This window comes from Lepidochelys kempii, chromosome 11 (genome assembly GCF_965140265.1).
Source record: "Lepidochelys kempii isolate rLepKem1 chromosome 11, rLepKem1.hap2, whole genome shotgun sequence".
Classification (NCBI taxonomy): Eukaryota; Metazoa; Chordata; order Testudines; family Cheloniidae; genus Lepidochelys; species Lepidochelys kempii.
Genome location: NC_133266.1, coordinates 811,610 through 864,365, shown reverse-complemented (window position 1 = coordinate 864,365; position 52,756 = coordinate 811,610). Strand labels below are relative to the sequence as shown.

General features: G+C 63.8%; 1 protein-coding gene across 1 annotated transcript; it reads left to right on the top strand.

Moving 5' to 3' along the window:
• The first annotated feature begins 18,898 nt into the window (after positions 1-18,898).
• On the top strand, positions 18,899-32,281 carry DES (desmin). Its single transcript, XM_073304826.1, is given in 10 exon segments — positions 18,899-19,527; positions 23,819-23,879; positions 24,402-24,497; positions 26,325-26,420; positions 26,422-26,487; positions 27,577-27,702; positions 29,006-29,226; positions 30,174-30,217; positions 30,955-31,037; positions 31,426-32,281. Coding segments are annotated over 10 exon segments (1,377 nt in total). The 5' UTR covers positions 18,899-18,985; the 3' UTR covers positions 31,468-32,281.
• Positions 32,282-52,756: the final 20,475 nt, after the last annotated feature.

The following is a 52,756-nucleotide window of genomic DNA, read 5'->3' as shown; positions in this document are numbered from 1 at the left end:
CCCCTCTAGCCCAGCGCCCCTAGCTCTATGGGGCATTGGGGTCAGCGCTGACGGCGAGAGAACAGCCCCCCACAGAGCCCCCCTGTAGCCCAGCGCCCCTAGCCCTATGGGGCATTGGGGTCAGCGCTGACTGCGAGAGAACAGCCTCCCACCGAACCCCCCTGCAGCCCAGCGCCCCTAACCCTATGGGGCATTGGGGTCAGCGCTGACTGCGAGAGAACAGCCCCACACCGAACCCCCCTGCAGCCCAGCGCCCCTAGCGCTATGGGGCATTGGGGTCAGCGCTGACGGCGAGAGAACAGCCCCCCACCGAGCCCCCCTGCAGCCCAGCACCCCTAGCGCTATGGGGCATTGGGGTCAGCGCTGACTGCGAGAGAACAGCCCCCCACCGAACCCCCCTGCAGCCCAGCGCCCCTAGCCCTATGGGGCATTGGGGTCAGCGCTGATGGCGAGAGAACAGCCCCCACCGAACCCCCCTGCAGCCCAGCGCCCCTAACCCTATGGGGCATTGGGGTCAGTGCTGACTGCGAGAGAACAGCCTCCCACCGAACCCCCCTGCAGCCCAGCGCCCCTAACCCTATGGGGCATTGGGGTCAGCGCTGACTGCGAGAGAACAGCCTCCCACCGAACCCCCCTGCAGCCCAGCGCCCATAACCCTATGGGGCATTGGGGTCAGCGCTGACTGCGAGAGAACAGCCCCCCACCGAACCCCCCTGCAGCCCAGCGCCCCTAGCGCTATGGGGCATTGGGGTCAGCGCTGACGGCGAGAGAACAGCCCCCCACAGAGCCCCCCTGTAGCCCAGCGCCCCTAGCTCTATGGGGCATTGGGGTCAGCGCTGACGGCGAGGGGAGAGCCCCCCACCGAACCCCCCTGCAGCCCAGCGCCCCTAACCCTATGGGGCATTGGGGTCAGCGCTGACGGCGAGAGAACAGCCCCCCACCGAGCCCCCCCTGTAGCCCAGCGCCCCTAGCGCTATGGGGCATTGGGGTCAGCGCTGACGGCGAGAAAACAGCCCCCCACAGAGCCCCCCTGCAGCCCAGCGCCCCTAGCGCTATGGGGCATTGGGGTCAGCGCTGACGGCGAGAGAACAGCCCCCCACCGAGCCCCCCTGCAGCCCAGCGCCCCTAGCCCTATGGGGCATTGGGGTCAGCGCTGACGGCGAGAGAACAGCCCCCACCGAACCCCCCTGCAGCCCAGCGCCCCTAACCCTATGGGGCATTGGGGTCAGCGCTGACTGCGAGAGAACAGCCTCCCACCGAGCCCCCCTGCAGCCCAGCGCCCCCTCGTGCCACAAGGACAAGAGCCACCAACGCAGGTTTCCCGCAGCACGGTGGGATCCCTGGACATCTCCCAGCCCTGCACTCACCCCGCGCAGCCCCGCTTAATGGCCAGGGTGTGATGGGAGCAGCCCCCCTCCCCCGTGCCCCCCACATGTAACCTGCAATGCCTGTCCGTCCCCCAGCTCAGGCAGCACGTCCCCTTCCACTGCTGTCATGGGGACCCTGCCGAGACTCTGGGTGCCCCGTGGGGCCCTGGGAAGGGGCTGGAAGGGGGGTTGGGGGTTCCCAGGAGGGGGCTGGTGGGGGTTGGGCCTCGTGGGTCCCTGGGAAGGGGCTGGAAGGGGGCTTGGTCCCCCTGGGTCCCTGGGAGGGGGCTGGAAGGGGGCTTGGTCCCCCTGGGTCCCTGGGAAGGGGCTGGAAGGGGGCTTGGTCCCCCTGGGTCCCTGGGAGGGGGCTGGAAGGGGGCTGGGGGGGTCCCCGGGGGGGGCTGGGGAGGTTTAGCCCCATGGGACCCTGGGAAAGGGTGTGGCGGCCCCAGGGCCGGACACAATCAGCTCAGCTGTTTTCCAGCACCCCCGGGACAGTCTATTTCCAGCTGCCCCGGCTGAGTGGCAGCAGCGGGTGCACCCCCGCCCCCCCTTCGCCCCACGCCCCAGGCCGGGCATGGGCCGGCCCCACGCCAGGGGCTATTCTGAGATGGGGGGCAGGGCAGGAGCTTCCAGAACAAGCTCCCGTGGCTGTTCCCCTCTCTGCGCCCCACAGGTTGCTCCCTGCCCGCCCCCCTCTCTGTGCCCCATGGGCTGCTCCCCACCCACCCGCCAGCCTCTGCCTCTCTCTGTGCCCCACAGGCTGCTCCCCCCATCAGGCACCCCCCCCTTGTCGAACCCCCCAGGGCTGGGGGACGCCCCATGGAAAACCTCTGCTGAGCTGGGGGCCCGGTTGGAGGCAGGGGCCCTTGCAGCTGGCAGGGCTAATGGCAGCAGAGGGTCACTGTCGGGGCCAGGGGGTTCCCGGGGGGCTGGAGAGTCAGGCACCAGCGGGGGCTGCCAGCCCGGGACAGGACAGAGGCTCTGGGGCAGGCCTGATAGTGCCAGCCAGCGGGGCTACCGGCCCCAGGGGGGTAACAACCCCAGAGGGGTTTCAGAGTAACAGCCGTGTTAGTCTGTATCCGCAAACAGAAAAGGAGGAGTTGTGGCACCTTAGAGACGAACCAATTTATTTGAGCATGAGCTTTCGTGAGCTACGGCTCACTTCATCGGATGCATACCGTGGAAACTGCAGCAGACATTATATACACACAGAGACCATGAAACAATACCTCCTGGGGTTATGGGCTCTGGGCTGGGGGGAGTAACAGGCCCCAGGACGGGTAACAGGAAGGGCGACCGGCCCCGCAGGGGTTATGGGCCCCGGGCTAGGGGAAGGGAACCGGCCCTGCGAGGATTACGGGCTCGGGGCTAGGGGAAGGGAACCGGCCCCGCAGGGGTTATGGGCTCGGGGCTAGGGGAAGGGGACCGGCCCCGCAGGGGTTATGGGCTCGGGGCTAGGGGAAGGGGACCAGCCCCGCAGGGGTTACGGGCCCCGGGCTATGGGAAGAGAACCGGCCCCGCAGGGGTTATGGGCCCCGGGCTAGGGGAAGGGAACCGGCCTTGCGAGGATTACGGGCTTGGGGCTAGGGGAAGAGAACCGGCCCCGCAGGGGTTATGGGCCCCGGGCTAGGGGAAGGGGACCGGCCCTGCAGGGGTTATGGGCTCGGGGCTAGGGGAAGGGAACCGGCCCCGCAGGGGTTATGGGCCCCGGGCTAGGGGAAGGGAACCGGCCCTGCGAGGATTACGGGCTCGGGGCTAGGGGAAGGGAACCGGCCCCGCAGGGGTTACGGGCTCGGGGCTAGGGGAAGGGAACCGGCCCCGCGGGGGTTATGGGCTCGGGGCTAGGGGAAGGGAACCGGCCCCGCAGGGGTTATGGGCCCCGGGCTAGGGGAAGGGAACCGGCCTTGCGAGGATTACGGGCTTGGGGCTAGGGGAAGGGAACCGGCCCCGCAGGGGTTATGGGCTCGGGGCTAGGGGAAGGGGACCGGCCCCGCAGGGGTTACGGGCCCCGGGCTATGGGAAGAGAACCGGCCCCGCAGGGGTTATGGGCCCCGGGCTAGGGGAAGGGAACCGGCCTTGCGAGGATTACGGGCTTGGGGCTAGGGGAAGAGAACCGGCCCCGCAGGGGTTACGGGCTCGGGGCTAGGGGAAGGGGACCGGCCCCGCAGGGGTTATGGGCCCCGGGCTAGGGGAAGGGGACCAGCCCTGCAGGGGTTACGGGCTCGGGGCTAGGGGAAGGGAACCGGCCCCGCAGGGGTTACGGGCTCGGGGCTAGGGGAAGGGGACCGGCCGTGCAGGGGTTACGGGCTCGGGGCTAGGGGAAGGGGACCGGCCCTGCAGGGGTTCCAGGTCCCAGGCTAGGGGAAGGGGACCGGCCCCGCAGGGGTTACGGGCTCGGGGCTAGGGGAAGGGAACCGGCCCCGCAGGGGTTACGGGCTCGGGGCTAGGGGAAGGGAACCGGCCCCGCAGGGGTTACGGGCTCGGGGCTAGGGGAAAGGAACCGGCCCCGCAGGGGTTACGGGCTCGGGGCTAGGGGAAGGGGACCGGCCTTGCGGGGGTTACGGGCTCGGGGCTAGGGGAAGGGAACCGGCCCTGCGGGGGTTACGGGCTCGGGGCTAGGGGAAGGGAACCGGCCCCGCAGGGGTTATGGGCTCGGGGCTAGGGGAAGGGAACCGGCCCCGCAGGGGTTATGGGCTCGGGGCTAGGGGAAGGGAACCGGCCCCGCAGGGGTTACGGGCTCGGGGCTAGGGGAAGGGGACCGGCCCCGCAGGGGTTATGGGCCCTGGGCTAGGGGAAGGGAACCGGCCCTGCGAGGATTACGGGCTCGGGGCTAGGGGAAGGGAACTGGCCCCGCAGGGTTTACGGGCTCGGGGCTAGGGGAAGGGAACCGGCCCCGCAGGGGTTACAGGCTCGGGGCTAGTGGAAGGGGACCGGCCGTGCAGGGGTTACGGGCTCGGGGCTAGGGGAAGGGGACCAGCCCTGCGGGGGTTACGGGCTCGGGGCTAGGGGAAGGGGACCGGACCCGCAGGGGTTACGGGCTCGGGGCTAGGGGAAAGGAACCGGCCCCGCAGGGGTTACGGGCTCGGGGCTAGGGGAAGGGGACCGGCCTTGCGGGGGTTACGGGCTCGGGGCTAGGGGAAGGGAACCGGCCCTGCGGGGGTTACGGGCTCGGGGCTAGGGGAAGGGAACCGGCCCCGCAGGGGTTATGGGCTCGGGGCTAGGGGAAGGGAACCGGCCCCGCAGGGGTTACGGGCTCGGGGCTAGGGGAAGGGGACCGGCCCCGCAGTGTTTACGGGCTCGGGGCTAGGGGAAGGGAACCGGCCCCGCAGGGGTTACAGGCTCGGGGCTAGGGGAAGGGGACCGGCCGTGCAGGGGTTACGGGCTCGGGGCTAGGGGAAGGGGACCAGCCCTGCGGGGGTTACGGGCTCGGGGCTAGGGGAAGGGGACCGGCCTTGCGGGGGTTACGGGCTCGGGGCTAGGGGAAGGGGACCAGCCCTGCGGGGGTTACGGGCTCGGGGCTAGGGGAAGGGAACCGGCCCTGCGGGGTTTACGGGCTCGGGGCTAGGGGAAGGGGACCGGCCCCGCAGGGGTTATGGGCCCCGGGCTAGGGGAAGGGAACCGGCCCTGCGAGGATTACGGGCTCGGGGCTAGGGGAAGGGAACTGGCCCCGCAGGGGTTACGGGCTCGGGGCTAGGGGAAGGGAACCGGCCCCGCAGGGGTTATGGGCCCCGGGCTAGGGGAAGGGAACCGGCCTTGCGAGGATTACGGGCTTGGGGCTAGGGGAAGGGAACCGGCCCTGCGAGGATTACGGGCTCGGGGCTAGGGGAAGGGAACTGGCCCCGCAGGGGTTATGGGCTCGGGGCTAGGGGAAGGGAACTGGCCCCGCAGGGGTTACGGGCTCGGGGCTAGGGGAAGGGGACCGGCCCCGCAGGGGTTACGGGCTCGGGGCTAGGGGAAGGGGACCGGCCCCGCAGGGGTTACGGGCTCGGGGCTAGGGGAAGGGAACCGGCCCCGCAGGGGTTACGGGCTCGGGGCTAGGGGAAGGGGACCGGCCCCGCAGGGGTTATGTGCCCTGGGCTAGGGGAAGGGAACCGGCCCTGCGAGGATTACGGGCTCGGGGCTAGGGGAAGGGAACCGGCCCCGCAGGGGTTACGGGCCCCGGGCTAGGGGAAGGGAACCGGCCCTGCGAGGATTACGGGCTCGGGGCTAGGGGAAGGGAACCGGCCCCGCAGGGGTTACGGGCTCGGGGCTAGGGGAAGGGGACCGGCCCTGCAGGGGTTACGGGCTCGGGGCTAGGGGAAGGGAACCGGCCCTGCGAGGATTACGGGCTCGGGGCTAGGGGAAGGGAACCGGCCCCGCAGGGGTTACGGGCTCGGGGCTAGGGGAAGGGGACCGGCCCCGCAGGGGTTACGGGCTCGGGGCTAGGGGAAGGGGACCGGCCCCGCAGGGGTTACGGGCTCGGGGCTAGGGGAAGGGGACCGGCCCCGCAGGGGTTATGGGCCCTGGGCTAGGGGAAGGGAACCGGCCCTGCGAGGATTACGGGCTCGGGGCTAGGGGAAGGGAACTGGCCCCGCAGGGGTTACGGGCTCGGGGCTAGGGGAAGGGGACCGGCCCCGCAGGGTTTACGGGCTCGGGGCTAGGGGAAGGGGACCGGCCCCGCAGGGGTTAAGGGCTCGGGGCTAGGGGAAGGGGACCGGCCCCGCAGGGGTTATGGGCCCTGGGCTAGGGGAAGGGAACTGGCCCCGCAGGGGTTACGGGCCCCGGGCTAGGGGAAGGGAACCGGCCCTGCGAGGATTACGGGCTCGGGGCTAGGGGAAGGGAACCGGCCCCGCAGGGGTTACGGGCTCGGGGCTAGGGGAAGGGGACCGGCCCTGCAGGGGTTACGGGCTCGGGGCTAGGGGAAGGGAACCGGCCCTGCGAGGATTACGGGCTCGGGGCTAGGGGAAGGGGACCGGCCCCGCAGGGGTTACGGGCTCGGGGCTAGGGGAAGGGAACCGGCCCCGCAGGGGTTACGGGCTCGGGGCTAGGGGAAGGGGACCGGCCCCGCAGGGGTTACGGGCTCGGGGCTAGGGGAAGGGGACCGGCCCCGCAGGGGTTACGGGCTCGGGGCTAGGGGAAGGGGACCGGCCCCGCAGGGGTTATGGGCTCGGGGCTAGGGGAAGGGAACTGGCCCCGCAGGGGTTACGGGCTCGGGGCTAGGGGAAGGGGACCGGCCCCGCAGGGTTTACGGGCTCGGGGCTAGGGGAAGGGAACTGGCCCCGCAGGGGTTACGGGCTCGGGGCTAGGGGAAGGGGACCGGCCCCGCAGGGGTTATGGGCCCTGGGCTAGGGGAAGGGAACTGGCCCCGCAGGGGTTACGGGCTCGGGGCTAGGGGAAGGGGACCGGCCCCGCAGGGGTTATGGGCCCTGGGCTAGGGGAAGGGAACTGGCCCCGCAGGGGTTACGGGCTCGGGGCTAGGGGAAGGGAACTGGCCCCGCAGGGGTTACGGGCTCGGGGCTAGGGGAAGGGGACCGGCCCCGCAGGGGTTATGGGCCCTGGGCTAGGGGAAGGGAACTGGCCCCGCAGGGGTTACGGGCTCGGGGCTAGGGGAAGGGGACCGGCCCCGCAGGGGTTATGGGCCCTGGGCTAGGGGAAGGGAACTGGCCCCGCAGGGGTTACGGGCTCGGGGCTAGGGGAAGGGGACCGGCCCCGCAGGGGTTACGGGCTCGGGGCTAGGGGAAGGGGACCGGCCCCGCAGGGGTTACGGGCTCGGGGCTAGGGGAAGGGGACCGGCCCCGCAGGGGTTATGGGCCCTGGGCTAGGGGAAGGGAACTGGCCCCGCAGGGGTTACGGGCTCGGGGCTAGGGGAAGGGAACTGGCCCCGCAGGGGTTACGGACTCGGGGCTAGGGGAAGGGAACCGGCCTTGTGGGGGTTACGGGCTCGGGGCTAGGGGAAGGGGACCGGCCCCGCAGGGGTTAACTGCACAAGCCGTCCAAGGAGAGATTCCACAAACTAGCCCGTGGTGGAGCCGGGCCAGGGGAGCGGGGCCAAGATTGGAGCACATCCGGCTGGGCGCCCCGAGGCTGCAGAGCTGGAGCTGGGAGGAAGAGGGTGTCCGGGGGGATGGGGACGGGGAGGGGACGGACCAGCTCTCCCAGCCAAGCGCTGCAGCAGGGCAAAGCGGATTCCCATGCGCTGACGCTGGGCTGGGCCAGCTGCCAGGATGCCTGAAATGTCCCGTCCTGCTGGGGCGTGGCCAGTGGTTAGACTGGAGCCGGCCAGTGGGCCGGCACCTGGCCTCTCCCATGGGTCCCCAGCAGTGCCCCCAGCCACACCCAGGGGGGCCATGGGTCACAGCAGGCCGGGCCCTTCTCAGCCCACACGGCCGGGCTCTCGGCCCAGCTCGCTAGCCAGGGCCAGCAGAAAGCCCTGTGGGATGGGATGGGGGCACCAGGCCCCTGTCGGAGGTGGTGGATCAAGAAGCCATGAGCCCCTTTTCCCCTGGGGCCCCCTGGACCCACGTGGGTCCAGCCGATTCAGGTGCCCAGCCTGGGCCTAGAGGCGCTCTCTGGGTGCCCCTGGCCAGGGCCCAGAGGCCGGCGGGCCGGGCGCCAGCTAAGACAGAACAATCTCCTATTTAGACAATAAGACGCACGGAGCCGAGGCAACGGGCCGGCGGGTTCTTCCTACTTAGGAGAAAGGCTCCTTGGTGCTGCATGGCTGTAAAAGGAGCGGGGAGCCGGGCGCTCTGGAGCAGACGGGCCGGGGGGGCAGTGGGGTGCCACGTTCCCAGCCTCTGTGTTCATAACACAATGATGGATCCTTGGGCCGGAGCAAGAATGCGGGAGGGACGGAATGGGGGCAGGGCTGCCTCGCGAGAGGCCAGTCTCTGCCCCCCAAGCGGGGGGTGCTGCAGGGAATGGGGTAGGGGGCACCGGGAATAGCTCTGCTGCCTGCACCCCACATACGCGGCCTCTCGAGCAGCGACGGGATTTGGCAGTTGAACCTTTGTGAGCTGAGCAGCCCTGTCTCTGACTCCCCAGCCATGGGGGGCTCTGTGCAGGGGCGGGGGGGGGGGTGCTGGTGGCCAGAGGGATGTGGGGAGGGGAGGGGATGGTGGTCAGGCGGGCTGGGGGAGGGAAGGGGAGAGGGGAGGGGAGGTTGCCTGCCTGCAGCTGGTTTCACTCATGTCTAAGTCGTGGCCTGACCCCTCGGAAATCCAGCCTCTGGCGCCACATCCCAGGCCTCCAGCCCCCTCCCAGCTGTGCCCCAGGCATGTACAGCTCCGCAGTGGGTCAGAGGGGGAGTGGGAGAGGGCCAGGGAGAGGGAGCCTTGCTGGGGCATCAGCCATGTGTGTCCTCCCCCCGACTCCCTAAGGAGATGGCCCCCCTCCCTGCCAGGCCCTGCCCCATCATGCCCAGCGATGCCACCCCTTGGGGCTCCCCCCACATGGCTGTGCCTGCTACCCCCCCATTCCCTGTCCCTGTGAGCTGAGTCGGACTCAGGCAGCTCCCCGGCGCCCCGGCCTGTCTCAGCGTGGCCTGTGCATGCCAAATCACTGGGGCAGGATTCCCGGGTACAGTGACGTGGGCCGCCTTGGGTTGCCCCGGCTGTCACCTCTCATCGTTCGCGGAAGATCCCAATTTTGCCCAGGTCCTGGCTCCCCGGGGCCATTAGGACCAGTGCTCCACGCTCGCAGGGACCCCGGCTCCCCGCATTCCCCTCTGGAAACCTCACTCCCAGGCTGGGGGCTGCCTCTGGCAGAGCGGGGCCAGTGAGATGGGCCTTACGGGCTAGTCCCAACCAGACCCTGCCCTCTGGCCCTGTCGTTCTTCGGGGCAGAGCCCCCTCTCCCTCTGTCTGTGCACAACAGGGCCCAGTCCCCTGGCAGGACGGCAGGAACTCAGTGCATGCCCCACGGCCGTGCTCCAGCCTTCCTGGCCCCGGACTGAGATCCACAACTGCTGCTTGAGCAGCTGTCAGAGAGGCTGAGCCTGCCCTGGCTACAGGGGTCTCTCTCCCCGCTCGGCTCAGCCACCCTCCAATGGGCTGGCGGTGGGTGTCACGGCATCCCCGGGCGATGCTCTGGACCTGCTCCCCATGAAGCCAGTCAGGGCTCTGGGGAAATCTCCTCTCGGGGAGCAGCCTCTCTGCAGGACACACAGCTCCCCCGGCTCCACCTTCCTGGGTCCGACCTCGGAGCCTTCAGCCTCCTCTGCCCCTCTGTGCGCTTTCCCCAGCAAGTCTGCCCAGGTGGGGTCCTGGGGAAGCCAGAGGGTCCTGCCCCCCAACTCCGCAGTCAGACGTGACTCTCAGCCAACCAGTAAAACAGAAGGTTTATTAGACGACAGGAACATGGTCTAACACAGAGCTTGCAGGTGCAGAGAACCGGACCTCTCAGCTGGGTCCATTTTGGGGGCCAGGGAGCCCAGACCCCGGTCTGGGCTTCCCTCCTTATCATAGAATCATATAATATCAGAGTTGGAAGGGACCTCAGGAGGTATCTAGTCCAACCCCCTGCCCAGAGCAGGACCAATCCCCAACTAAATCATCCCCGCCAGGGATTTGTCAAGCTTGACCTTAAAAACTTCTAAGGAAGGAGATTCCACCACCTCCCTAGGTAACGCATTCCAGTGCTTCACCACCCTCCTAGTGAAAAAGTTTCTCCTAATATCCAACCTAAACCTCCCCCACTGCAACTTGAGACCATTACTCCTCGTTCTGTCATCTGCTATCTTTGAGAATAGTCTAGATCCATCATCTTTGGATCCACCTTTCAGGTAGTTAAAAGCAGCTATCAAATCCCCCCTCATTCTTCTCTTCCGCAGACTAAACAATCCCAGTTCCCTCAGCCTCTCCTCGTAAGTCATGTGTTCCAGACCCCTAATCATTTTTGTTGCCCTTCGCTGGACTCTCTCTAGTTTATCCACATCCTTCTTGTAGTGGGGGGCCCAAAACTGGACACAGTACTCCAGATGAGGCCTCACCAATGTCGAATAGAGGGGAACGATCACATCCCTCGATCTGCTGGCAATGCCCCTACTATACGAAAGAATAGTAAATATGGCAGGCGACCAGCTTGGCTTAATGGTGAAATCCTAGCGGATCTTAAACATAAAAAAGAAGCTTACAAGAAGTAGAAGGTTGGACATATGACCAGGGAAGAGTATAAAAATATTGCTCGGGCATGTAGGAATGTTATCAGGAGGGCCAAATCGCACCTGGAGCTGCAGCTAGCAAGAGATGTCAAGAGTAACAAGAAGGGTTTCTTCAGGTATGTTGGCAACAAGAAGAAAGCCAAGGAATGTGTGGGCCCCTTACTGAATGAGGGAGGCAACCTAGTGACAGAGGATGTGGAAAAAGCCAATGTACTCAATGCTTTTTTTGCCTCTGTTTTCACTAACAAGGTCAGCTCCCAGACTGCTGCGCTGGGCATCACAACATGGGGAAGAGATGGCCAGCCCTCTGTGGAGATAGAGGTGGTTAGGGACTATTTAGAAAAGCTGGACGTGCACAAGTCCATGGGGCCGGACGAGTTGCATCCGAGAGTGCTGAAGGAATTGGCGGCTGTGATTGCAGAGCCATTGGCCATTATCTTTGAAAACTCGTGGCGAACCGGGGAAGTCCCGGATGACTGGAAAAAGGCTAATGTAGTGCCAATCTTTAAAAAAGGGAAGAAGGAGGATCCTGGGAACTACAGGCCAGTCAGCCTCACCTCAGTCCCCGGAAAAATCATGGAGCAAGTCCTCAAAGAATCAATCCTGAAGCACTTACATGAGAGGAAAGTGATCAGGAACAGCCAGCATGGATTCACCAAGGGAAGGTCATGCCTGACTAATCTAATCGCCTTTTATGATGAGATTACTGGTTCTGTAGATGAAGGGAAAGCAGTGGACGTGTTGTTTCTTGACTTTAGCAAAGCTTTTGACATGGTCTCCCACAGTATTCTTGTCAGCAAGTTAAGGAAGTATGGGCTGGATGAATGGACTATAAGGTGGGTAGAAAGTTGGCTAGATTGTCGGGCTCAACGGGTAGTGATCAATGGCTCCATGTCTAGTTGGCAGCCGGTATCAAGTGGAGTACCCCAAGGGTCGGTCCTGGGGCCGGTTTTGTTCAATATCTTCATAAATGATCTGGAGGATGGTGTGGATTGCACTCTCAGCAAATTTGTGGATGATACTAAACTGGGAGGAGTGGTAGATACGCTGGAGGGGAGGGATAGGATACAGAAAGACCTAGACAAATTGGAGGATTGGGCCAAAAGAAATCTGATGAGGTTCAATAAGGATAAGTGCAGGGTCCTGCACTTAGGACGGAAGAACCCAATGCACAGCTACAGACTAGGGACCGAATGGCTAGGCAGCAGTTCTGCGGAAAAGGACCTAGTGGTGACAGTGGACGAGAAGCTGGATATGAGTCAGCAGTGTGCCCTTGTTGCCAAGAAGGCCAATGGCATTTTGGGATGTATAAGTAGGGGCATAGCGAGCAGATCAAGGGACATGATCGTCCCCCTCTATTCGACATTGGTGAGGCCTCATCTGGAGTACTGTGTCCAGTTTTGGGCCCCACACTTCAAGAAGGATGTGGATAAATTGGAGAGAGTCCAGCGAAGGGCAACAAAAATGATTAGGGGTCTGGAACACATGACTTATGAGGAGAGGCTGAAGAAACTGGGGTTGTTTAGTCTGCAGAAGAGAAGAATGAGGGGGGATTTGATAGCTGCTTTCAACTACCTGAAAGGGGGTTCCAAAGAGGATGGCTCTAGACTGTTCTCAATGGTAGCAGATGACAGAACGAGGAGTAATGGTCTCAAGTTGCAGTGGGGAAGGTTTAGATTGGATATTAGGAAAAACTTTTTCACTAAGAGGGTGGTGAAAAACTGGAATGCGTTACCTAGGGAGGTGGTAGAATCTCCTTCCTTAGAGGTTTTTAAGGTCAGGCTTGACAAAGCCCTGGCTGGGATGATTTAACTGGGAATTGGTCCTGCTTTGAGCAGGGGGTTGGACTAGATGACCTTCTGGGGTCCCTTCCAACCCTGATATTCTATGATTCTATACATCCCAAAATGCCATTGGCCTTCTTGGCAACAAGGGCACACTGTTGACTCATATCCAGCTTCTCATCCACTGTAACCCCTAGGTCCTTTTCTGCAGAACTGCTGCCGAGCCATTCGGTCCCTAGTCTGTAGCGGTGCATTGGATTCTTCCGTCCTAAGTGCAGGACCCTGCACTTAGAATCATAGAATCATAGAATATCAGGGTTGGAAGGGACCCCAGAAGGTCATCTAGTCCAACCCCCTGCTCAAAGCAGGACCAATTCCCAGTTAAATCATCCCAGCCAGGGCTTTGTCAAGCCTGACCTTAAAAACCTCTAAGGTGCTTGCCGTCAGGTATCATCCCTCAGCGAGGTATCAGTGCAGACAGTAAGAACATAAGAGTGGCCAGACTGGGTCAGACCAAAGGTCCATCCAGCCCCGTGTCCTGTCTGCCGGCAGTGGCCAGGGCCAGGTGCCCCAGAGGGAGCGAACCCAACAGGTAATGATCTAGTGATCTCTCTCCTGCCATCCATCTCCACCCTCTGACAAACAGAGGCTCGGGACACCATTCCTTACCCGTCCTGGCTAATAGCCATGAATGGACTTAACCTCCACGAATTTATCCAGTTCTCTTTTAAACCCTGTTATAGTCCTAGCCTTCACAACCTCCTGAGGCAAGGAGTTCCACAGGTTAACTGTGCACCGAGTGAAGAACTTCCTTGTTTTAAACCTGCTGCCCATTAATTTCATTTGGTGGCCCCTAGTTCTTATATTATGGGAACAAGTAAATAACTTTTCCTTATTCACTTTCTCCACACCACTCATGAGTTTATAGACTCTGTCACATCCCCCTTAGTCTCCTCTTTTCCAAGCTGAAAAGTCCTAGGCTCTTTAATCTCTCCTCCTATGGGACCCGTTCCAAACCTTTCATCATTTTAGTTGCCCTTCTCTGAACCTTTTCTAATGCCAGCATAGCTTTTCTGAGATGAGGGGACCACATCTGTATGCAGTATTCATGGATTTATATAAGGGCAAGAAGATATTCTCCGTCTTATTCTGTGTCCCTTTTTTAATGATTCCTAACATCCCGTTTCCTTTTTTGACTGCCGCTGCACACTGCATGGACGTCTTCAGAGAACTATCCACGATGACGCCAAGATCTTTCTCCTGATTAGTTGTAGCTAAATTAGCCCCCATCATGTTGTATGTATCGTTGGAGTTATTTTTTCCAATGTTACTTGACATTTCTCCACATTACATTTCATTTGCCATTTTGTTGCCCAATCACTTAGTTTGGTGAGATCTTTTTGAAGTTCTTCACAGTCTGCTTTGGTCTGAACTGTCTTGAGTAAACTAGTAAAACTCCCATGCCACATTACCAGGTTAATACTCCCTACTTCCTACTCTGTCACAGTCTCCATCGGGGTCTGTCTCTGTGGGACTCGCTGCCCTGAGCTCACGGGGGGGAACAGGGGGGCTGCAGGCCCAGAGGTCCAGCCCCAGGAGGCGGTGAAGCCACTTGGCTTCCCCTGGAGGGAGAGCGAGACCCCTCGGGGGCCTGGCCCACTGACAGGGCCTCCCAGAGCCTATCCCACGCTGGGGCCGTGGCCCCAATCCTGGGTGTCTGAGACACCGGGATCCCTCCTCCCTTCTGTGATTTCACTGACCCCTGGTGCCTTCCACGCAATCCCTGTGGGACATGGGGGGCATGTTGGCTGATCCCCAGGCTGTGCTGGGCCAGGGCTGGCCAGCCCCACTGATGGGGTCAGGCTGGCTGCTCCATTGAATGCTGTTCTCACAAGGTTCCCTTCTCGCTGCAGGTGGACCCCGGAGCGCCGATCAGTATCTGCAGCCCCTGCCTGCCGCGACTGGGGCTCCCTCCGCCCTGCCAGCTGCCTCCCCGCTTCTCCGATTCCTTTCCAGGCTGCCCTCGCCCTTGGACCAGTGACCAGACCCCGGCAGAGCCCTCCAGCGAGCTACGCTGCGAGGGCCGGACCTGGTGCCTCAGCTCTCCCTGGGTCCAATCCGCCTCTGGGTGGCTCCAGCCTAACCAAAGGGGTGAGCCTGGGACTCAGCTCGAGGAAGCTTGGGGCAGGTATGGACGGGACGCTGCCCATCGCTGCGGGGTTTGCCCACCCCAGTTGACGAGGTCTGCAGCCTGCCGGCTCCCTGCTCCTGCCAGGCCACCCCAGGGCCCAGCCCCTGGCACCCACCGCTGCCAGCCATGCCTGCCCAGCAGTGTCCCCGCCCCCGTGACACAGGGCTGCGATGGTCCTTTGCGCTTTGGGGCCTGCTTCCTGGCAGCTGCTTCTTCGCGGGCGCGGAGATGCCAGCCTGCCGGGGTGGGAATTGGCTCCCCTGGCCCGTGGCTGGCAGAGCAGAGGGCTTGGGGTGATGCTGACACCCCACCCTCGCCTCCCAGAGATTACAGTGACCCCCGCAGGGCAAGGCCCTTGTGCAGGGCCCTGCTTCCCCCATGGGGGTGACCCTGCTTGCCCCCCAATGCCCTGTGGGGAGAAGGAGCTAGGCCAGGTGGGGAGGCAGGGGGTTGGATCATGGGGCAGAAGTGGGGAGCAGGGGGGTTGGATGGTGGGGCAGGAGTGGGGGAAAGGGGGATTGGATTGGGGGCAGGCAGGGGGGTTGGATGGTGGGGCAGGAGTGGGGGAAAGAGGGATTGGATTGGGGGCAGGCAGGGGGGTTGGATGGTGGGGCAAGCGTGGAGGTAGGGGGTTAGATTGGGGAGAAGGCATGGGGGCAGGGGGGTTGGATTGGGGCAGGCAGGCAGGAGGCAGGCATGGGGGTGGGGGTTGGATTGGGGGCAGGCAGGCAGGGGCAGGCGGTTGGATCATGGGGCAGGGGGCAGGCAGGCTGGGCGTGGGGCGGGCAGGACGGATTCTCTCCCTCAGACCGTCAGACAGTTCGCTGTTTTTCCTCCCCCCCGCCCCCCATCTGGACATACCTTCCCTTTAAAGGCCGGCTCCATCCCTCGGGCAGGGCCAGGCCGTGCTGGGAGCTGCAGCATTACACCATCTGCTCCCCGCCTGGAGGGGCGTCAGCTCGGGAGGGCCTGGCTGCCCAGGGGGCTCCAACTGGCCCCTTGGGCTGCCCCTGCAGGGAGGGTCCGGGGGGAAGGATCCCCGGGGTGGGGGTGGGTGAGATCAGGCTGTTTAGAAGCAGTCACCCCTCCCCCACGGGGAGGCACAATTGAGGCACAGACTCTGCGCCCGAACTCCTGGGTCCTCTTCCTGGGGCTGCCGCTGACTCAGCGTGTGACCTGAAGTTAGTCCCGTGACCGCTCTGTGCCTCAGTGTCCCCTGTAGCTGGCTGGCAGGTTCCCGGATCCTGGCTAGGGCTGAGTCGCCCTGTGCCCACAATGATGCCAAGTGGTCAGGGCCTCTTGTCTCCAGCCGGGGGGGGGGGGTTGCGGAGCATCGCCCTGGGGCAGGGCTTTGCTGTCTGAGCTCCCCTGGAAAGGGGGAATCTGGGCTGGGTGTGGGGTGGGCTCCAGACGCTCCCCGGGGGCAGGATTGGGCCCCCTGCCTCCTTGTCTGTGGAAGCCACCATAGAGCTGCTCGCTCCCCCCTCGAAAGCTGCTGCTCCTCGCTCCCCTCGGGGGCTGGGGGGGAGAGTGAGGGGGCTGGGGAGGGGGAGCGAGGAGCAACATCAGGGCTCCCTGCAGCCAGATCACTTTTCCTCTGCGTAAGGGGGGGCAGAGAGCAGCAGCTCCGGACGTCTCGCCGCTCAGCCCAGGTGGGGATAGTGACCTGGATGCACGAAGCCCTTGGTTGCTCCTCGCTCCCCCCTCACAGCCCCTAGGGGGGCACAGAGGAAGGTTGGGGGCAGCAGTATCTGTGTGTCCCCGCTCGCCCCCCATGTTCTGCCGCCAGGAGGAAGCCGGAAGAAATCTGCTCCCCCGATGGGGCGCTCCCAGGGGGCGGTTGCTGACCCTACGCCGGGCGGAGACCCCTGCACTGCTGCATGGCACCCCCTTGACCCCTGGGCGGCCCCTAAGGCCGGGCCGGGCGGGACCCCTCGGGGGACGGCCGGGATGTGGCCGAAGTGGGGGACGGCCAATGTGCCCGTGGCCCGGGAGCCCTGCTCCAGATGGGGGGGGGCGTGTCTGGCACCGAGCCAGGGGCCGTGGGCAGAGCTCCCGCAGCCGGGCACCGAGCCCTGGTATGCTGCCACCCGGGCCGGCCTGAGCCGTTTCCGAGGGCGCCTGGCCTGCCCCAGCCGCGGCATCGTCCGGCCGCAAAGCTCCTGGCTTCAGCCCCCTGTGAGAGCGAACTCTGAGGGTCCGGGTGTGTGTGCGCTGGGGGTTCACCCCGCACCCAGCAAGTCGTGGCAGCGTCCCTGGGGGCCGCAGAACAAGCCCCAGCACTTGGCCCCCGGCGCTCAGGCCCGGGGAGCAGGAGGGGTTAACTGGCCCCCTGCCCATCAGTTTCCTGGGCTATAAATACCGAGCGTGGGGCTGGTCTGAGCCACTCGGCTATTTCGGTCCCGAGCCGTCTGCCCTGGGAATGTGCTGGCTGGGGAGCGGCCCCTGATGTCACCGGCCCCCTCCGGCCCCGGCCCACCCGCACAGGGGCTGCAGGGGGAGGGGGCAGCCCTGGGGACGGCATCAGGGCTCCTGTCACCCCTCCCAGAGTGACTCAGCCCGGTGCGGGGGAGCAGGTGGGTCTCCGCCCCCCCGGTGTGGGGCTGGCCCAGGCCCCTGCCCCAGCTGGGCAGATGGCTGTGTATGGAGAGCCCCACGCGCCCGGGGGCCTCCCGGGGGCCTCCGGGCCTGGGACGGGGAGCCAGGGTCATGGGGCGGGGCGGGGAATGGCTGGGCCACAACGGGCAGAAGAGCCCCGGGCTGGGGCAGCAGGGCCCCTCAGGGGGCAGGGAGACCCAGGCCTCTCGGCCGGGGCTGCAGTTGGTGCCCGTGGGACTGAGCTGCCCTGCCCGTGTCCCAAGGGGCCACCCAGTGAGGGGCGTGATGGAAGCTGAGAGCGAGGCCCCCCATCACACCTCCCCGGCCTGGTCCGGGGGGTCCTGTCCAGCGACTCTCCCCCGTGGGGCTGCATTACCCCCAGCGCCTGCCCAAGGCCCAGGCAACCTGCGGTGCTGGGAGTGTCCCACTCCCCTGGCCCGGCTGGGGCAGGCGATCACCCCGGGGAGCCCCTCGCTCGGTGTACGCAGCACTTTGGGGGCCCTGGCAGCAACCCCCTCCCCCAGCAGCACCGTCCAGTCGCCAGACCCTTGCCTCCTGCAGGTGCCTTGTCCCGGCTCCCCCCGGCAGGGCGGCTGGGGCAGAGGATGAGCCCTGCCGAGGCGGGGCAGTTGGCACCCAGCACGTGCCACATGTTCCAGACAAGAGCACCCATGGGTGGGGAGACCCAGGCAGCCCCCTGGACATGCTGGGCTGCGGGGGGCCGGGGACACTGGGCTTGCCGGGGGCTCTGGGCTGCGGGGGGCCAGAGGACACTGGGCTGCGGGGGGCCAGAGGACACTGGGCTGCGGGGGGCCGGGGACACTGGGCTGCGGGGGGCCGGGGACACTGGGCTGCTGGGGACTCTGGGCTGTGGGGGGCCAGAGGACACTGGGCTGCGGGGGGCCAGGGGACACTGGGCTGCGGGGGGCCGGGGACACTGGGCTGCGGGGGGCCAGGGGACACTGGGCTGCGGGGGGCCGGGGACACTGGGCTGCTGGGGGCTGGGGACACTGGGCTGTGGGGGGCCAGAGGACACTGGGCTGCGGGGGGCCGGGGACACTGGGCTGCTGGGGGCTCTGGGCTGTGGGGAGCCAGGGACAGTGGGCTGCCGGGGGCTCTGGGCTGTCAGGGGCCAGAGGACACTGGGCTGCGGGGGGCCGGGGACACTGGGCTGCTGGGGGCTGGGGACACTGGGCTGTGGGGGGCCAGAGGACACTGGGCTGCGGGGGGCCGGGGACACTGGGCTGCTGGGGGCTCTGGGCTGTGGGGAGCCAGGGACAGTGGGCTGCTGGGGGCTCTGGGCTGTCAGAGGCCAGAGGACACTGGACTGCGGGGGGCTGGGGGCTCTGGGCTGCGGGGGACCGGGGACACTGGGCTGCCGGGGGCTCTGCGCTACGGGGTGCTGCGGACTCTGGTCTACGGGGGGCCAGAGGACACTGGGCTGCCGGGGGCTGGGGGCTCTGGGTTGCAGGGGGCTGGGGCTCTGGGCTGCGGGGGGCCGGGGACACTGGGCTGCTGGGGGCTCTGGGCTGCGGGGGGCCGGGGACACTGGGCTGCTGGGGGCTCTGGGTTGCGGGGGGCTGGGGGCTCTGGGCTGCAGGGGGCCAGAGGACACTGGGCTGCGGGGGGCCGGGGACCCCAAGCCGTGAGGGGCCAGTGGGGCCCAGCCGTAGTCCCAGTGCTGTCCGGCCAGTCCTTGCCCCTGCCCGCTGGCCCGCCCTGCCCCCCGGAAGCCCCAGCTGTCTGCGCTGTCACTCTGGCCCGGCGGGGCTGGGCCGGCTGATGTCAGAGGGATACAAATAGCCGGAGCCTGGGTCCCTCCCCGACTCCTCTCGCTCGGCTCCCGCTCGCTCTGCAGCCACCCCAGCCTCAGCCTGCGCCCGGGCTCCGTCCAGCTGCCAGCATGAGCCAGTCGTACTCCTCCAGCCAGCAGCGGGTCTCCTCCTACCGCCGCACCTTCGGCGGGGGCTCCCCGGCCTTCTCCCGCGCCTCCCTGGGCAGCAAGGGCCTGGCCAGCTCCGTCTCCTCCCGGGTCTACCAGGTGTCGCGCGGCGCGGCCGTGCCCAGCCTGTCCAGCCTGCGGGTCACCCGCGTGGCCCCTCTGCGCGCCTACCAGGGCGGCGGGGAGCTGCTGGACTTCAGCCTGGCCGACGCCCTGAACCAGGAGTTCCTGCAGACCCGCACCAACGAGAAGGTGGAGCTGCAGGAGCTGAACGACCGCTTCGCCAGCTACATCGAGAAGGTGCGCTACCTGGAGCAGCAGAACGCCCTGCTGGTGGCCGAGCTCAACCGGCTCAAGGGCAAGGAGCCCACGCACGTGGCCCACCTCTTCGAGGAGGAGCTGCGGGCCCTGCGGCTGCAGGTCGACACGCTCACCAGCCAGCGGGCCCGCGCCGACGTGGAGCGCGACAACCTGCTCGACGACCTGCAGAAGCTGAAGCAGAGGTGAGGGCGGGGCGCCGGGCGGGGGGGCGTTCCTGAGCCCTGCGCCCCACGCCCCCGTCCCTGCGCCCCACACACCCCGTCCCTAGGCTCCATCCCTGCGCCCCACACAGCTTATCCCTGCGCCCCGTATCCCCATCCCTGCGCCCCACACACGCCCCGTCCCTAGGCTCCATCCCTGCGCCCCACACACACCCCAGCCCTGCATCCCCCACACCCTGTCACCATGCCCCGTCACTGTGCCCCCCCCACACCCCATCCCTGCGCCCCCTCCCTGCACCTCACACCCCGTCCCTGAGCCCCACACCCCGATCACCACCCCTCACATGGCCCAACTTCAGTGGTCCTGCCCCAGCCCCAGCCCCCTCCTCTTTCCGGCTCCGTTCCCAGCCGTTCTGTCCCCTCCACCCAGCGACGGGGCAGGTCTCTCCCTGGGAGTCCCAGGCCCCAGGCACCCCTGGGGGTCGGTGCAGCCGCTGTGGGGAGCCGGGAACACCCCACCAGTAGCGACGCTGGGGCTGGCTGCAGTAGGGCAGCTCCTGCCTCGGCGGTCTCGGTCGCCCCACCCAGCCAGGGGGCAGGTACCCGGGGGTCAGGCCCTGCAGCAGCCGCGCTGCAGACCTGGCCCCACGGCGCGGGCGGCTCGGCCCAGCCCCACAGTCTGGGCCAGCTCGGCTGGCTCTGGGCAGTGCAGACAGATGGGGCCAGAGCCCCCAGCCCCGTTCGCCAGCCCCCCTTCCCGCAGCCATTGTAACCCACTGCCATAAGCTCTCGGGCTAACCAGGCCAGAGGTCGATGTGCGCCCAGCGCTCAGCACCCGTCCCCAGCACCCAGCACCCGCCCCCAGCGCTCAGCACCCAGCCCCCTCCCCAGCACCCAGCCCCCGCCCCCAGCGCTCAGCCCCCGCCCCAGCGCTCAGCACCCGTCCCCAGCACCCAGCACCCGCCCCCAGCGCTCAGCACCCAGCCCCCTCCCCAGCACCCAGCCCCCGCCCCCAGCGCTCAGCCCCCGCCCCCAGCGCTCAGCACCATCCTGTCTCTAATGCCCAGGGCCCTTCCTAGCAGCCTCCCCTCCCACCTGCCTCTGTCTGTCTCCGCCGTCCGACCCACCCCTCCCGCTCCCTAGCGGGGGACGCAGGGGACAAGGGGGCACATCCTGTTGTGGGATCCCCCTGCACCCAGGAGCCCCGCGGCCCCTTGCTCCATGGGGCCGTGGCGTGGCTTGGCCCCACTGGCCCTCGCTCTCCAAGCTCACCGCTTTCCCAGGGTGCCGGGGCCTGGCTGTGCGGGGGGGTCACCCTCTGAAATCTTGTCCCGGGAAGCCAGGGGCCCCAGGGGTTACAGGAAAAGGGGGGGTACCTGGGAGCCCCCTACCCAGACCCAGAGCTCCGTGGCACTCAGCTGCCCTCAGCCCAGGGCTGCAGTGCCGTGGGGAGGGAGGAGCCGGTGCCCACGGTGGAGATTGTGGCGGTGCCCGGCGCTGCCCACCCGAAAGCGCAGGAACCCGAGCAGTGCAGCGTGATCCCTGGGGCAGCCCGTGGGCCCCCCGGGCCCCTGTTTGCTCTCTGGTCCTCCGCACCCTGGGCGTTTTGGGCCCCCCCATCCCCGTAGCGGTCCCGTTATGCGGTGCAGGAGTGCAGCGCCGTGGGGTCGGCCCCAGCCATCGGGGGGCTCCCTAGCTGGCACAGGGCTGCCCCATTGCAGCCTCTCGCCCTGGGGCCATGCCAAGAGGGGGGCTGGCTCGTTCCAGCTGCGCAAAGCGCTGCTGTGACTTCCGACAGAGACCCCCCCACCTTCCTGTGCCAAGCCTGGGCCTGAGGGGAGAGCCTGGCCCGGCTGCGCGGCCTGCGGGGACCGCTCTTTTCCCCGGGCCCCACACTGGGCTGCCTTGGGCCCTCCTGGGGGGATGCAGCTCACCAGCTGCCCCGGGGCCAGGCCCGCACAGCCAGACCGCCACGGCCACCATAGCAGGAGCGTTGGCACGGTGCCTGGGCGCCGAGGGCAGCGAGCCCCCTCGGGCGTGGGGCCCAGGCTCCAGGGGAGGGTCCCAGCAGGCACCAGCAGGTTCATGCAGGGCTGGAAACCTGTCTGGTCCTGGGCCAGCCTCCCCGCCCACAGCCACACCGTGGGGGCCTCGGCATACCGAGCTCTGCAGTGCTCCCCCCCCCCGCCCGCCCCGGGCTGGGCTGCTGGGGCTCTGCCCCGCCCCACCGAACTCAGGCCCGATGGGTCGGGGTGGGGGGGGGTCGCAGCTGGAATGGTGGGAACCCTGAGCTGGTTCCGGGGCGTGCAAGGGGCAGGATGTCTCTGCTCTCGGGGGGGCCAGTCCCAGCGCCGCCAGAGGCACAGAGGGAGCACGCTGGGGGGGCGGGGGAGCTGCAAGCTGGGGGGAGCCCCGCCCTGCATGCTGCGGCGGGGGGGAGCAGGACTTGGCTTTCAGAGGGGCTCCCCACGGTCCCAGTGCTGATCCCACACCCCCACCAGGGGCAGCTGATGCTCTGGGGGCGGCTGGCTCAGGCAGGGGAGCTCCTCGGGCGAGATCAGGGCGGGCCCCGGGCCCCCAGTGCCATGGCTGGTGCTCCGGGCACATTCTGAGCCAGGCCAGTCCAGTGCCCGCTTCCACGCAGCAGCTGGGCTGGCCGGCTGTGGGGTCGGGCGGGCACCGGCTGAGCGCACAGGAGAGGGGCGGGAGCCAGCCCTGGCACTAAGGGGGTGAATCTGGAAAGGGGTAGCAAAGAGGAGATCTTGTAGGACTGGCAAACTAGGCGGCTTCCTGCCCCCTGTGGCACTGTGTAGGGCCCACCCCACAGACAGGGTCTTCAGGGTCAGGCCCATGCCCGGGGGGCACCACAGCAATGTCTGGGCCGGGCGGGGGAACCCCTCCCACGTGGCTGGAAGATCCACGTTCAACCCAGCGACCGGTCCGTGCCACCCCCGCCCGCTCAGCCTTGGTGTGCCAAGACCCCCGGTCTCATCCACCGCTGGGTGTCCTGGGGCTGGCACCATGGGGCTGCAGGGACAGAGGGGGCCGTGATTCCAGAGAGCAGGGCCTGGGGGGGGCCGTGCAGGCAGCCTCCTCCCCGTCCCCTCGCCCCTTGAGGGGCCGGCTGCATCTCCTCCCAAAGGAAGCGGAGCAGAGACCCAAAGCCCTGGTGACTGGCCCCCACAGTAGGCAAGGGCCGGCCCCGAGCCATGAGCCGCGCTGGGGGGGCTGGGCCGGGGGGGCGCTTGTCTCTGGGCACCGCCACGGCTGAACGTCACCAAACTGAACGCAGGCCGGAGCAGCTGGCATGGGCGCCCCACCACGAATCCGCAACCTGCACTAGGAGCCCGAGCCGCAGCATCCCCGGGCAGGACCCACGGCTGCCTGGTCAGCCCCCTTTGCACTGACTGCGTGGGAAATCCTGGCGCCACGTGCACCCTCAGCCCCCGTATCGCTGTCCGGGATCCCTGAGCCCCATGTGCCCCCCATCTCACTGGCCAGGGTCCCCCCACCCCATGTACCCTCCATCCCACCATCCTGAGTTCCTGCACCCCATGTGCCCTCCCTTCTCACCCTATGGGGTCCCTGAGCCCCCATGTGCTCCCCAGTCTGACAAGGTGGGGTCCCTGAGCCCCATGTGCCCCCCTCACTGTCTGGGGTCTCTGTGCCCCCCGATTACTGCCCCATGTGCACTCCCATCTCACAAGCTGGGGTTCCTGCACCCCATGTGCCCTTGTCTCATTCTCTGGGGTCCCTGTGCCCCATGTGCCCCCCCCTCACTGTCTGGAGTTCTCATGCCCCATGTGAGCCCCCCGTCTAACAAGCTGGGGCCCCATGTGCCCCCCTCTCCCCCATATCGGAGCCCTGTGTCCCTGAATCTCATCTCCCTGCCCCTGGCATCACAGCCCCAGCTCTCTGCAGCCTACCCCTGCAGATCCCCCTGGCTCCCCAGCCATGCTGCGCTTGGCCCCAGCCCCTCGGCCGCTCCCCTATAAGGAAGGGGCAGGCGGCGCGGTGCGGGGTGACCTCAGCCTTTGTGCCGGGCTCTGGTTTTGACTATAATAGGGAACAGGAGGCCAGGCCGCTGGCCCCCAGCCAGCCCGCCGGGAATGCGGGACAAGGGGCCTCCAGCGCCTGGGGGCTGAGCCGGCCTGGACCCCGCGCGGGGCACGGAGCCCCCTCCTGTGGCAGCCTGTCTGTCCCTCTTCTTCCCTCTGGCCTTGGGCTGTCCTTCCACCCCCCATGGGCGGCCCCGCCCCGGCTCGCCCTGCCTGCCCCCCAGCCCCGTCTGACGCCCCCGCTCTGCTCCCAGGCTGCAGGAGGAGATCCAGCTGAAGGAGGAAGCGGAGAATAACCTGGCTGCCTTCCGAGCAGTAAGTGCCATGTCTCCAGCCTCTCCTGCCGGGCCGTGGCACGGGGAGGGGGGCGGGCTGGGGGCCCCCTGGGGCTGTGGGTGCGGACCAGAGAATCAGGCTCCCTGCCCCCTCCCCAGGCCAGAGACCCTCCCTCGCCCCCCAGCCTGGGCACCCACCCTCCTTGCCCTCGGCACCCCAGGGCTCAGCTGCTCCGACTGGCGGTAGGTGGGGGCTCCTGCCCCTGCCCGCAACCCCAGCCCCAGCCGGAGGGGGCCCCGTGGGCACGCAGCACCCTGGCTGCAGGGTTAGTCTGCGGGGCACAGCTCGCCCTCGCCCCAAACCTGTGACCACCGGCAGCCAGGCGCCCCCATGGCCCCGGCGGGGCTCCCCCCGGCCCGGCGCACCCCCCGGCCGGCGCCATCGGTGTCACTCAGCACCTCGGCGGCCTCCCGCGCGGGCAGGGCAGGGCCCCGCTGCCCACGCTCTGGGCCCAGCCCTGCGGCTGCCCGGCTCTGAGCCCGGCTCCCTCTCGGCCGGCAGGACGTGGACGCGGCCACCCTGGCACGCATCGACCTGGAGCGACGCATCGAGGCCCTGCAGGAGGAGATCGCCTTCCTCAAGAAGGTGCACGAGGAGGTAGGTCCGCGGAGAGCCCTGCCCCGGCCCCCGTTCCCGCCCCGGGGCTCTACCCCCGATTACTACCATGGGGCCCCGCCCTGCAATTACTGCCCCTGAGCTCTACCCCGATTACTACCCCGGGCCCCCCCCCCCCGATTACTGCCTTGCCCCCCCCCCCAGTACTGCCCCAGGGTCTCGCCCCCCGTTCCCGCCCCGGGGCTCTACCCCTGATTACTACCCCGGGCCCCCGATTACTGCCCCGGGGCCCCACCCCCAGTACTGTCCTGGGCCCCCCCGATTACTGCTCCGGGGCCCCGCCCCGGGGCTCTACCCCTTATTACTGCCTCAGGGCCCTGCCCCCTCATTACCGCCCCGGGGCCCCGCCCCCCATTACTGCCCCGGAGCTTACCCCCGATTACTACCATGGGGCCCCGCCCCGCAATTACTGCCCCGGGGCCCCGCCCCCCGTTACAGCCCTGGAGCTCTACCCCCAATTACCGCCTCAGGGCCCCGCTCCCCGATTACTGCCCCGGGCCCCGCCCCTCGTTAACACCCCGGGGCTCTGCCCCCCATTACCGCCTCGGGGCCCCAACCCCCCTATTACTGCCCCGGAGCTCTACCCCCGATTACTGCCCTGGGGCCTCGCTCCCCAATTACTGCCCCGGGGCCCCACTCCCCCACTAACTGCCCTGGGGCCCCACCCCTCCGATTACCACCTCGAGGCCCTCCCCCACCCATTACTGCCCCGGAGCTCTGCCCCCCGATTACTGCCCCCCGGCCCCACCCACCCAATTAACGCCTTGAGGCCCTCCCCCACCCATTACTGCCCCGGAGCTCTGCCCCCGATTACTGCCCCGGGGCCCCACCCCTCTGATTACCACCTCGAGGCCCTCCCCCACCCATTACTGCCCCGGAGCTCTACCCCCCGATTACTGCCCCCGGCCCCACCCACCCAATTAACGCCTTGAGGCCCTGCCCCACCCATTACTGCCCCGGAGCTCTGCCCCCCGATTACTGCCCTGGGGCCCCACCCCTCCGATTACCACCTCGAGGCCCTCCCCCACCCATTACTGCCCTGGAGCTCTGCCCCCCGATTACTACCCCGGGGCCCCATGCCCCCCCCAATTAGTACCCTGGTGCCCTGCCCCCCTGATTACTACCCCAGGGTCCCGCCCCCCCGATTACTACCCCAGGGCCCCATACCCCCAGGTACCACCCTGGGGCTGCGCCCCCTGTTACTGCCCTGGGGCCCCACCCCCCTGATTACCGCCTTGAGGCCCTGCCCCACACAAAACTGCTCCAGAGCTCTGCCCCCTGATTACTGCCTCAGGTCCCTGCCCCCCTGATTACTGCCCCGGGCTTCCGCCCCCCAATTACTACCCTGGGGCTCCGCCCCCTAGTTACTGCCCTGAGACCCCACCCCCTGGTTACTGCCCCAATGCCCTGCCCCACCCATTACTGCCCTGGGGCCCCGCCCCCCATTAATGATCCAGAGCTCTGCCCCCTTATTACCGCCCCAGGGCCCTGCCCTCCTGATCACTGCCCTAGAGTCAACCCCCCCAAATTACTGCCCTGGGACCTCACCCCCTCATTATTGTCCTGGCCCCCCCCCCCCGGTACTGCTCCAGGGCCACGTTCCCCCCCCAGTTACTGCCCTGTGGCCCTGCCCCCACCCCCCTGGTTTCTGCCCTGAGGCCCTGCCTGGTGGGGATGGTCCCCAAATCAGGCTGGGTTTAGCCAGTGTTGGGGTGTGAGTGGCTGGGGGCAGGGACTTGGGGCTGAGGTTGGGGACTGGGGCTGGGGCGGGGCAGGTCGGGGGTCGCTGACGCTGCCCCTCGGCCCCAGGAGCTCCGGGACCTGCAGGCCCAGCTGCAGGAGCAGCACGTCCAGGTGGAGCTGGACGTGTCCAAGCCGGACCTGACGGCCGCCCTGCGCGACATCCCGCGCCCAGTACGAGACCATCGCCGCCCAGAACATCTCCGAGGCCGAGGAGTGGTACAAGTCCAAGGTCAGGGGGCTGCGCTGGGCCGGGGGGCGACTGGGGGGGCTGCGCTGGGCTGGGGGGCCGTGCTGGGCCTGGGGAGGCTGCGCTGGGCCGGGGGGTGACTGGGGGGGCTGCTCTAGGCTGGGGGGCTGTGCTGGGCCTGGGGAGGCTGCGCTGGGCCGGGGGGCGACTGGGGGGGCTGCGCTGGGCTGGGGGGCCGTGCTGGGCCTGGGGAGGCTGCGTTGGGCCGGGGGGTGACTGGGGGGGCTGCACTGGGCTGGGGGGCCGTGCTGGGCCTGGGGACGCTGCGCTGGGCCGGGGGAGGTGACTGGGGGGGCTGCACTGGGCTGGGGGGCCGTGCTGGGCCTGGGGACGCTGCGCTGGGCCGGGGGAGGTGACTGGGGGGGCTGCACTGGGCTGGGGGGCCGTGCTGGGCCTGGGGGGCTGCACTGGGCTGGGGGTGACTGGGGGGGCTGCACTGGGCTGGGGGGCCGTGCTGGGCCTGGGGAGGCTGCGCTGGGCCGGGGGGTGACTGGGGGGGCTGCACTGGGCTGGGGGGCCGTGCTGGGCCAGGGGAGGCTGTGCTGGGCCAGGGGGTGACTGGGGGGGCTGCTCTAGGCTGGGGGGCCGTGCTGGGCCTGGGGAGGCTGCGCTGGGCCAGGGGGTGACTGGGGGGGCTGCTCTAGGCTGGGGGGCCGTGCTGGGCCTGGGGAGGCTGCGCTGGGCTGGGGGGTGACTGGGGGGGCTGCTCTAGGCTGGGGGGCCGTGCTGGGCCTGGGGAGGCTGCGCTGGGCCGGGGGGTGACTGGGGGGCTGCGCTGGGCCAGGGGCTGGGCTCTGCTGCCAAGGAGCGGGGGCTGGGCTGGGGACCTCTGTTCCCACCACTGCCCCGTGCCCCCGGAGCTGGCTCCTGCCTGCCAGCTGCTCCCAGGCCCCGCAGGGCCCCATGCGGGGCAGGGCGGCTGAGGTCAGGTCACGGTGTGGGGCTCTGGGGCTGAGTTGCTGCCCTCGGGGCCTGTGGTGAGCTCAGAGCAGCGCCAGCCCAGCACCCGTGTGAGCCCCAGCTGTGCCCCGGCTGCCGGCTCAGCTGCCCTCTCTGGGCCCCGACCCGCAGGTGTCCGATCTGACCCAGGCCGCCAACAAGAACAACGACGCCCTGCGCCAGGCCAAGCAGGAGATGATGGAGTATCGGCACCAGATCCAGTCCTACACCTGCGAGATCGACGCCCTCAAGGGCACGGTGAGCAGGGGGCACGGCCGGGGAGGGGGCGGGCAGCGGCTGGGACTCACTGGCTGGCAGAGCTGCCCCGTGAACCCGCTGTCCAGGCAAACGGCCCCCAGAGATGTGAAGTGCAGGGTGTCCGGGCATCCCCGGGCGATGCTTTGGGACTGCTCCCCATGAAGCCAGGCAGGACTCTGGGGAAGTCTCCTCTCGGGGAGCAGCCTGTCTGCAGGACACACAGCTCCCCCGGCTCCACCTTCCTGGGTCTGACCTCGGAGCCTTCAGCCTCCTCTGCCCCTCCCTGCGCTTCCCACAGCGAGTCCGCCCAGGTGGGGTCCTGGGGGCCCCAGAGGGTCCTGCCCCCCAACTCCGCAGTCAGACGTGACTCTCAGCCAGCCAGTAAAGCAGAAGGTTTAGGAGACGACAGGAACATGGTCTAAAACAGAGCTTGTAGATGCAGAGAACAGGACCCCTCAGCTGGGTCCATTTTGGGGGGCCGTGAACCAGACAACCACGTCTGCCCTTCCCTCCATGTCTCCAGCCAGCCTCAAACTGAAACTCCCTCCAGCCCCCCCTCCTCTGGGCTTTGTCCCTTTCCTGGGCCAGGTGGTCACCTGATTCCTTTGTTCTCCAACCCCTTTAGTTCTCACCTTGCAGGGGGGAGGGGCCCAGGGCATCAGTGGCCAGGAAACAGGGTGTCGGCCATTCTCTGTGTCCAGACCCCTGCACCCACCTGCCCTCTAGGGCTCTGCAATGATCATACACCGTTATCCCTCCCCCTAGATACCTAAGAACTGCCTAGGGGAAACTGAGGCACCCCCACACTATTCAGAGGAAACATTAAGAACAGTCCCGTTTCGTCACAGTGACGAACCCCACAGTGACTGCCCCAAAGGGATGGCTTTGGCCAGTGCGGTGCGGTGACCCCCCATACACAGCCCCATCCCTATGGGGTTACCCCCTTGTAGGCTGTCTCCTTGCCCCTGGCTCTGCCCCCTGTCACAGACCCACAGGATTGGGGTCACGGCCCAAGTTTGGGGACAGGCTCTGGGAGGCCCCATCAGTGGTCCAGGCCCTCAAGGGGTCTCGCTCTCCCTCCAGGGGAAGCCAAGTGGCTTCACCGCCTCCTGGGGCTGGACCTCTGGGCCTGCAGCCCCCTGTGTCTCACCCTGCCTGAGTGCAAGTGGTCCCTTCCCCCTGCCCAGGTGACCCTGCAGCACAGAGGGGAAACTGAGGCACACACAGGCTTCATACAATGATGACGTAAAATTCCCACTGTCCCTGCTGGCGGTGCCGGCTCTGACATGGGCTGTCCCTGCAGAACGACTCCCTGATGCGGCAGATGCGGGAGCTGGAGGAGCGCTTTGCCGGGGAGGCGAGCGGCTACCAGGACACCATCGCGCGGCTGGAGGAGGAGATCCGGCACCTGAAGGATGAGATGGCGCGGCACCTGCGCGAGTACCAGGACCTGCTCAACGTCAAGATGGCGCTGGACGTGGAGATCGCCACCTACCGCAAACTGCTGGAGGGCGAGGAGAGCCGGTGAGCGGGCGTCTGCCCAGCCCGGCCCCGGCCCTGGCCCCGGCCCCTGCTGCCCCTGGGTGTTGGCTTCTGGGGGAGTGTCACGGACTCCCCGGGCGATGCTCTGGAACGGCTCCCTATGAAGCCAGGCAGGGCTCTGGGGGAGTCTCCTCTCGGGGAGCAGCCTGTCTGCAGGACACACAGCTCACCCGGCTCCACCTTCCTGGGTCTGACCTCGGAGCATTCAGCCTCCTCTGCCCCTCCGTGCACTTCCCACAGCGAGTCTGCCCAGGCGGGGTCCTGGGGGGGCCAGAGGGTCCTGCCCCCCAACTCCACAGTCAGACGTGACTCTCAGCCAGCCAGTGAAACAGAAGGTTTATTAGACGACAGGAACATGGTCTAACACAGAGCTTGTAGCTGCAGAGAACAGGACCCCTCAGCTGGGTCCATTTTGGGGGCAGTGAGCCAGACAACCCCGTCTGCCCTTCACTCCATGTCCCAGCCAGCCCCAACCTGAAACTCCCCCCAGCCCCCCCCCCCTGGGCTTTGTCCCTTTCCCAGGCCAGGAGGTCACTGGATTCCTTTGTTCTCCAACCCTTTAGCTCTCACCTTGCAGGGGGGGAAGGGCCCAGGCCATCAGTGGCCAGGAAACAGGGTGTCGGCCATTCTCTGTGTCCAGACCCCTGCACCCACCTGCCCTCTAGGGCTCTGCAAAGATCAAACACCCTTACCCCACCCCCTAGAGGCTTAAGAACTGCCATGGGGAAACTGAGGCACCCCCGCACTATTCAGAGGAAACATTAAGAACAGTCCCACTTCGTCACAGGGAGCAAGGACCTATAGCCCAGGGTGGGGAGCCCCAGGGCAGGGTGCTCCTGGCCAGCCCACCCCGGTGTCTCTGGGGCCCAGGGGACCTCTCTCAGCTGTGGCCGTGGCACTAACCCCTTTTCCTTCTCCATGTGCTGCAGGATCACTCTCCCCATCCAGACCTTCTCGGCGCTCAACTTCCGGGGTGAGTGCGGGGCAGGGCCCAAGCAGGGTTGCATGTGGGGGCTCCCTGATCCCACTGCGGTGGGGCATGCCTGGCATAAGCCATGGGGGCAGGGGGACGGGCCCCATAGCTGCTGTCTGTGCTCCCTGCCAGCCCCCGCCTGCCCCCAGCCCATCGCCTTGTGCCCCTGCCCTCTCAACTGCCATGGCCAGCCCCTCACCCCGTATCCCCCATGGCCCAGGCCCTGCACCCCACCCCCTCAACCTGCACCCCCCGTGGCCAGCCCCTCACCTCGCCCCCCCCCATGGCCCAGCCCCACCCCAGCCCCTCGCCCCATACCCCCCATGGCCCAGGGCCTGCCCCCCACCCCCTCAACCCGCACCCCTCATGGCCCAGCCCCCCACCCCATCCCCACCATGGCCAGCCCCTTGCCCCGTACCTCATGGCCCAGCCACCCATGGTCCAGCCCCCATCCTCCCCATGGCCCAGCCCCACCCCAGCCCCTCGCCCCATACCCCCCATGGCCCAGGGCCTGCCCCCCACCCCCTCAACCCGCACCCCTCATGGCCCAGCCCCCCACCCCATCCCCACCATGGCCAGCCCCTTGCCCCGTACCTCATGGTCCAGCCCCCGCCCCCATCCTCCCCATGGCCCAGGCCCCAGCCCCATACCCTGTACCCCCTGGGGCCCAGCCCTGCCCCCACCCTGGCCACTCACGCCCCTGCCCTGCCCCAGGCTGATTCTCCTCCCACCTGCAGAGACCAGCCCAGAGCAGCGAGGCTCAGAGGTTCACACCAAGAAGACCGTGATGATCAAGACCATTGAGACCCGTGACGGGGAGGTGAGCAAGGAGCAGGTGGCTGGGTAGGGCTCTAGCCATGGCAGTGGGGTGGGCCAGCAGCCCCTGCTTCCCAGGGTCCCCCCAGGAGGGAGGGCTCCCTGGGCTCCGGGTGGGGTGCTCGGATCTGTCCTGGCCCAAGCCGGGTGGCTCCCGGCTGTGCCTAACGCAGACTCCTCGGCTGGGATCCAGGCTCCCGGCCACCCATCTGCCCGGGCCCGGCTGGTGCAGAGCAGTCGCCTCGAGACTGTCCCCGGTCTCTGTGCAGGCTGGAGATCTCGGGCGACCCGGCCTGAAGGGAGGGTGGTGTTTGCCCCTTGCGCCAGCCGCCGGGGCAGCCCGGATGCCAGGCCCTGGGGCCCCCGTCTCACCAGGGCTCTCCCCCGAGCAGGTGGTGAGCGAGGCCACGGAGCAGAAGCACGAGGTGCTGTAGACGGCGCCGGCCGAGCGGCTGCAGAGAGACGATTGGCACCTTCCGTCCCCGCCGACGCCCCCGCCCTGCCCCCCTCCTGCCCCAGCCCTTCCTCCATTGTCCCCTGGGCAGAACTTCCCATGCCTGTCTCCCCCCACGCCCCCCCATCTCTCTCCTGCTTCTGAAGTGCTGTGTTGGGAGCTTGCCCGGGGGCCCCGGAGTCAGGAGTGGGGCTGGGCGTGGGGAGCAGGGGACACAGGGCCCTGGCTCACGGGGTGGGGGAAGGGGGGGCCATTGCAGGCTTCCAGCAGCAGATTCTGCATCCCACCCCCATGCCCCCTGTACTCATGCGCACCTCCCCCGCACCCCCAGGGCCTGGCAGGGGCCCGCCTCCGCCTGGGCCCAGGGCCCCGGAGCTGGCGTTTCTCCTGGGCAGACCCTGCTCAGCCTGGGAGGGGAGACGGAGACCGGCCAGCCCCCGTCGTCCCCCAGCCTGGACCAAAGCCATGGAGCTCCCGGTAGTGCCCATCGCCTGGGGAACTGGGGCTGCTGCAGGCTCCGTGGGATGGCGAGGATCGGGGGGACCAGCCCCCCGGGAGTTTGTGCCAGGGACAGGCTGGGTGAGTCTGCAGGAGGCTCCCCACGGGCAGGGAGCAGTGGGACCCGCGGGAGCCTAGAGAGGATCCGTGTAAGTGAAGGAAGCAGGAGAGGGAGAGAGAGGGAGAGAGAAATGGACAGAGGCCAACAGGCTGGGGGCACTGCCCCCCCACCCGGCCCCCGCCCCGCAGCGTGTACGCGACTCCCCCAGGCTGCTGAAATAAACAACGGAGCACGACCCCGCCTCTGAGTCCTGCTTGCTGAGCCGGGGTCGCCCGCCTGCCGGCCCCTCGGCGGGTCTCCCGGCGCACCCCCTCTCCTGGGGCAATCCTGCGACTCGCCCCTCTCTAGCCAGGCCCCAGCGACCAGGGCAGGGGAGCCAGCAGCGTGGCACCCAAGGGCCCAGCCCTCGCAGAGGTGGATGGGAGCACCGGACTGGCCTGCACTTGGCTCTCTGCATCTGAGCTGAGCTTCTCCCTGCACGCCCCGGGGGGGGCTGTCTTGTCCCGTCTCTGAGCTCAGCCGGGCCCGCCAGGCTCTCACAACCCCCCTCCCATTTCTAGGGTCCCTTGGGGGTTTGCCTCCTTTGCTCCCAGACATGGCTGTGTGGAAGGCCCCTGCGTGGAGCCAGCCCTTATTCTCTTCCCCCCTTGGAAGCTGGGTGCGGAGAGGCGGGCTGATCGGGGCCATTGTCCTGCCTTCCCTGGTTCCGTAAGGCCCCTTCCCCAGCGCCTCTTGCTGTGAACCCCGGCAGGGGGCAAGGAAAGGCACTAGTCCGAACGGAGTCCAGGCGGGCAGAATCGGGGTGTTCTCTTTACACGGTCCAGGGATAATGTCCGGGTTTATTTTTAAGCATTGTTTTAGCTTGCAATTTATGTTTCACAGTTGTGGGGAATGGGGGCAGTCGGGCAAGGGCGGGTCGGACAGTACCTTAATGACGGTCGCTGTCGATATTCACAAAGTTAAAGCTTTAAAACACAAAGTGTCAAACACCCAGAGGGACTGTCCTTAAAGTCGGCTTGAGTGCGGTCTCAGCGGCATCTCTGCCTCCCCCTCGCTGTGTGCGGCAGGTGTTATCGATGGGAAAGTTTCCCCTCAGCAGGTGACTCTGGTGAAATCGACAGTTCCCGACATTCCCCGAGGAAAATTCAATCTCTCCAAGCCCACAGATAATCGGCAGGTCCCCAGAGCACGTGGCTGCCCCAAGCTGGGGTCCCTGCCAATGGACTGTGGGGGGATTTAAAGATCCCACACTACAGCAGCCAAGAAAGGGATATGTCACAGACCCACAGGATTAGGGCCACAACCCCAGCTTGGGGACAGGCTCTGGGCAGCCCCATCAGTGGGCCAGGGTCTTGCTGCTCCTCCAGGGGAAGCCATGTGGCTTCATCGCCTCCTGGGGCTGGACCCCTGGGCCTGCAGCCCCCCTGCTCCCCACTGTGAGCTCCAGGCAGCGAGTCCCACGGCAACAGACCCTGCTGGAGACTTGTCCATTCTTCAGGGCCTAATGCACCTCGCCCGGCGTCTGCAGGGACACTCACACGGCGCGTGAAGAACAGGCAGGTCAGCCGTTACCTGGACCCAGCACAGGGAGGCCTTGGGTAGCCCCCTGGAATGAAGGCTAAAGTAGGGTCTATGCTGGTCACCCAGAGCCCAGCCCAATTGTAGTGACCTCTTAGTTCAAGCTCCATCTGTCTCGGTCTGACCTCCTTGGCCAGACTTCAGCTGAGAGCCCCGACTCCTTCCAGCAGCCAGCCCATCCATCCCTCCTTTCTCCCTCAGCCTTTGTTCTTCAGCTGGGGGACGTTGCTTAGCCTCCTTGGAGAGAGGTGGGGAAACCCCCCTGTAACAAAGCGGCCTCTGGCGGGACACAACTGAGAGTATCAATTCAGGGCAAATTGCTTTGAGCAGGGCAGTCACAGCCCCAGGCTGGGGGTCCTTTGCACACCCAGGCAAACCAAACTAGCCAGCCAGAGAGGACTTTGGTCTCGCCCCACTGGCTAACCACACGTCACACAAGCAATTCCCTCAGACAGCCCAGTTTCCCAGTATCCCCACCAGCGCCACTTGGTATGGGGACAGATGGTTGTGAAAACCGATACCCCAGTAAAAGAACAAAGGTTCCCTCGATCCCAAAGGACCAAGCCCCAGACCCCGGTCAATATACAAGTCAGATCTTACCCACAACTCATGCTGTTGCCAATCCTTTAGCATCTAAAATCTAAAGGTTTATTCAGAAAAGGAAAAAGATACAGACGGGAGCTAGAATTGGTGAAATGGAATCAATGACATCCAGTGATGGCCAAGTCCTTGGTTCAGGCTTGCAGCAGGGATGGAATAAACAGCAGGTTCAAATCCAGTCTCTGGAGAACATCCCCAGCTGGGATGGGTCCTTCAGTCCTTGGTTCAAAGCTTCAGTTTGTAGCCAAGTCCCTCCAGAGGTCGGAAGCAGGATTGAAGACAAGATGGAGGAGCCGCAGCAGCTTTGTATAGTCTCTTGCCATGTGGTCTCTGCTTTCTGTGTCCCAAAGACAAGCTGCCCATCCCATGGCCTGGAAACACCTCAGAGTCCTGTCCCTAGGCAGGTTTTTGCACACCTGGCTGAGTCCCCAGGCGTGTCTGCCTTCTCTCAGTGGGTCAGTTGTTTCGCTGATGGTCCCTAATGGGCCACCCAGCAGACTGGGCAGAGCTGACCCCAACTTGTCTGGGGTGTCCCCCAGAAGCAGAGCACAAGTTTGAACTGCAGACAGGACAGAGCCAATATTCATAACTTTAAATACGAAACTGATACACGCAGACAGACAGCACAATCCTAGCCAGCAAAGCGTGACCTTGTCTTAGACACCTCACTCGACAACCTTTGTAGAAGATCTGGTGCCACGACAGGACCTTGGTTGCAACAATGCTCTATACGGTCCCAGTTCATATTAATAACGCCCCCCCACCCCCCCGGGCGCTGGCTGCTAGGTGTGAGTGTCAGGGTGTGACCCGGGTGGACCAGGCCCGAAAGCTCCCTGCTGAAGGCCGCAGGGTCCTGCCACATCCGTCCCAGGAAAGGAGCAGTGGAGCTAAGTCCTCCAGCAGCCTAGAGAGACTGTGCAGGAAGCAGCCAATCAGGGGGAGGCTACAAGGGCCTGGCCAATCAGGGGTTGCAGGCTAGTACAAAAGCAGCTGCAGGGCAGCCTGGCCAAGCCCAGAGGCAGCTGCGTGGTGGAGCTAGGGGAGCGTGGGGAGGGCTCTTGGCTGGCCAAAGGGGGCTGCAGCGGCTCTGTGCTAGCAGGGACCGGGGCAGCGAGGCGCCGCCCCCGGCTGGCTGAGCGGCCTGAAGGCCGAAGAGCCCCGGCTAAGGGTGGAGCAGCGGCCAAGGCTGCAGCTGCGAGGAAGTGGCCCAGGGAACTGAAAGCAGGTTTTTTGAAAGGGACACTGTGGCGTGTGGCTGCTATTCTTAGGGTCCCGGGGGTGGGACCCAGAGAAGGGGGTGGGCCTGGATCCCCCCATAGGCCACTGAGTGAAGTGCCCTACAACTGGACAGCGATTAAACCGACTCCCAGAAGGGGATCTGAGCTACTTATGGCCCAGCTGAAGCCAGAATAGGCCAGGAGGGTGAAACCGTTGCCTCCAGGGAGGAAGCCCTGAGCGTACAGCCTGATACCAGGGCAGGGGCTGTGTGAAGACTGCAGACACACCTGACCAGAAGGGGGCGCTTGTGAGAGGTGGGTGCCAGGCCGCTACACTGATTGGATTTGTCATTGTCTCCTCAAATGCTCCATTGCTATGGGGACCTAGCCCTCGGCAGCTCGGTGACACCCACACCTACGTCTCTTAGCCTGCCCTGCGAGCAAACAGCCCTCTTCTACCCACTGGGTAACAATGCAGCATATAGGGGAAACTGAGGCACAAACACAATTCCAAAAATATCCCCACTTCATGAGAGAGTAACCGAAGGCTTAGATCCTTCTACAGTGGCGACTCAAAAAGAAAAGGAGGACTTGTGGCACCTTAGAGACTAACAAATTTATTTGAGCATAAGCGACTGAGTGGCTAGTTAACAAGAGGGCTGCAGTGGGGCAGGGACAGGGTGAAGTCTGACAGGAGCAGAGGCGGCTGGGTGGGCCGTAGGGCTCCAGCATGGAAGGGGCAGCGCACGGCTGTGGCAGGGGCCGCAGACAGACTGAGGTAGGAGCTGCCCAGGGATGCCATGAGGGATCGTGAGGCTGTCACGGACTCTCAGATCATGCCCACTCTTGGCCCTGTGCGGTCCACGGGGGGTGCCCCTTTCAGTGAGAGAGCCCTTCTCGGGGGTCCAGCCCCTCCACCTCCTGGAACCGCACCTCTCTGAGCCTTAGCACGCCTGGCTCTGCCTTGGGCTCCTCAGGGAGTCCCCTCACTCTGGACCCCCAGGGCCTCCACCCCCCGAAGGGGATGATGCCCTCTGTCACAGAGTCCCCGGGCGATGCTCTGGATCTGCTCCACATGAAGCCAGGCAGGACTCTGGGGAAGTCTCCTCTCTGGGAGCAGCCTGTCTGCAGGACACACAGCTCCCCCGGCTCCACCTTCCTGGGTCTGACCTCGGAGCATTCAGCCTCCTCTGCCCCTCCGGGCGCTTCCCACAGCGAGTCTGCTCAGGCGGGGTCCTGGGGGGGCCAGAGGGTCCTGCCCCCCAACTCCGCAGTCAGACGGGACTCTCCGCCAGCCGGGGAAACAGAAGGTTTATTAGACGACAGGAACACGGTCGAACACAGAGCTTGTAGGTGCAGAGAACAGGACCCCTCAGCTGGGTCCATTTTAGGGGCCAGTGAGCCAGACAACCACGTCTGCACTTCCCTCCATGTCTCCAGCCAGCCCCAAACTGAAACTCCCTCCAGCCCCCCCGTCCTCTGGGCTTTGTCCCTTTCCCAGGCCAGGTGGTCACTGGATTCCTTTGTTCTCCAACCCTTCAGCTCTCACCTTGCAGGGGGGAAGGGCCCAGGCCATCAGTTGCCAGGAAACAGGGTGTCGGCCATTCTCTGTGTCCAGACTCCTGCACACACCAGCCCTCTAGGGCTCTGCAATGATCATACACCCTTATCCCACCCCCTAGATACTTAAGAACTGCCTAGGGGAAATTGAGGCACCCCCACACTATTCAGAGGAACCATTAGGAACAGTCCCACTTCATCACACCCCCCCAATACCTCCCACCCCCACCCTGTTCTCTAGCCCCGAGTGACTCTCAGCTGGCGTAACACAGGAGGGTTTATTGAGCGTCTGAACCCAGCACAGGAAACTCTCTGGCCTCAGGCCTGGCCTCCCCCAGCCCAGCACATCCCAGTCTCCCCTGCACCCAGGGGGGCTCTGCCTGCCCCCTCCCTCCAGCCCAGAGCCCCCCTGCTTCCCAGCTGGGCCTCTGAGATCCCTGACCCGACCCCTCCCCCCGTCCATTGTCTTCTCTCCAGGTAAACCGGGTCGCCTGGGCCCCCTCTCCCCTCATCTGTGCTCTGGCCCCTCTGGCTGGACCCGGCTGGTCAGGTCACCGGGGTCCCCTCTTCTCAGCCCATTGTCCTCCCGCTGGCCAGACCCGGCTGGGACTCCTGAGCTGGGCCTCCCGGTCCCCAGTCGCTGGGGTCTCCATTCTCCAGGCCATTGGCCGGGGTCCCAAGTTCCCTCGCCGGTCCTGTGTCCCAACAAACTCCCTCTCCCATCCCTCCTTTAAACCCATAACACCCAGGGAAACTGAGTCCCACCCCCTCTGCATGCAACCCACAGGAAAACCAAGAAAATCCCCCATAGGAAACAAGGAAAAAGAAGAAACTCCTGCACGTCGTCACAGAGGTGCAGGCCAGTCGTGTGTAACACGAGGTGCTGGGTTCCCCGCCGGCTCCTGCGGGACAGCAGCGTGAGCGTGGGAGTGCGGGGCACGGGCTGGCCTGGAGGCCGGGGTTGGGTCGTCAGACGTTGGGTTCTGTTTCGATTCCTTGTTCCCCAGGAGGCGGGTCTGAATGCCCTGGCTGGGGAGCTGAGTCGCAAGGGGGGGCACGCCCACTGGTGCCTGGACCCGCAGCGCCCCCAGCCAGGCACGTGGAACTGGGCCCTGCAGAGCCAGGCCCGGCCCAGCCGGGAGCTCCCTGGGGCTGGGGTCCCTGCGGGGGCAGCGAGCGCCTGCGGGGCCGGCCTGAGGGTGGCACAGAAACGCAGCTGGCAGGGAGCGAGCAGAGGGGTGCTGCCAGGCATGGCACCTGCACTGCTGGCAGCACCCCAGGGACCAGCCAGGCCAGGGGGGCTCCTGCCCCCCCGCGCCTGGGCCCACGGGGCAGAGCCAGGGCTGCGAGTCTCGGGGATGCTGCTCACCAGGGAGCCCAGCCTGGTGTGAGCCAGCAGCTGGCAGTCGCAGCCCAGGGCCCCACGCTCGTGCCCACCCTCTCGCAGGTACCAAGGTGCTTGGCCTGCGGGTGGGGGAAGGGCCCCTCCAGGAGCTGGCTGGAGGGACCAGGCCTCCAAATGGGGGGCATGAGGGGGCCTGCTCTGCCAGCCCAATGCCCAGGGATCAAGGAGCCCGGGCCCAAACACTGCCCAGCATTGCGCCTGGCCTGGCTGCAAAGGGGAGGAGAAGCTGTAGACTGCAACTGTGGCAGCATCCATCCCTCCCCAGGTGCAGCCCTGGGCTCCCACAATGCTGCCGCTGGGCTCGCTGGAGACCCTCAGAGATGTTGGCAGGAGGTGTGAACTCCAGTGTCCCAGCCACGTCCCTCTGATGAGCTGAGGCTGTTTCCTCTGCCCCCCTCCACACCAGCAGCCTGGAACAATTGCTCTGAGTCGCCTCGTGGTGCATGTTAACTCTGAATCCTAATGATGACAACCCACACCCCAGTGCTGGAATCTGTGCCACACTGAAACTGTGGGCACGGTGAATACATGGGAGCAGGAAACAGGAGCCAGGCCCAGCCGGGAGCCAGGCCAAACCTCCATGCAGCTGCCGCGGAATTGCCCAGAGGCTGAAGGAGCCGGGAACGCAGGTGGCGTTGAGGCTGCGGGGCATGTCCCGGAGGCGGCCCTGGGGGGTCTGGCATGCTGACGGGGTACCTCCAAGGGACTGTTTAGGAGCTGGGCTGTAGCACAGATGCCGGGAACCAGCCAGAGTTTATTTTCGAAGCCGATGATCTGACAGCGACTTGTCCACGGGGCCTGCGCGGCCGAGCTGCCTGGCCGTGCCAACACCGCGTGTTAGCCCATGCGTGGGGGGCGCCTGGCGCAGGACTGGGGATCCCCAGAGACGTCACTGCCGGGGCCCTGGGGGAGGCGCCTGCTCCAGCACCAAGCCCCCGGGGGACCCATGGGGGCCAGCTGCCGGGGGAGGGGGAGCTGTGGGGTGACAGCAAAGACCAGACGCTCGACCCTGGCCCGACAGGGACTCACCCCGCGGTGACGCGGCCAAGTGTTCCCACCGAGCGGACGCGGGCCGCTACCCGTGGCCGCGTTACTGACGGGGCAAGTGCTTGGGGGGTGGCCGGGGGGCTGGCAGCAGCTGGCAGCGCTGCCCATCTCCAGCAGGTGGCAGTCCGGCACGCTGCAACAAACGAAACAAACTCCCGACCCACAGCCCCAGCCCTGCCCCCCCAACTCTGCCGGCACCCCTCACTCCCGACCCGCAGCCCCCTGCTAGACCAGCCCTGCCCCCCCAGCTCTGCCAGTGCCCCTCACTCCCGACCCGCAGCCCCCTGCTAGACCAGCCCTGCCCCCCCAGCTCTGCCAGTGCCCCTCACTCCCGACCCGCAGCCCCGCGCTAGACCAGCCCTGCCCCCCCAGCTCTGCCAGTGCCCCTCACTCCCGACGCGCAGCCCCCTGCTAGACCAGCCCTGCCCCCCCCAGCTCTGCCAGTGCCCCTCACTCCCGACCCGCAGCCCCGCGCTAGACCAGCCCTGCCCCCCCAGCCCTGCCGGCACCCCTCACACCTCACCTGCAGCCCACCGCTAGCCCAGCCCTGCCCCCCCCACAGCCCTGCCGGGGCCCCTCACTCCCGACCCGCAGCCCCCTGCTAGCCCAGCCCTGCCCCCCCAGCCCTGCCAGGGCCCCTCACTCCCGACCCGCAGCCCCGCGCTAGACCAGCCCTGCCCCCCCCAGCTCTGCCAGCACCCCTCACACCTCACCTGCAGCCCACCGCTAGCCCAGCCCTGCCCCCCCCCCAGCCCTGCCAGGGCCCCTCACTCCCGACCCGCAGCCCCCCGCTAGCCCAGCCCTGCTGGGGCCCCTCATGCCTGACCCACAGCCCCCCGCTAGCCCAGCCCTGCCCCCGCTAGCCCAGCCCTGCCGGGGCCCCTCACTCCCGACCCGCAGCCCCCTGCTATCCCAGCCCTGCCCCCACCACAGCCCTGCCGGGGCCCCTCACTCCCGACCCGCAGCCCCCCCGCTAGCCCAGCCCTGGGCTCCCCCACAGCCCTGCCGGGGCCCCTCACTCCCGATCCGCAGCTCCCCGCTAGCCCAGCCCTACCTCCCCCCAGCTCTGCCGGCGCCCCACACGCCTAACCCGCAGCCCCCTGCTAGCCCAGCCCTGCCCCCCACAGCCCTGCCGGCGCCCCTCACGCCCGAACCGCAGCTCCCCGCTAGCCCAGCCCTGCCTCCCCCCAGCTTTGCCGGGGCCCCTCACTCCTGACCCGCAGCCCCCTGCTAGCCCAGCCCCGGGCTCCCAAGGGTTGGTACTCGGGCCCGTTTTGTTCAATATCTTCATAAATGATCTGGAGGATGGTGTGGATTGCACCCTCAGCAAGTTTGCAGATGACACTAAACTGGGAGAAGAGGTGGATACGCTGGAGGGGAGGGATAGGATACAGAGGGACCTAGACAAATTGGAGGATTGGGCCAAAAGAAATCTGATGAGGTTCAACAAGGACAAGGGCAGAGTCCTGCACTTAGGATGGGTTTCAGAGTAACAGCCGTGTTAGTCTGTATTCGCAAAAAGAAAAGGAGGAGTTGTGGCACCTTCGAGACTAACCAATTTATTTGAGCATGAGCTTTCGTGAGCTACAGCTCACTTCATCGGAGGCATACTGTGGAAACTGCAGAAGACATTATATACACAGAGACCATGAAACAATACCTCCTCCCACCCCACTCTCCTGCTGGTAATAGCTTATCTAAAGTGATCATCAAGTTGGGCCATTTCCAGCACAAAAACCTGGATTTGTGCTGGAAATGGCCCATCTTGATTATCATACACATTGTAAGGAGAGTGATCACTTTACATAAGCTATTACCAGCAGGAGAGTGGGGTGGGGGGAGAGAAAACCTTTTGTAGTGATAAACACCCATTTTTTCATGGTTTGTGTGTATAAAAACAAAAAGCTTATAAAGCTCACGTTCAAATAAATTGGTTAGTCTCTAAGGTGCCACAAGTACTCCTTTTCTTTTTGCGAATACAGACTAACACGGCTGCTACTCTGAAACCAGGCAAAATACAAGCACCAGAATTGCCTGGGCTCTGGGATTTTACATAGACACTAACTGGATGCGACCTAGTTACAGGGCCATTCTCCCGAGCAGACACAAACTTAGGACCCTTCCCTTCCTGGGCTTTAGCTGAATCCAGAACCAGCTCTGAGACAACTGCACGACCCTCAACCATCACAGGCTGAAAGGCCCCTTCTGTCTGCTCCACAGACAAAGAAGAGCCGGAGACACTTTCTCCTTTCCCAGACACGCAGCTTGGGATCTCTTTCCCCTGGTCCCAGCACACAAGGCTGGTCACAGACAACTGCTTGGAGATCAGGGTGGCTCCCTCCAGAGGCAAGTCAATACCCCTGACAGACACAGGCACGTTTCCTTCACTGTCACAATTCTCCACCCAGCTAACAGGTAAGGTCCAGGGACTCTCATCTCCTACTCTCCTCGCCTTCCCACCCTGCTGCCTAGACACAGCCATCAGCTCACAAGGCTGCCTAGGCTCATCCAGACTTTCCTTACCAAGCACCTTCCACTCCCCACAGATCCCCTGCCCTGCCTGTGTCTCCCCCACTCAGCTGGGGTCTTATCTCCCCCCTTGCTCAGCGCTGCCCTGGCTGTCCCAGTGGGGGTAGGCAGCGAGCTCCCTGCTTTCCTCACTGCATCAGAGCCAGTGTGAGCCCCCTGAGCCCCTTCTCCAGTGTGCAAGGGGGCAGGGAGCATCTCTCTGTCCCACCCAGCCCCAGGGGTCTGGTTACAGGCAGGCAGGTAGCCTGAGCCTAGCCGCTCCTCCCTGCTGCCAGCCAGGTCATCTGCATTTTCACTGACCGTTTCCCTCTCCACCGATTGGTTCCCTGGATTCAAATTCAAACCCTTGGCAGTTACAGGAGCACGGCCTGGATCCTGTCCCAAAGAGACACAGTCACCCCACAACAGGGTCTCGCAGCCGATATCCTGGAGAACCCCAACGACCAGCCAGCCCCCCCCCTCCTGGGTCTGCACAGGGATCTGGGCCATAGACAGAACGAGGGGCTTCGTCCCTGGGACCCTCACTCAGCTCACACAGCCCCTCAGCATCTGAGGCTGCACCACCCAGGGCCTGACACCAGTTCTCTCTGTCCCAGGATCTCGCCACCCCAGGAATGTCTCCCCATTGACCATCACCTTCTGCTCCCACTGGGGGTCCGAGGGGCCTGGCCCCAGGGAACTCCACACAGACATATAGGTTGGGGTCAGGAGTGGGAGCCTGTCCACCTCCCCACCCATCTGGCTGACAGAGTCTATGGCCTTGGGACCCAGCAAGGGAGCTAGACACCGGGGCTTTTCCGCAGGGTCCCCCTGGTTCAAATCGCCAGCCTGCTCAAAGGCAGTGAGGTGGCATCCACATCCCCCTCTCCTTAACCAGGGGCAGCAATTTAGTCTCGAGGTTCCCTGCGGAAGTGGCCCCCCGGGGTCTATCCCCACTCACCCCGGGGAGGTCCCCTAGGCCTCTCCGCTCCCCCACCGCCAGTTCATGCTGCTGCTGCTTCTGCAGCTCTTTCTCGGGCTCTCGCTGTCTCTCACAGTCCTCTTGCTCTCTCGGACTCAGCTCCAATCCCGTCCGTCTCGATCCCCCGATGGGGAACCCGATCGTGAAGACCCCCGTCTGGTCGGGGACAGGAGTCTTGGCGATGCCTGGCTCCCACTCCAGCTGCTCCCAGATCCTGCTGTAGCCCCATTTGGGTCAGGAATCTGCTCCTTAGAGTGGTCATTGTTCTTCAGCTGCACGATGAACTGTGCTTTGGTGAACTTTCCAATGAATAACGCTCTCTTTCTGCACAGGGTTACAATGTCCTTCTTAAGGAGACGGGGACAGGCCATCACTCCGCTCCTCCCAAGTTGTTGTGGACTCATAGGCCTGTGTGCTCTCAGCTCCCCACGGTTTCCAGGGAGAACCCCTAGTGTGCCAGCCCTTCTCGAGGTCACCACCTCTTTGCCAGGGTCGAGCTGCAGACTCCTCAGCTCCTTGGACTGCTCACTGCAATCCCCAGGGGAACCCTGTTACTGCAAAAGTCCTTCTCTCTCCCAGGGCCAAGCCGCAGGCTCCTCCGCCCCTGAGACTGCTCCCCGCAGTCCCCAGGGGGACCCCATGACTGCACAGTCCTTCTCGCTGGTCACACACTCCCAGGGGTTAACCGCCCCCCGAAACCGCTCCTCTCTGAGCCTTCAGCATGCCTGGTCCTCGGCAATCCCCCTTCGTGTTACTGCTCCCCAGTCACTTACTGCAGGAAGCGCCATCCATGGGGTGCAGTACATCCCACCGCTGCCACCAGTTGTCACGGAGTCCCTGGGCGATGCTCTGGAACTGCTCCCCATGAAGCCAGTCAGGACTCTGAGGAAGTCTCCTCTCTGGGAGCAGCCTGTCTGCAGGACACACAGCTCCCCCGGCTCCACCTTCCTGGGTCTGACCTCGGAGCATTCAGCCTCCTCTGCCCCTCCGTGCGCTTCCCACAGCAAGTCCGCCCAGGCAGGATCCTGGGGAAGCCAGAGGGTCCTGCCCCCCAACTTCGCAGTCAGACGTGACTCTCAGCCAGCCGGGGAAACAGAAGGTTTATTAGACGACAGGAACATGGTCTAACACAGAGCTTGCAGGTGCAGAGAACAGGACCCCTCAGCCGGGTCCATTTTGGGGGCAGTGAGCCAGACAACTACGTCTGCCCTTCACTCCATGTCCCAGCCAGCCCCAAACTGAAACTCCCTCCAGCCCCTCTTCCTCTGGGCTTTTTTCCTTTCCCGGGCCAGGAGGTCACCTGATTCCTTTGTTCTCCAACCCTTTAGCTCTCACCTTGCAGGGGGGAAGGGCCCAGGCCATCAGTTGCCAGGAGACAGAGCGTCGGCCATTTATGTACCCTGGCCCTTTGCCCTGCAACAATCACACCCCCTTATCCCACCCCCTAGAGACTTAAGAAATGCCTAGGGGAAACTGAGGCACCCCTACAGTATTCAGAGGAAACATTAAGAACAGTTCCACTTTGTCACAACAGATGTGCTGAATGCACGGCTGTGTGGGGTCTGGGCCTCATGTCTGGGGAGAGTCTGGGAAGACAAGTTGTCTGAACTGCCCCAGCTGGCCCAGGCTGTGACTTGCTGTTCTCTGTGCTAACCAAGGACTTTCTGTGCCATGCCAGACGTCCAATAAGCCCTCTGCTGTCACCCCCCCGGCTGAGAGTCACTGCAGAGGCTGGGGGGGGGGGTGTTGCTCCCTTTGGGGGGACAAGTCTCAAGTGTCCAACTCAGAGACCTGATGGGAGTTCCCAGCTCCCCGCGTCGGTCCCAGGAGGTGGGGAAGCCCAGGGCCTGACCCCAGGAGTGACCCATGGGACATTGAAAGGCTCTTCCCAGGGACTGTTCCAGAGCATGGACCTGTGAATCCGTGACACCTCCTTGAGCTCTGCCAGTTCCCCTCAGTCTCGACCCGCAGCCCCCTGAGGGCTGTGGCCCCCGCTCTGAACAATGCTGGGGTCTAGTCCCTGCCATGCTGAGCTTCCTGGAGCCCCCCCAGTTACCCAGGCGACAGAGCCCAGAGATGGGGCCTGTGCCCCCAGTCGGACAGCTGGGCCGGCTCCTCGGGCGTGCAGACAGGCTGCTGCGAGTGATGCGCTCACTGCCCAGCCTGGCTCAGGTCTCCCCCGTGGCCCTGAGCACCCAAAAGGGCAGCAAGCAGGGCCGGCAGGGGCTCTCCCCTAGCAGTGCGTGAGGAGCTGGGCCAAGGAGCAGGCCAGGTTTGCAGACACGCCCGGCGAGCCCAAGCGACCTGCTCTGGCTGGGGCTGGGTCAAATCACTGAGTGCAGGGGGCAGGACGCGGTGTTATCCTGAGGGCCCGAGCAAAGGGCAGCAGAACTGTGCTTAGCCCACCCTCCCTGAGCCTCACTTGCTAAGCAGGGGGTAGGGGTGCCAAAGGCAGGGAAGATGGGGACTGGGGACAGGTGGGTGTGTGGGGATGAGGCTGGCTGAGGAATCCCAGCTGCAGTTTGGCTGGCTCCTCTCCGGCTGATCAGGCTCACCTGAGTCCTTCTTCCTGCCGGGTGATTTGCCAGGCTGGCATCCCTCCGAGGGGTCTAGGTTCAGCCTTAGGCAGCGGGGTCAGCGGTGCAGTGAAAAGCCGGAGAGAAGCTCCGCTGGCCATGAGGGTCTCGGTCCCTGCTGACCGCTGGGTTACGTGGGGCGGCAGAGAGGCCCTGGAGGCTGTGAGCCAGCTGCAGATGCAGGGCCCCCCACCGGGGTAGGAGGTGAACCCCTGTGAACAGGGCTCTGGGTCCTCGTTGACTGACAGCAGCTGTGAGTGGCGGGAGAGGGGAGGGCTTTGTTAAGGGGACAGTCGTTCATCTGACTTTCCCACCACACGGCAGGAAACTGAGGCAGAGGATGCAGCCCAAGGCGGTGGGGGAGGGGGATCAGGTTTGCACATGGCTGCCTGCTGTTGAATGGGGTTGTGGTGTTTTCTCAGACTGATGCTGGGTTCCCTTGTTTGTTACACACAGACTCGGTTCGGGGGGGCAGTGTTGCCTGCAGGGGTCTCCTGTTGGCTGGTCCCCGGTAGGACAGGTTTCCTTCCTCCCAGACAGCCCTCCGGACCTGGGGCCTGGCCCCGGGCTCACTGAGAGAACCACCAGCTTATCTCCCCGGCAGCAGGCTCACACCATGCTGCCCACGGTCCCGGGCCCTCTTCGACCTGGGGGAGCAGTTTCAAAACAGGGTTCAAAAGGGACACGTTTGTGATTCGTCCACCTTGTGTAGAAACTCGACCAAGCTCCCCAGCAGCTTTGAAGGGTAAGACAGGCCCCAGCCAGGTTATTTATGTACAAGAGTGATTCCTCGGTACCATCAGATCTCAGCACTCCCAAACCAGCTCGACCGAAAATGAACTATCCTGAAACCGATCGGGGAGGTGCGCTGCATTGGTGGGTGGAAAGGGGTGAACTGGCCATAGAATACTCTGCTGTCGCTGTTTTCCTTGGCGGATGCAGCCTGGCAATGCCAGTGGGGAGGGAGCGGACCTGGTTTGTATCGAATCCGGATTTTGCAGTTGGAAAAATGCACTTTCTCCAGGCAAAGGTACTCAAACCTGAGAACTGCTTAGTCCACTTGGATGGGAGGCTGATAGAACAGTGGCAAGAAGAGAAGCTCGAGATAATACTTTGTTTCCAGGTTTCACATTTATATTTTCATGTCATTCTGTTGAGATTCGCCGTATAATGTCAGCTTGGGGGTCTAGAGACCCTCGCCCTACACAAAATCTCACACACAACACCCCGTCCTGGACCTTCCTTCGCCTTCTTTATCAGCCCCTCTGGACGTGGAAGCCTGGGTCTTGAGAAACGCTCCAAAGCCCGAGGTGGTGGATCCAGCGAACGAAAGCTTGTCTGATTTCAGTTCATTCGTTGCTCATAACGTTCCTGAGCTGGGAGTCTGACATCTATTGATCATAACTTCCTGGCCCGAGTCCTGCACCTGCTGCTTCGGTGTCATGCTCACAGCCAGAAAGAAACAGGAACAATGTCAAACCTGGGCAAAAATCGCCTGTTTGCTGTGATCCCTGAGTGGCATCTGCCCGAAGCTCGAGAGATCGTAAGCTTCAAGGACCTAGCTCTCACTCCCAGTAATTCATAGGAATTTTCATCAATCGACTTCTGTTAACTGCAGGCCATGGTCCAAAATCCAAGGCTGCTCTGCAAACCGTTCCAGAAATGGCAACGCACACGCCTGCTGCAATTCAGAGTGAAATCGCTGCTGGGAGGAAGGCGGTTTGGAAAGACAGAGTTGAAGATATTCAAGTTCTTCTGCCTGAAACGTGACACTCCAAGGGATGCTGAGACTGTACTAAATTTGTCCCCTGTTTCCCTCTCCTCTGTTGGTGGCAAAGCCAAGGAGAGACTTTCGGAGTAGCCCAGTGGCATGGCCTCCCTGCTGAAGATATTACGCAACTCATTCTGAAAGACCTCCACAAACTGGGTCTTGCCCCTCAAAATACTTTGTGTTCTGGCTTTGATGCCAAAGTTCTGCCAGGGTGCTAAGGGAGGGGGGCGGGGGGTACAGACGCTTCTACCAAAGAAGTGAAACAAGCAAATACCTTCCACCCGCTGCTGGAATCGCCAGGTGGTTACCCATGTGTGAGAAGAGGTTGGCAGTGCCAGGCCTGTATGCTCTCAAATTGTAAGTCTCTACACAACTTTTTGCGCAGGCATGAAGTGACTGTGTGGTACAAAGGCCAGCACCTGCAAAGACTCAGGGGGACTGGAAATAACCCGCAGTAATTGGGAAGAGATTCCAGGTATTCTGTCGGGCTCTGTGAATGGGTCTGGCGTCCTGTCCGTTGAAGCAAGAGGGCTGTTGGAAGTTACAGACTCATCCAAATTCTTGCTCTTCGCTGACCTTCTGAGGAGGCTTCGGAAAGTTTTTGCTCCTGTGAACAATTCCCTTCACAAGGAACTAATGCACCTTGCTAATGGAGTGAATGGAAGACTGTTGTCTGTGGAGAACTTCCTGACCAGAGAGAGATGTTGGAAGATTTTTCTCTGAGGTTTCATCCAAGCCGCTGTTTTGAAAGATGCATGTGCTGAAGCATCAGCATGAAGCCGTGCCCGTTGTCACTAACCCCCACAGTCACACCTCCCCAGGCTGGTAGTGATCTTTGTACACAACGTGCCTTGTGGGGCATTGCTTGAAACTAACAACTCCCTGATCACCAGTGTCCGTGTGTGATGGCTACCCGCTGGGATGCTGTGACCGTTTATATCCCGGTTGTTAGCACTGCTACACGATTTCTACCAATCGTATACAAAGTGTCAAGAGAAACGTTACAATCCCTCCTGGGGATTATCCTGGTGAAATCCATGTGGCGGAAGTTCTGGCTGTGTACATATATCTCCAGCCGGTGTTTTGTTCGTGGGTGATGCCTCCAGATGGGTTTACAGCAGGGCCAGACAGCTGTGTGTTCATGGCCCATCAAGGACACTCGGCTCACAACAGGCCGTTGAAGACACACATCCTGCCCCGTAAGCCTTTCCTGAAGACCCCTCAGAGAGAAGATGGGCAGTGGCAGCCCCTGGGAGTCAGCAAGCCACGTGAGGGATGTGATCTGCCCATGTGCCCCTGGACTCCATCTTGGGCAGTAACTTTCCATGCATCAGGGCTGTGGGCTTTGTTTGGGACAGGACATTTCCATGCACACGGCAAAGGATATAAAAGACCCCTGAGACATCTCCATGTTGCCTCTTTCCTGTCCTAGTTCTATGGACTGTGGATTTACAACTCAAAGGAGCATCTTGAACGTAGACCGAAGACCTGCCAATCTATGGGAAGGTGCCAGAGAGACTTTGCAAGCGACCCGTCTGTTGCATCCCTGCTACAGCCCTGTCTAAGGACTTTGCCATCACTTGTCCGTATATGATCTGTTACCCATTTGTAACTCTCTGCTTTTCTTTCCTGAATAAACCGTTCGTTAGCTCACTAAGGATGGGCTGGCAGGGTGATACGTGGGTAAGATCTGAGATTCATACTGACCTGGGGTAAGTGTCTGGCCCTTTGGGATTAGTAGAAACTCACATACGGGGAAATGGGTTTTCAATCACCCCTCGCTACATGGGACCGGGTAGTCTGGCTGGGAGCCAAGGGCTGGACTGCCCAGAGGGGACTGGTGGGGAGGGCTCGATGCAGCGCTTTCGTTACGGGCCTGGGGCATCTAGTTACAGAGCAAACCACCAGCTCCGGGGAGTGTCTGCCCTGCTTAGTGCAGCCTGCCCTGAGCGTGGCATTGTCAGTGTGGCGCGTCCCGGGCACCTGGGAACATTTGTGACTGGCATTAAGGGCGATGAACATGTGCTGGAATGATAACTATTGTGCGTAAACCAGGGGTGCCTGGGGAGCAGTTAAACCGGCCTGTCCCAAACAAAGGAGTGTGTGTTCACCTGAATTTACAGAGAAGCAGTAACGAGATCCATCAAGCTAAGGGGGAGGGGCAGACAAGTGGGGGAGAAGGCAACCTGGTGTTTCCACCCAGAAGGGGAGAGAAGTTTGGTCTGGGTTTTGCTTAATCCATTTCAAAGGTTTGCTGGGCTATAAAGCCAGGGGGGCTGACAGTGCCACTGGAACACATTTACTAGTGGGGGTGCTGAAAGCCAGCCCCCTCCCACCCTGTCTGCACCCCTCCCCCCAGACCTGGGGCCGGGAACAGGGCCCTGTCTCCAGGAGGGGGGGACCCAGACAGGGGTAAGGGGGCAAAGGCTGGGGGTGGGCATGGGGCCAGCAGCTGGAACCTCATGCTGGGGGCCAGAAGCAGAGCCCCAGGCATGGGGCTGGGAGCGGAGTCCTGCAGAAAACCTGGGGGTGCTGCAGCACCCCCCACACTCCTCGTGCCCGCATCTATGGGGCCTGAACCTCAAGTGATAATCAGCTGAACCAAGGAGTGTGTCCAACGTTGCTGTACTATCCGAGTGCATTGCGTGAGGTCTTTTCTGAATCCTAACGACACACGGTATGAAACACCAGGATTAACGCTCGGAGAGGCATTGCGGATCCTCGCTGATACGCGGCTGCCCAGGCAGGGGGCCGGCACAGCTCTCTACCTGGCTCCTAGGGCAAAGAAACATGGTGGAATCAACCAAAGGGATCCCCATTGACACAGAAACTGTCCAGGGGATGGGCAGCCCCCGGGCCGGGATCACCCACCTCTTGAAAGAAGGTCATTGAACTTTGGACGATACAAGCAAGGAGAGAAGCCAACTCTTGCCCCCATCACAAGACAGACATAAGGGCACAGAGCTCTTGTGAGCTGAGAAAACTGGGTCCTGCAGCCAAAGGGTGGTGTGTGTGTGTGTGTGTTGAGGAAGGTCTGGACTAAGGGAAAGTCAGCGTTGGCAGGAGAGCGACTCGGGAGAGAAACCATGGGGAACAAAGCCTGTTCTTGCTAGATGACGTTTTAAACTTTCAGAAGTGTTTGCTTTGCTTTGTTTTCCTTGTAACTCCGTCTAGCTTCACTCCTTACAACTTGAACTTACTCCTGTGTCTGCTTTGTTAATACATTTATTTTGTTTTTCTGTGAGCCAGCCCAGTGCCGTCTGTGAAGGGCCAGGTGTTTTCAGCCCAGGGAAGTTACTGAGCTGTGATGTGCTTTTGTGTCTCTAAAGGAACAAGGAACCCCTGGTATTTCTCTGAGCTGCCCGGGAGGGGCTGGACATTGCAGAGCTCCCAGCTTGAGAAAGCTGGGGACAGGGAGTGTGTTGGGGTCACCCTGCTGGCAGTAACCCAGGCTGGCGGGAGCCAGAACGGGGCTGAGGACAGGCTGCTGGCCCACGGCTGGAGCTACACAGTCACTCCGGGTGTGACCCACGTGCTGGCAGCCTGGTTGTGAGCATCCCGGGCTGGGAGCTACAACAGCAAAGCCTTGTGAGGCAGCCGGGGTCACAGGGCTGGCGGTGACATGCCCTGGGACGTTGCACTCTCTATGATTTTATGAAAATATGCTAATGAGTGTGAATATGACGTAACTGGAATATGCTTCATGCAAAAGGTGGCTTGTAAGGTATCATTACAAAGCTTGTAATCTACTGAGTGTGGTCATCCCATTTGTATGACTGTATCGTTCTCGTATCTGAGACTGGAAATATGAAATATAACTCTGAGGACCTATTGTAATGATGCAAAGTGTGGGCCATTAATGGTGGTTTGGAATCTTGATGGCTCCCATTAACCAGGACAATTGACTGCAAATCCCTCTGTTTACTTGTAAGTCTTCCTGTCTACTGTGGGCTGGCAAGTGGGTAATGAAGTCTTACAGTGACTTGTGATCATGTCACCTGACCTGGAATCCATCTTTAACCTGGTGCTTTTCCATTGAGAAGGAGGGGTGGGAACCCAGAGAGGGACAAAGGGTTCCCGCCTTGTGCAAAAGCTCTGTGAGGGGGTGGAACAGGACAAAGGGGGCTGCAATCATGAGGAATCCCCTAGCTACCACCTGAGCTGGAACAAGGGCTGTACCGGGGAAAGGATTGGGCCCAGTCTAGGAAGGCGTCCAGTCTGTGAAAGAAGCTTATTGGACCATCTCTGAGGGTGAGATTTTATCTGTATTCAGTTTTCTTACTGTATTAGGCTTAGACTTGCATATTTTATTTTATTTTGCTTGATCATTCACTTTGTTCTGCCTGTTATTACTTGGAACCACTTAAATCCTACTTTTTATATTTAATAAAATCACTTTTTACTTATTAATTAACCCAGAGTATGTATTAATACTTGCGGGGGGGGGGCAAACAGCTGGGCATCTCTCTCTAGCAGTGTTATAGAGGGCGGACAATTTATGAGTTTATCCTGTATAAGCTTTCTACAGGGAAAAATGGATTTATTTGGGGTTTGGACCCCATTGGGAGTTGGGTATCTGAGTGCAGGAGACAGGAGCACTTCTTAAGCTGTTGTCAGTTAAGCCTGCAGTTTGTGGGACGTGGTTCAGACCTGGGTCTGTGTTTGCAGCAGGCTGGCGGGTCTGGCCCCAACCAGGCAAGGGACTGAAGTCTCAGGCTGCCAGGGAAAACGGGCTCAGAGATAGTCTAGGCACATCAGGTGGCAGTTCCCAAGGGGGTTTCTGTGACCCAACCCATCACCCCCATCGTTCCTGGTCTGGATGGCACCGTGACTGGACTGTGACCAGGCCACCAAACAAACTGAGGTCTTGCCCCAAAATGTTCCAGATGCCCTAGTCACTGGGCACTTATCAGGATCCCCAAATGCAAATGAGCCCCAGTGGTCCCAGATTGACGAACCCAGCGGTGAGTTGCAAAGGCGATTTTGGGAGAAGAGCTCCAAGTTATCAGCAATCTACCCCACCAGCTCTCCAGGCGTCTTGGAACCGGACTCGCTGCAGGCTTTGAGTGACTCGCTTGGATTAGACATTGGGAAGGGGACAGTTCAAACAACTGGATTTAAACCCCTGATAAGAGAAATTGCAAAGAATTTGAAGAAGTTGTGGGTGGTGCCAAGCAATGAACGGAGGCTTTCCCGTGTATTTTGGACATGTTTATACTGGTCTTGCTGTCTGGAGCATCAACGGCAGCTTGTGAGAATTCCTTTTCTCGTTTGAAAATAATTGTAGCACAGTGACCAATGAGCATGAGCCAGGAAAGAAAGAGAAACCGAATTCTCCTCTCATGTGTAAATGGTTGGACTTCAGAACTGAACCTGGTTGGCTTTGTGCAAGAATTCAGAGGCTATTATCCAAGAAGACGTAATCTTCAGTTCAATGAACAGTCTTTGTTACGCAGCACATTCGGG